This window comes from Erinaceus europaeus, chromosome 19 (assembly GCF_950295315.1).
Source record: "Erinaceus europaeus chromosome 19, mEriEur2.1, whole genome shotgun sequence".
Lineage (NCBI taxonomy): Eukaryota > Metazoa > Chordata > Mammalia > Eulipotyphla > Erinaceidae > Erinaceus > Erinaceus europaeus.
In genome coordinates this window covers 38571322-38643410 of record NC_080180.1, presented here as the reverse complement: position 1 = coordinate 38643410, position 72089 = coordinate 38571322, and the positions used below count along the sequence as shown (strand labels likewise).

The window sequence follows — 72089 nt, the reverse complement described above, 5'->3', positions numbered from 1 at the left end:
CCTTTGTCCCTGCTCTACTTACTTTGCCCATCCTCAGCATGGAACCCGAGAAGAGTGAGCCACTGGACTACCCACAGGAGACTCCACACACATGGGGAAAGACTGGTATGGGTTTTTGCGTCCTCCTCTCCTAGACGCCAGGACTAACAGCAGCTTCCTACAACATTGTGATCTCTTAAAGTCTTCCCTGTATAATTTCCACTGAGCTCTGCAATGGAACCACCACCATCAGTCCTCAAACTATTGGATATTTCAATACAAACACACTCTTAGACTAACAAAGAATTGAAAAGATGCTAATCCCCACACTGTCTTGTACAAAATGAAATGCAAAATCAGGACAAGTAAACAAGCCCTCTTAAACAAATGATAATGGAAAAGTTGGACAACCACATGTTGAATAATATATTACATGTTCATCTAACGAAATGCATCAATATAAGATCAAAATGGATCAAAGACCTAGGTATTATACCAGAGACTTGACTCTAAACTACATAGAACAAAATATTGAGGATACAGTGCTGGATATTAAGTTCAAATACATATTTGGAGACTGGTTGATGAACATGTAAGATGAAAACAAAACACAAATGGGAGTATCTCTAACTAAAAAAACAACAACAAACTTCTATATATCAAAAGCAAACTACACCCCCACACCTATGGACATTTAATCTTTGACAAAGGGGCTCAGACTATAAATGGGGAAAGCAGAGTCTCTTCAACAAATGTTGTTGGAAACAATTGGCTGAAACATGCAGAAGAATGAAACTGAACCACTGTATTTCACCAAATACAAAAGTAAATTCCAAGTGGATCAAGGACTTGGATGTTAGACCACAAACTATCAGATACTTAGAAGAAAATATTGGGAGAACTCTTTTCCACATAAATTTTAAAGACATCTTCAATGAAAGGAATCAATTACAAAGAAGACTAAGGCAAGTATAAACCTGTGGGACTACATCAAATTAAAAAGCGTCTTCACAGCAAAAGAAACTACTACCCAAACCAAGAGACCCCTCACAGAATGGGAGAAGATCTTTACATGCCATACATCAGATAAGAGTTTAATAACCAACATATATAAAACTCAACAACAAGACAACAAATAACCACATCCAAAAATGGAGGGAGGACATGGACAGAATATTCACCACAGAAGAGATCCAAAAGGCCGAGAAACACATGAAAAAATGCTACAAGTCTCTGATTGTCGGAGAAATGCAAATAAAGACAACAATGAGATATCACTTCACTCCTGTGAGAATGTCATACATCAGAAAAGGTAGCAGCAGCAAATGCTAGAGAGGGTGTGGCGTCAAAGGAACCCTCCTACACTGCTGGTGGGAATGTCAGTTGGTCCAGCCTCTGTGGAGAACAGTCTGGAGAACTCTCAGAAGGCTAGAAATGGACCTACCCTATGATCCTGGGGATATAGCCCAAGGAACACAACATATGCATCCGAAGATCTGTGTACACATGTGTTCTTGGCAGCACAATTTGTAATAGCCAAAACCTGGAAACAACCCAGGTGTCCAACAACAGATGAGTGGCTAAGCAAGTTGTGGTACATATACACAATGGAATACTACTCAGCTGTAAAAAATGGTGACTTCACCATTTTCAGCCGATCTTGGATGGACCTTGAAAAAATCATGTTGTGTGAAATAAGTCAGAAACAGAAGGATGAATATGGGATGATCTCACTCTCAGGCAGAAGTTGAAAAACAAGATCAGATTAGAAAACACAAGTAGCACAGTTTGTAATTGCCAGAACCTCGAAGAAACCCAGAAGTCCAAAGTCAGATGAGTAGCTAAAAAACTTGTAGTATATATACACAAAGGAATACTATTCAGCTGTTAAAAATGATGCGATTGTTTCCTTTGCATCCTCTTGGATGAAACTCAAGGATATTATGTTGAGAGAGATAAGCCAGAAAGAGAAGGATGAATATCAAATGATCTCACCTATTAGTGAGACTTAATAGAAAGGGGACATGGAGGGAGATCACAAAGTGAAACACGGACTGGACATGGTGTACTGCACCAAAGCAAAGGACTCTGAGGAGGAAGGAGGAGGGAGGGTGGCCAGAAAACTCTGGGGGCCTATAATATGATGAAATTGCATGTATATGTCAATGATTGAACTGTAAAATGATAGCCCCCTCATTAAAAAAATCAACAGTCAAAAAAAAAAAAAAAAGCAAACTACGAAAAGGTAACACAGCAACCCAGTAACTGGGTGAAGATCATTAGATAATCACATATTACACATCAGAGAAACAATTGATATCAAACATCTATATAGAACTGGCATCAAAGAGAAAATAACAACAACAACAACAACACAATAAAAAAGGTGGTCCAAAGAACTGAATGGGCAGTTTCACAGAGAAGAGATACATATGGCCCTAAGACATCTCACAACTTTGAGAATGGACTGCATGAAGAAATTGGAAAACAAAGGTGTTGTGGGTGTTGTGAAGGAAAAAAAAGTGACACTGTTACACTGCTTGTGGGAATTCAAACAGGAGCAGCTTCTTGGGAAAAATAGATGGAGAGAATTTTAACAACTAAGAATGGAATTACCATATGTCTTGGCAATAGCACTCTTGGACATTTAACCAAAGGCCACACAAACACTTAACCAAAGGGTCATATGTGCCTTCATAGTCACAGATTATTCATGGTGGCCAAAGAGAAGAAAAAATCTAAATGCTCACCATCAGATAACTCATCTCATTAAAGACACTATGGGATGGATATATATATATTCTGTCCTTTGGGTCAAAATCGATGGAATTGGAGTGATTATGCTCAGCAAATCAAGACAACATTGAAATAATACCTCACCCCTGTGAGAATGGCATACATCAAAAAGGACAGAAGCAACAAATGCTGGAGAGGCTGTGGGGACAGAGGAACCCTTCTGCACTGCTGGTGGGAATGTAAAGTAGTTCAGCCTCTGTGGAGAGCAGTCTGGAGAACTCTCACAAGGCTAGACATGGACCTACTATATGACCCAGTAATTCATCTCTTGGGGATATACCCCAAGGACTCCATAACACCCAACCAAAAAGATATTTGTACACCTGTGTTCATAGCAGCACAATTCGTAATAGCTAAAACCTGGAAACAACCCAGGTGCCTTACAAATTGTTTCTAAAGCTTGTGAAGACTATGGTGTTTCTTTTTGGGAGGTGGAAGGATGGAGACACAGAACTCAGATGGCAGGTGTGGTGTAGTACTATACACAGTAATCTTAACAATCTTGTAACCTACAGTTAATCATAAATTTAAAAATGAAAACCTATAAAATCTGGTTCCTCTGGAATTAACTAAATCCCCAACTTCTTTATAGTCTCATGTGTCTAAAAAAAAGTGAGATTAATTACTCCTGGAAGTAGATGTGGCTGACTCAAACTAGGAGATAATTCTTTCAGGAGCAAAAGATAGTTTGAAAACCCTCTTGGCATACATGAATATTATAGACTGTGGGAAGAACTCACTAGAACCTAGTCAGACATTAACGACAAGAACATTACTTCACCACAAAAATTTTAATTTCATCTACTAACTGAGTAAAGGAGTGAGGAGAAGGCATTGATGGGAGTAAGGAGGAATAAAAAGTGAAAAATAGATTATAAAATATATTTATTTTCAAATGTATTTATTATAATGAGAGCAAGATATTAGAGCATCACTCTGGTATATTGAGTGCTGAGGATCAAACCAGGAATTTCAAGCTTATGAATCCAGAACCTTACAAGTTGAGCCATCCATAAGCCACATGATTATTAGATTTGTAATTTAATTGCAATTATTTAATATAATCTAAACTCTTCACAGTAAGTGAATTAGATGAAATTATGGGAAAGAAGTGAGTTCAATGCATAAATAAGATGAGTTGGGCATATATAAATGATAGAAAAGCTGCTTAGCCTCAGCAAATAACAGTAGAATAAACCTGTGACTCCAATTCCATGGCAGTAAAGGGTCATGAGTAGAGTGAACTGAGGCAGCTGCAGCAGCCTTGGTAAACTACAAGAGAGCTTGGTGAGTGCACAGCTCTGCAACCACAGGGAGATAGACCATGGTGCCCTAAAACTTACAGTCTGGGGCTGGCCAGTGCCTAATGTTTCTAAACAATGGAGGCATCCTGTGTCTTGGAAGCCATGGTGGCAGAAAGCAAATGTGCCATTTGCTTGGACTGCTTCAGAGAGCCTGCCACCCTCGAGTGTGGGCACAACTTCTGTCACTCCTGCCTGCAACAGGCCTGGAAGGAAGCACAGGCCCCTTTGCCTTGCCCTGTGTGCCACCACCCATGTTGAGAGAGGCAACGAGTTGCCAACAGCTTGCTGGCCAGGGTGACTGCCCTCACCCAGCTCCTCCAGAGCAGCAGCGACAGCGAGGAGAGGCAGCAGGAGGACCGCCTGTGTGAGAGGCACAAGCAGGTGCTGAGTCTCTTCTGTGACAAGGACCTGGAAGTGCTGTGTCCTGGCTGTGTGCAGCTAGCCCTGAACACCAGGGCCACCCTGTCAGGTCTATGGAGGAGGTTGCTACCCCTTACAGACCGATGACCACGGGTTTCATCGCTCCTCTGCAGCAGCTTCAAGGCTTCTTGCAGGGGAAACAAGACCAACAGAAGAGAGGCCTCCAGAAACTGCCAGAATAGGGGAGAAGGCAGAGCCGGGAGCTCCACTTGGACTTGGAGAACAGGCTCCAAGTTGTCAACAGGGAACAGGAGGCAGCTCTCTCCAGGCTAGCTGAGCAAGAGGCCAAGATTCAGCAGAGACTGCAGATTCACACAAGTGCCTTGAAAGACCAACTCCGCACCACTGAGACTCTGCTCCAGGAGGTGACAGGCAAGACTGTCATGCCAGACAGGAACCTGCTGCCTGAGGTGGGCAGGATGCCTGAGAGGTGTGAGGGCCTGCAGCACCCGGCTCTGGGCTCTTTGCAGCTGAGGAGGGAGGACTGCAGTCTCCCTCCACTCGACTCAGCCCTGGACAAGTTTCGACAGAAATTCAGAGCCCAGGTGACTCTGGATCCACACACTGCACATCCCCTGCTCTCTGTGTCCAAGGACCGGCGAAGTATGACCCTGAAGAAGAGCAGGAGCAAAGTTCTGAGAGAACACACATCATGACTTTGCAACTCCAAGTGCTGGGCTCTGAAGAATTTCATGCTGGCCGTCATTACTGGGAGGTACAGGTGGAGGACAAGCCCAGCTGGGCTGTGGGGCTGTGTAGCCTCTGCCCATCCAGCAGGACATAGCAGCAGCAGCAGATGAAGAAGAAGAAGGAGAAGGAGGAGGATCAACCACTACTAGTACAGAACAAGCGCTGGACTATTCAACTGCAGCAGGATGGAGACTATGTAGCCAGAGGTGCACTCTCTGTCCTTCTGGCCCAGAAGACCAAACCCACAGGCACTGGAGTGTACCTGGATTGGGATCTGGGGCAGATCTCCTTTTACACTTTGAATGACAGGTCTTACCTCCATTCTTTCCATGGGGAGAGATTTGCTCAACCACTGAAGCCTTATTTCACTGTGGGACGAGATCCTCATCCACTTACCATCTGTGCGGTATAATGTCAGGAAAGGTGAACTGGGCAGAGTTGTGGACAATACATGGGATTCTTACACTGCCTTGGATTGACCTAGACAATAAGTGCCTGCCCTGCCTTAGACTTGTCCTGCAAGAAATGAATCTCCTCCTAGGCCAGCAGGAAGCCTCTTCTGTGATTTGCAGAATGGTGTGCAGTCATTGGCAAGTGGTGGAGCCCATGGCCAGTTCCTTAGTGCTCTGTGCTCACATTTGCTAGATCTCATGCATCAGTCACAAATGCCCAACTGCCCAAGCAACTGAAGATCAGTCTGCTAAGAGTCTGTCATTTTGTTTCTCCCTTGCCTAACCAGAATGAGAGATGCTTCTAGCTTCATTGATTTTTCTGCTCATGTTGGATCAGAAAAGGCCCATGGGAAGAGAGGTGCCTAAAATGGCTAGGGGGTCCAGTCTAATGTTTTGGGAAGCCCCCCTGAGATTGAAGCTTGGAAAGGGGTTGGCTGCTGGAAAAGTGGCCTCACCTTCCTGGCAGTAGAGGAGGGGGCATTTGCGTTTTGAGAGGTCTGGGGCAGGCTAAGGCATCCTTCTAGCTGCAGTGGTGATGAAACATTTGGCATGGTGGCCCTGGTGTGGGGGATAGATGATCTCTCCTCTGTTGCTGTCCTTCCTTGCTCTAAAAGAAGAGCCAGGCTCATAGCCTCTCCCCACAGCACCCCAGCCTCCTAAGGCAGAGCACCAACCTGTCAGGAAAGGTCATGGCCAGGATTCTGCGCTGGACAAGGAATTGGGCCTCCCAGCCTCCCTCAGCCCAGCTCAAAGGTCTCTGGATCTCAAGCACAGAAGCCTGTGTGAGGGCTGTTCTAGGCAGTGGTGTCTCAGCTGTCAGAATCCCTGCCATATATCCAGGTATCTGACACTATACTACACTATATTATACTATACTATACTATACTATACTATACTATACTATACTATACTACACTACACTACACTATACTATACTATACTATACTATACTATACTATACTATAATTACTATACTATACTATACTATGCTATATTGTATTATACTATACTATAATTACTATACTATACTATATTATACTATACTATAATTACTATACTATATTATACTATACTATAATTACTATACTATATTATAATTACTATACTATACTGTATTATACTATACTATAATTACTATACTATACTATATTATACTATAGTATAATTACTATACTATATTATAATTACTATACTATACTGTATTATACTATACTATACTATAATTACTATACTATACTATACTGTATTATACTATACTATAATTACTATACTATATTATAATTACTATACTATACTATACTGTATTATACTATACTATAATTACTATACTATACTATACTATAATTACTATACTATACTGTATTATACTATACTATACTATACTATACTAATTATACTATACTCATTATACTCAAAACCTCCCTCAGGGCCCATCAGACCCCACACCAAGTGGTCCATGATCAGCAAGAGAAGAAGCCAGATTGCACTGTTGGTAAATCACTGCTTAGCTGCCACACGGGGTCGCCTTGCCCAAGGTAACTACACACTTAGCTGGATTCTCTGACCTTTGTGGGCCTTAGAGTCCTAGCTTCCTTCTCAGTGGACATTATCTTATGCTAAGCACTCCCTGTCTCTGCAAACCGTAGGCAGATGAAATTGACCAGATGAGATGACTCCAGTCCTGTGGCAGTACTGGTTGACTTCATCTCACAAAACGTTACGGATACCCACCCAGTTAAAGATAGTGAACTGACTGAAGCTATGAGAATGAAATAGTGAAAATAGGGTTCAGAGTCACACCTGGCTCTCTCAGAGCCTGTTGTTTGAAGCAAAGCCAGTTGAGAAAATAAAATAAAGTGTCAACATAACAGCCACATGGTGGTGCAAGTGGATAAGCACATAACTTACCACGTTCAAAGACCACTGTTTATAGCCCCTGTGCCAGACTTCAAATAAGTCAGTAAAATAGATCACATGCATAACCATTATTCAAAGCCACAATCTTCACTCTGTTGATGTTCACTGAACATTTTGACAGTCTGTGGTTGTCATTAAATCTGAACATGTACATCACAGTCTATTTATTTATTTATTTATTTAGTCAGGGCACTGCTTTTCTCTGTCTTATATTGGTGTCCAAGTTTGGACCTGGGATCAACTGACTCAGGTGTGAAAGTCTCTTTGCACAACCACTATGCAATACCAGCTCTTATTTTCCATTTTAATATTAAATTAAATTTTCATGCTTGTTCTGTCAAAAGACATTTCTTTCCAGCTAACACTTATTTATCTTACTTTTATGGTGTAAATACTTTGATAATAATTTAATTTTTATTATTGTCATTAATATGATTTAAACTGTCAACAAGTTTAAGAATAGTTGTGCAGTGCCTGCACAACTAATCCACTGCTCCTTGAAGATATCTTATTTCCTCTTTATCTTTTTTGTTTACAGGACAGAGTAAATTTGAGCCAAGTCTATTATGTCCCAAAATATACTCCATACATATTGAAACAAAATGAAAAACAAAATTGAAAACTGGGAAAAAAACCAGTCTTCATTATTTATGCCACACTGATAATTTTATTTATTTTGTCCTGCACAGATATATGGCTTCATGGAGCAACAAAATGTCTCCCAAAGAGATCTGATGTGGAACCTGCCATTCAAGACACAGAAGAAAATCTGACTCAGCTCACAGTGCTGGTCATCTCCAATCCAATTTGTTTCTTTATTTTATTTTTGTATTTTTCTACAGTCAAACAGAAAAGGAACCATCATCCACATATTCTTCATCCTGCAGCCAAATGGCCCAGCATGTCCTCTGACCTAAGAGTGCATACAGTCTCCCACTGGGATGGGAGTAGACACACACCACCGAAGACCCAGCTAGGCCTGTCCTCCACCTGCACTTCCCAGTAACTGCAGCCGCCCTGCCATGGAACCCTTCAGATCCCCCAGCATCAGAAGATCAAGTAGAATCCTTGGTCTCCAGAGAACTTAACCCATTTGTTTCAATGTCACAGATAGCAAGCTTTTGGACACCTGCAGATCAGGGTGAGTAGAGCTGGAATTCAGAGTCATGTCTCCCTAAATGTCTGTATAATCTTCTTCAGAGCAGACTAGAGTAGTAGAAGTCAGAAACCCCTCTTCCTTTTCTGGAAGGAGCCCAGGGACTGGGGGGGGGAGTCTCCAGTACCCACTGCTCTGCTGGATACTCCAAAGTTTTTCAGCAAGTTTGTGACATCACTCTCCTCTCTGCCACCTCCTGCAGGAGAGCCATGTGGTTGGAAAAGACATGGTGGTGCTAAGTTTCTGATAAATGTTCCTCAACTAGCCTGGAGTTGAGGAGAGCTACCTACTGTCCCCTGTTTCCAAAGTCATATAGGTTTTCCAATTCTCTCAGGTCCCTGAGGCTATTGTCTTGTGTGGCTAGGGAATTCTGAATCACTACCATCTGCTTTTTCAGTGTTTTAAGATGACCTCTGATTATTTCTTTGTAATGGCAGGCAGTCTCCATCACAGACCTCACATGGCGGCCCTGGTGATCAGGGGGCTGAGTGCACTGGGGACACAGCATCTGCAGGTCCTCCTCACAGAAGAGGCTCAGCACCTGGTTGTGTCTCTCACGCAGGCGTGCCTCTTGCTTCCTCAGCTCTTGCCTGCTACTGTGGAGGTCCTGGGGGATGTCAATGATTCTTGTCAGCTGCCTATTAACAGTCAAGTGCCTCCTTTTACAAGGGTACCAACCTACAGAGCAAGGGAATGTGTCCTGAATTTCCTCCCAATTACTGTTGCAGGCAGGAATGACCGAAATTGTGTCCACCCTTGATGATGACAGGCTTTCTCATGCAGTCTAAGCAGATGGCTCATTTGCTCTCCTCCAGCACTGCTGCCAGGACTGATGAGGCCTCCACTGGGCAGAGTGGGAATGGATGGGTCACTCTGGTATTCCTGATGGTTTGGCACTCAGAGATCTCTCCTGTGAGAAGAGTCACCCTCAGGTCTCTGGTTCTCTGTGCTGAGTGAGAGTGAAAGGCAGCTCCTGATGATCACTGGTGGTCTCATGTAGTGAGGCTGGTGCCCAGCTGACTCCACTCACCAACTACAACTCAGCTCAGGTGCATCAGTTCAAACAGCTTACAGGGCTTGAATGCCAGTTAAAATGTAGTTTCTCCTCACAAAATTGCCAGCACTCCACTTCACCTGAGGGGAACAAAGTTAATAGAGTTTATGATGGTTCTGATCCCGCTTGCCTCCTCATATTGAGACATTTTGTTGTTGTTACCGAAGCACTATTCAGCTCTGGTTTTTGGTAGTGGAGGGGATTTTGGAGCCTCAAGCATGAGATTCCATTTGCATAACCTTTATGCTATCCTCCACCCTTGAGACAAATTTTGACTCTTCTGCCCACAGTCCATCTCCAACCACATGAAACCCTTTGGGCAATATGGGACTGAGAGCAGGGAGGGAGGTTCCTAAGATCAGAGTTCCAGTAGCTGAGTGAGAGCCCCGCCCCACTCCTTACTAAAAAAAAAAAAGGGGGGGGGGGCTTCTACATAAAGAATTGTTCTCAAATGACAGCAGTAATTGCCCTCAATGTAGAATAACAGTGGTAGAAATTGCCCCACTTTCTGAAAGGATAATGGGTTAGCATACTCTGCCACTCAAGGAAGACTGGTCCTGAAATGATTGCAGCTTAGAATATTCCTAGCTGGAGGACTGGCTGTGCGGTAGCACAGCAGCTTAAGTGCACATGGTGCAAAACTGCAAGGACCTATATAATGGATCCCGGTTCGAGCCCGCAGGGGAGCCGCTTCACAAGTGGTAAAGCAGGTCTTCAAGTATCTATCTTTCCTCCTCTCTGTCTTCCCCTCCTCTCTCGATTTCTCCCTGTTCTATCCAACAACAATGACAGCAATAAGAATCACGATAAACAACAAGGGCAACAAAAGAGAAAAAATAGCCTCCAGGAACAGTGGACTTGTAGTGCAGGCACAGAACCCCAGCAATAATCCTGGAGGCAATAATAATAATAATAATAATATTCCTGAGCTCACAGAATGTGAGCTCAGACTGACAGGGATGCAGAAGTTACAAGGCTACTGAGCTGAATTATGAATAGCCACGGCTCATAGGTTAGATAGATGGAGTTTACAGTTATAATATCTATCTACTTGTCCCATATTTGAGAGCTACTCTCTGCCCAGTCCAGCTTTCTGGTCCTATTCTCAAATCTGAAACAATCCTCCCAGATAATACTTTTAGCCCACCTTCATCAGGCTTGGGTAAAAATTATAAAGTCATGGGCCACTTGGAATATACCTTAAATAAACTTCCTAGCTCCTTCCAACATGAAGATTCAAAATCTCATCTGCTATAGTCTTACCTTTAGATTCCTGGTCATTTAAAAATATATATTAATATATATTTTAAAGAGTTTTTAAAATTTTTATTTAATCATTTTATTTATTGATAGAGACAGCCAGAAATTGAGAAGGAAGGGGAAGGTAGAGAGGGAGAAAGACAGAGACACCTGCAGCATTGCTTCACCACTCATGAAGCTTTCCACCTACAGGTGGGTACCAGGGAGCTTGAACCTGGGTCCTTGTACATTGTAACACATGCACCAACCAGGTGCACCAGCACCTGACGCCTTCTCCTTTATATAATTTTAATTTTTTTATTTATAAAAAGGAAACATTGAGAAACCCATAGGATAAGAGGTATACAAAGGATGATAAAGGACCTAGTGGGGGTTGTAGTGTTATATGGAAAACTGGCAAATGTTATGCATGTAGAAACTATTGTATTTACGGTCAAATGTAAAACATTAATTCCCCAATAAAGAAATTTTAAAAAAAGAAAATTTAAAAGTAAAGATTGATCTGAACAGTGACTAAGGAGGACTGAATGGTGGCATTGTGGTTAGAACATTTGACATAAAGGCAGGAGGCCCTGTGTTCAACCTCAGCATCCTATGGGTCAGAGTTATGCTCTGGTTACTACTTCCTATCCTCTGAAGTTGTTGTTTGTTGTTGTTGTTGTTGTTGTTGTTGTTGTTATTATTACCAGAGCACTCCTCAGCTCTGGGTTATAATTGTTTGAACTTGGGATTTTTGGAGCCTTTGGAAGGAGAATCTCTTTGGATTACTTATTATTTTGCTATCTACCCCTACCCAGTAAATATTATTTTAATTATAACTAAAATTGAATTAGGGAGCTCACTCAGCATAAAATTGCATGACTTACTCCTATGCATGAGATTCTGAGTTTCAGCTCACACATGACGTATAAAAGAAATGACCTGGGGAGACGGGGCGGGGCGTGCTCGGGGCGGTGCCAACCCCGCACTCCAGCAGAGTCCGCAAAAAATAAATAAATAAATAAATGACCTGGAACCTCACTTCTCCAGAGCCCTGCCCTGCTAGGGATAGAAACAGGCTGAGCGTATGGATTAACCAGCCAACACTCATGTCCAGCAGAGGAGCAATTAATGAAGTCAGAGATCCTACTTTCTGCACCCAATAAAGAATTTTGGTCTGCGAGAGGGAAATAACGTAATGGTTATGCAAACAGCCTCTATCACCTGAGAATCCAAGGCCCAAAAATTAGTCCCTTACATCACCATAAGCCAGAGCTGAGCAGTACTCTAAAGAAAACAAACAAAACAAAATGGACTATACCCACAGAGGGGAAGACATGTTAGGGGAAGTTGACTAGAGGGCTCTGAACCCCAATTCCAACAGGACATCGAGAGAGAAGAAAAAAGGAAAGACATTCAGTAGGTGTAGTTGTGACTTAGGAAGAGAAAAATAGGAACAGAGAAAAAAATAGACAAAAATATATAGAGAGATAGATTGTTATAGAAACAATAGTCAAACCATATCTGTGACCTTGGGAGAACTACTGTAGTTTCCAATGGAGGATATGGGGATACAGAATTCTGGTGGTGGGAACAGTGTGGAATTTTACCCCCATTATATTGCAAATTTGTAAATCAATATTAAATCACCAATAAGAAATGTAAATAGGGGCTAGGTGGTGGAACACCTGGTTAAGCATACATATTACAGTGCATCAGGACCAAGGTTCAAGCCCCTGGTCCCCATGTGCAAGGGGAAAGCTTCACGAGTGGTGAAGCAGGGCTGCAGGTGTCTGTCTCTCTTCCTCTCTATCTACCCTTCCCTCTCAATTTCTATCTCTATTCAATAATAAATAAATAAAATGATTCAAAAAACAAATGTAAATATATAATAACATTTTAAATATAAAAAATAAATGACTAGTTAAAGGAAAGATGTAAACAGCATTTTTTTTTATAAAGTATAGGGTTCCAATAAAATATATGGAGGAATAAAATTATGTTATGAGATTCTTCTCTTTTGCCTCCAAGGTTATCACTGGGGCTCAGTGCCTGCACCACGAATCCACTACTACTGGAAGCCATTTTTCCCATTTTGTTGCCCTTATTGTTATTGTTGCCATTGTTGTTGTTATTATTATTGGGTAGGATAGAAATTGAGAGAAGAAGGGAGACAGAGAGAGGGAGAGAAAGATAGACACCTATAGACCTGCTTCACTGCTTGTGAAGTGACCCCCCTGCTGGTAGGGAGCCTGGAGCTCAAACCGGGATCCTTATGCTTTGTGCCACCTGCCCTTAACCTGCTGCACTACCATCTGATCCCCGTATTATGAGATTCTTACCCTACATTGTGGTATATTATTTATTGTAAGTAGTAGCAAGTAAGAGAGATATGCGATTTGCCTTCCATCCACTTCTAGAGTGTAGGAGAAAGATGAACACCTAAAAAAAAACCAACAACCCAATAACAATAAATAAGCCTAAGTAAAGAAATAATGAGGCTAGGGGTAGATAGCATAGTGGTTATGCAAAGAGACTCCTGAGGCTTCAGAGTTCCAGGTTCAATCCTAGCACCACCATAAACCAAAGCTGAGGAATGCTCTGGTTAAAAATAAATTAATATGGTCTGGGAGGTGGCGCGATGAATAAGTGCTGGGGGCCAGCCTTGGCAGGTTATTAGGGTACTTCCTGAAGGAAAGGGGAGTCAGCGAGTAATGAAGAGACATGTCAGCTGCTTCAAGTGCAGGAGAGAGGCACCTCTGGCATCCCTCTGCAGAGCTTTATTTTTTAAACACTTTTCACCTGGATACTGTTGACATCATGCACAATTGCTTTTATTAACATCAAGGATACAGTTGACATCATGATGATTGTTTTCATTAGTCATAAAAAACCCATAAAATTTATTATTATTATTCTAGCTATGTTTTCCTTAGACATTTCCTTTGATCTGGGGCATCTTAATCTTCCATTGAATGTTGCCTTGGTCTGGGACAGCCTAAATCCACCCTTGAAATTCCCTTGTTCTGGGACATCCTAATCTTCCCTTGAAATGACCATCTGTGTTTTGACCATCTCCCTATTTTAACTGTCTCTATGAATCAAAATTCCTCCCTGTAACTCAATATCATAGCTTTTCTTCTTAACACATTCTTTGATGGATCTAACTAGATCATTTAAACCAAGTCTTTTGCAATATCTAGTAAACTATCTACCTAAAGAAATCTTCTGCTGTAAAGTAAGCACACACCCTGGGGGCTCTCTTCTGGCTAACTTTCGCACATACAAGGTTTTACTAACTTCTACCCATATACCCTAACATAGCTATTAACTACACAATCTCTATATTCATTATAGATACCTGTAAGTGGAAGCAGGGTGGTGGTGGTCTGTGGGTGAGGGTAAGCAACAGGGTCTCTTTATATTTAGGTGGGAACCACAGTCTGCCACTCGTTCTATAAGCCACCGTAGTTCTGGTTTTTGGTTTGAGTCCAGCTAATAGAGAAGCTGTAGTGGTGACAAATAGCTCTTTTGTGGAAAGCCTCTTAATGAATACAGCAGCTTCTGCTCCTAGGCCATTATTAGTCTTGTTACACCCACTACCATAATGGTTGTTTCTATGTACTTCCCCTGGGGATCTCTTTTTATTGTCCCCAGGTAATATTTGTGTATGTTCAATATAGCCAGTAGGTCCTCAAATTACCAATGTAATTGAAAACAAATGGAGGAATAGCTTCAGTTTGTTCTAGGACTTCCCTGTTTGTGGGTAGTCTCAGCCTGCCTGGACCTTGTCAGACAGCAGGGTTGACTTTGCTTCCGCCAATAAAGTGTTGACTCTCAAGCATGAGGTCCTGAGTTCAATCCTTGGCAGCACATGTGTCAGAATGATGTCTGGTTCTTTCTCTCTCTCTCTCCTCCTATCCCTCATATTCATAAATAAATTAATTATTTAAATAAATAAATAATAAAAATTTTAAAAAGTAATGAAATAAAACCATTTAAAAAGGAGCACATGTCCCAGGGGCAAATGTAAAAGTAGTAGTAAGATCTAAAAACAGACATTTATAGTACTTGTATTTTTAAGGGGTTCTATTAAGCCAATTAATAGGCAAATAATATTGTCTGTAAGATGGTACAGTGGATGAAGTGTTAGAATTTCAAGAAAGTGTTCCCAAGTTTAATCTCCAACATGTATCAGAGTGATATTCTGGTTCTCTCTTCTCCTCCTCTTACTCTCATATAAATAATATTTTAAGGCAAAACAATTCAGATAAAAAGTATCTGCTATACACAATAAACCCAATTTGTAACTTTATATTTCATTAAGGTATGCAAATGTTGGGGGAAAACTTATACGCTAACAGAAACAACACTGAAATGCTTAAGCTACTCATTATCAGATGAAGGAAGCTTAAAAGCAAGACCAAGAAAAGTTAGCAAAAGGAAGCAGTAGATACCATAATGGTTATGCAAACAGACTCTCATGCCTGAGGCTCTAAAGTCACAGGTTCAATCCCCTGCACCATCATAAACCAGAGCTGAGCAGTGCTCTGGTTAAAACAAACAAACAAACAGAAAAAGGTAAAAAAATAAGTATTAGCAAAGACAAAAAGAGTAATGCAGATAGCACATGACAATCTTATATGAAGATGCACCTTAAAAGGATGTCTCTGAATATGCTTTGAGACCTTTATAGAACCAACAAAATAGCTCATTGGATAATGTTCTCCTTTCCCATGTGGTGATCCACATTTGAACCCAGTATCAAGGGCATTGAAGATTCTGTGATCTGTTCTCTCTTTCTCTCGCTCCTCATTTTTTCTAACTGAAAAAAAAATCCAAGAGAAGTGAAGTCCGGATGATTATGTTCAATAATCAATAAAACTCTATGGAATGCAAAGAAAAATAAGATTCAAGGAGTCAGGTGGTGGCACAACAGATCATGCACAGGGCCCCAGGTTCAAGCCGCCATTCCCTATCTGCATGGGAGAGAGCTTCACAAATGGTCAGTGCTGCAAGTATCTTCTCTCTCTCCCTCTACCTTCCCTTGCCTTCCCTCTCAATTTTTGGCCATCCCTATCTAATAAATAAGTAACGACAATAAAAAAAAAAAAAAACTTCACAAAAAGTGAAAGGGAGTCAGCACATATGAAGCCACGTGACCACTACATTATCTGTAGTTCTGCTTCTATTCAAAACAGTCATGACATTAAAATAACCATATAATTTTTAATTTTTTTAAATTATCTTTATTTATTTATTGGATAGAGACAGCCAGAAATTGAGAGAAGGGAGAGATAGAGAGGGAGAAAGGCAGAATGTGTTATCCCAGCCCAAATTAAATTCTTTTAAAAATTGATTTAATACAACATGAGCCCTCGAATCTTATGTTTGTTCTCAGTACATTACAGGTAGCAAAAGTGAAATTACAGTTCATTCATCAGAGCTTTCTAGACCACAGATTTTAAGAGGACTGGGGTCTCGTCCTACACAGAAATAAGGTTTCAATGGACGATTAAATTTCTCATGGAAAGAATAGATATGGGACCTGTCATTCAAATTGTAGAAGGAAATCAGACCCAGCAAAGAGTCCAGGTAAATCCCAATTCTTCTGGGTTTTTCGTTCAAGGAAAGAAAAACACTGTCATTACGAACTGCCTCGTACTTCCCACCCTTCAGTCGAATTTTCTGACATGTGGACATTCGCTGCGTACACACCCCCACAGCCCAGCTAGACTTGTCCTCTACTTGCACCTCCCAGTAATGGCGGCCCCACTTGAAGACTTGACAACCCAGGACTTCTAGATGAAGTGGAAACTTTTTAAACCTTTGAAAAATTGTATGCCTTTTCCTCACGTAGATCACAGCCTGCCTATGGCCATACACTTTCAGTTCAGAGAAGCAGTGTTTGGATTCAGCGTCACACGTGTTCTAAACCTCTGCATGATAGTGTTCAGCGTAGAGTACAGCGGGGGGAAGTAGTAGATCTCGTTCCTCACCCTGAAAGAGCAGAAAGATGGCAACTCCAAGCTCTCATACATGTGATAGATCCTTCTGGCTTCCCTCAACACATTCAGCTCTGAGGACACACTCTTGTCTGTCACCTCCTTGATCAGAGCCTTGAGGGTAGAAATGTAGTTGTTCAAGGCAGTAATGTCTATGTTCAGTTCTCGCAGAATGTCTCTCTGTTTCTCCTCTAATCTGAAGAGAGTTTCCAATTGCACACTTTTCACAACTTCATCCAGGTGCTCAAAACTCGAGACTAATGTCTGTCTGCGGGTGTACATCAATCTGTTCATTTCCTGGGCTTTGATGTCTTGCGTGGCTTCAAGTTCCTTCACTTCTGCTACGTTCTTCTTCAAGGTCTCACTCCACTCACTTAACCATTGCCTGTAATGAGAGGCAGCCTCCTCCACAGGCCTCAGGTCATGGTCCTGGTGGTCAGGGGCCTGAGTGCACTGGGGACACAGCAACTGCAGGTTCTCCTCACAGAAGAGGCTCAACACCTGATTATGCCTCTTACACATGTGCTCTTCCTTCAGCTTCACCTCGTTCCCGCTGCTGTGGAAGCACTTAGTGATGTGAATAATCCTTCCCAGCAGGTTGTTGGGAATTAAGTTCCTCTCCTGGCATTTATGATGGCAGATAGGGCAAGGTAAACTGTGCTCGTGATTCATCCAGCTCTGTTGGAGGCAGAAGCGGCAGAAGTTGTGCCCACAATGAGTGGTGACAGGGTTTCTGATGTTACCAGCACAGATAGGACACTTGATCTCTGCCTGCACTGCTTCCAGGGCTTCTGACACCTCCATAGTGCTGAGTAGGAAAGATCAAACAGCTGAGACTCAGTTCTGAGGTTCTCTGTGCTAAGAAGACCCAGACTCAGGCAGCAGTCCTTACCGTGCTGAGTGTGTGGGAATGAAGGGCAGCCCCTTTATGAGCAAGACAAATGGCCTCAGCTGTGGAGGTCAGTGCCCCAGTACACTCACCACCTGCAGCTCAGCAGAGGTGTGTTGTTTCAAATAGCAGGCAGGAGGTGAAGTTCAACAAAGAAGTTCTCTCTCTTGGTCACAAGGCAGACAGTGCCACTTCCACCTGAAGGAGAAATGAAAAAAAAAAAGTGTATGAATCTTACCCTGCTTGTTGAGGCAACCACTGATTCTTCTCTCATCTGCATGATTCACCTCCACATACATCAAACCCATGGGAGTTGTAAAGACTTAGAGTATATATATATATCAGAAAAGAAAACACAAGTAGAACCTGAAATGGAATTGGCATATCGCACCAAAGTAAAAGACTCTAAGGTGGGTGGGTAGGGAGAATACAGGTCCATGAAGAATGATAGAGGACCTAGTGGGGGTTGTATTGTTATATGGGAAACTGGGGAATGTTATGCATGTACAAGCTATTGTATTTACTGTTGAATGTAAAACATTAATTCCTCAATAAAGAAACAAACAAAAAAACATTAAAAAAAAGACTTAGAGTATATGGACTTTGGGGTGGGAGTCTCAGTAGCTACTAAAAGATTCAAGTCACCTATGCTTGGGGGTAGTGGGGAGACTGGTTGTCCCTACATCAAGGACTAATTAACAAAATACAGCCATCTGTTTGCTTAGTGAGGTTGTCTGTTCTCTGAGGTGGATCTCAGGCCCTGCAGAGAGTAGGATCCGGTGTCTACTTTTTAGGGTCTTCAGGCATAGTGTTAAAGCAGGTTTCTGTGCACGGGTTGTGATCTAGTCTGGAAGACAGAGAGCACTATGTGGGTGGGGTTTAGGACATACCTTGTGGAGTGAGGAACACTGAAGGGGAGATTTGGCCTGGGACTAAGAGGGGGCTGAGTTCGATTCCCGGCAGCACATGTGCCAGAGTGATGTCTGGTTCTTTCTCTTTCCTCCTATCTTTCTCATAAATAAATAAAAAAAATTTTAAAAAGATAACTTATTAAAAAAAAAAAAGAGGGGGCTCAATGGTGATTAGATTTTCTGAACTAGCCAGACAACAGTAGTCTTCCCTTAACCCTTTCTGTGCTCCTTATTTCTATTTGGCTATGAGTAGAGCTGAAATAAAAGTCTACCTGAGGGGGTGGGTGATAGCATAATGGTTATGCAAAAGGCTTTGATGTCTGAGGCTCCCCCAGGCCCCAAGTTTAATCCCTGACACAACTGTAAACCACAACTAAGAAGTGCTCTGGGGCAGTAGGTAGATAGCATAATGGTCATGTACACAGACTTCTCATGCCTGAAGCTCCTAAATCCTAGGTTCAATCCCCCACATCACCATCAGCTAGAGCTGAGCAGTGCTCTGGTCCTCTTTCACTCTATGAAAATGAAGTAAAGTGTGACAAAAGTTCTACTTAAGGGAAATTTCTCTCTCTCAGCACAAAAGAATGTGTGCATCTCCAGAGCAGCTGGAGAACTTTAAATTTATTTTTCTCTAACATTTGAGAATGGGGTGGGGTAGATAGCATAATAGTTATGCAACATCACTTTCCTGTCTGAGGCTCCAAAGTCCCAAGTTCATTCCCTAGCACCACCATAAGTCAGAGTTGGTCTTTCTCTCTGTATTTCTCCCTCTCTCATTATGATAAAACAAAATATTGTGGACTGGGAGGTGGTGCAGCAGCAAAGTTTTGGATTCTCAAGCATGAAGTCCCAAATTTTATCCCTGGCAGCACATGTACCAGACTGATGTCTGGTTCTTTCTCTCCTATCTTTCTCATAAATAAATAAAATAAAAAATCTTTTTAAAAAAATGGAATGGGAGTCGGGTAGTAGAACAGTGGGTTAAGTGCACTTAGGCACAAAGTGCAAGAACTGCATAGAGATCCGGGTTCGAGACCCGGCTCCCCACCTGCAGGGGAGTCACTTCACAGGTGGTGAAGTAGGTTTGCAAGTGTCTGTCTTTCTCTCCTTCCTCTGTCTTCCCCTCCTCTCTCCATTTCTCTTTCCTGTCTTAACAACTGACGACATCAATAACAGCAACACTACAATAAAAAACAACAAGGGTAACAAAAGGGAAATAAATAAATAAAATGGAATATAAAATAAAGTTATCTCCTAATTTTATAGCCAACCTTACCAACACTTTAATCGTTACTGTTAAGTGACTGTCAGGACAAGAGACCCTGGCTTGCAATGAGAGGTTGCTACAAAGAAAATAAAAATGTGTTTAAGAACAGACTTGCGTATGTGAGCTATGGAGGTGGCAGAGGTGCGGGTCGCGTTCGGTGCCAAGTCCTCAGCCAGAGGCTTGGCAGCCAATGGAGGCTTCAGAGCTTGAGGAGGTGCCTCCTGATCCCTGCCCTGGCTTGTGTTAATATCCTCCGCTCTTCTCTATCAGTTCTCTCCGTTCTGCCCCAGGCCCCGCGCCGGCCTTGACCCCAGCAGAAATCATGAATCACACAAATAGAAATCAAGAAATGCCTTTATACCTTAGTGACAAGCCGGGATGCATTGGATAGACCTTCCCGTGGTGCATCTCGTGAGTACCCATTCATTGGGGAAACTGACGATCCTTCCTAGCCTACTGAATCCACATGGATCCCAGTCACTTTCAAAGCCAGCAACAAGCAGCTCCTGACAGCTTTCAAGCTGTTGGTCCTGCTCTTCGAGTCCTCCAACTTAATGTTGAGGGGCTGTCCTTTACCAAACGTGTTCTTATTGGTCAATTGGCGATACAGCTTCAGGCAGATGTTATCTGCCTACAAGAAATACATATAGCGGTCGATGAAGCTGCTCGATTCACCATCAGTGGATTCGATTTAATATGCTATAATCTCCATCCTAAACACAGCCGAGCCATCTACGCCAAATTGTGTCTTGCGGACGTTTACCATACGGCCTCTTCGACCTTCTACAACTCCATTACTATTGGAACTATTCAGCTCGTCAACGTATATAAGCCTTCCAGTGCCTCATAGGATAATGAGGTCCTGCCTAGCCCGAATCACCCAGCCATTTACATTGGAGACTTTAATAGTCATCACCAAGACTGGGGATATTCCTCCACTGGTGCTGACGGCTCTATCTTAGCCGACTGGGCTTCAGCGAATGACCTCTCCCTATTATACGATCCCAAACAGCCAGGCTCTTTTCACAGTGCTAGATGGAATAAAGACTTGTCACCCGACCTGTGCTGGATTAGCACAGTCAACGGCCAAGCCTTTCCCGCTACGAGACAAGTTCTCAAGATCTTCCCACACAATCATCACCGCCCAGCTATCACCCACATTGGTCTCCAGCTCCCACTGATTCTGTGCTCGGAGAAACTAAGCTGGAACTTTCGGAAAGCAAACTGGCGTCTGTTCAGTGATCTTACCAACAAATCTATTCCTGCAATTTCAATTAACTCTATCCCCTCTGAAGATTCCTATAGGCGCTTCCGCCAAGCCATCTTCAAAGCAGCTTCCCAAGCCATTCCTCGTGGGAGACATGCTAACTATATGCCTTGTCTTGATGCTGAATGCGAGCAACTACTAAAGCAGTATGATGAGTCGGGTGACCCAGATGTGGCTGACCATCTCATTGCCTCCCTGGATGCAGCACGCCAAGCCCGCTGGCAACAACTCACGGAAAGTCTGAATTTCACCCACTCAAGTAGGAAGGCCTGGAAGCTTCTTCACAGACTGGGTGCCGGTAGCCAACTCCCTCCCGTCTCCCATCCTCCCGTCTCTCCAAACTCAGTGGCCAGTCACCTAACTCAAGTTGGACTTGCTAAGATCAACCCAGTCTGGAAAAGAGAAATTTCCCACGAGTGGTCATCCCACTTCCGGTTATCTTGTCCATCTCCAAAACTCTCTCCCTTTACACTGTCTGAACTGGATGACGCTTTGAAGAGGGTTAAACCGGGAACAGCTGCTGGCTATGATAACATCACCCCAGAACTCATTCTTAACCTGGGTCCCGGCAAAGAAGTGGCTCGCTTCATTCCTGTCCCACATCTTGGAATCTGAGTCTATGCCCAAAGTTTGGCGTCGTGGGAAGATAATAGCGGTTTTGAAGCCAAAGAAAGACCCAACACTGGCCGCCAGCTATAGACCAATTTCTCTCCTCTCCGTGTGTTACAAACTCCTTGAGAGGCTGCTTCTGTCACGTATTTCTCATCTTACAGAGAAATTCCTATCACCCGCCCAAGCTGGTTTCCGCCCAGGAAGATCTACCTGCGAACAAGCCCTGGCCCTCTCAACTTACATTGAAAATGGATTCCAGAAGAATTTAAAGACGGGTGCTGTCTTTGTTGATCTCACAGCAGCCTATGACACGGTCTGGCACCGTGGTCTCCTAGTCAAGATCTCAAGATGCCTGCCTCCATGGGTGGCCAACACTATATCGTTTCTTCTCCAAAACAGAAGATTCCGGGTGCATCTGGGTGACAAGTCTAGCAGATGGAGACTTGTCTCAAGTGGCCTCCCCCAGGGCTCTGTTCTGGCTCCTACGCTATTTAATATTTACATCAATGACCTCCCAGAAACTTCTTCAAGGAAGTTCATCTACGCCGATGACATCTGCTGTGCAACTCAGGCATCCAAGTTCGACATCCTCAAGGAAACACTCACGAAAGACATGTCTCTGATTACTGTAAAAAATGGCGACTAATCCCTAGCACTGCAAAAACGGTATTATCTGCTTTCCATCTACACCATGCCTCGGCCTCGCGTGAACTTAATGTGCAGCTTGGCGATACGAGAATCCGGCATGAAGCCCAGCCAGTCTATCTTGGCGTTACTCTCGATTGCACTCTGTCATTTCACGAACATCTCATAAAAACTGCAGCAAAGGTGGGCGCGAGGAATAACATCATTGCAAGACTGGCCAGCTCCTCATGGGGCGCGAGCGCTTCCACACTACGATATCATCTCTGGCATTATGCTATTCCACTGCAGAATACTGTGCCCCAGTATGGTTCCGTAGCCCCCATGTCCACTTGGTCGATTCCAAATTATATTCCTCCATGAGGATAATTTCTGGAACCATCCGTTCCACCCCGGTTCCATGGCTGCCAGTTCTTAGCAACATCGCCCCGCCAGATATTCGTCAGGATGCTGCATCATCTAAGTTCATTTCCCACATCTACGCTCGACCTGACGTGGATATCTTTGCCCACCCTGTCCAACGCTTGACATCTCGTCACCCAATCTGGGCCCCTACGCCTACACTGAACTTCTCTGTTCCAGACTCTTGGAAACAGAGTTGGCAGCCAGCTGAGGTAAAGAACAAACACCTCATCACAGACCCCTGCAAGTGTCAACCCGGCTTTAACCTAGCCCGTTATGATTGGGCCCTCCTCAATCACTATTGAACAGGCCATGGCCGGTGTGCCGCTATGTTCCATCGCTGGGGAGCCAGAGACGACCCGAACTGCCCCTGCGGCTACAGACAGACTATGACCCACATAGTCAACGATTGCCACCTCTCCAGATTCAAAGGAGGTCTTGAAACTTTACATCAGGCTCAACCTGACGCTGTTGACTGGCTACGGAAGAAGGGCAAACGCTAGAAGAAGAAGTGACGAGCCACCAGAAGGTTCAATGAAATATCACCCACAGCAGCAACCAGGCATGTTGTCCCGTGTGAATGGAGCTTTACAAAGGGCTCCTGCTACCAATGGTAGTGTGACTTGGATTGGTGGAAAGAGTATGGTGGTGATGAAAAACAGCAGTTACAACAGTTCATTCCTGGCAGGGGTAGATAGCATAATGGTTATGCAAACAGGCTCTCATGCCTGAAGCTTCAAGTCCCAGGTTCAATCCCCTGCACCACCATAAGCCAGAGCCGAGCAGTGCTCTGGTAAAAAAAAAAAAAAAAAAAAAAAGACAGTTCATTCAAGGAGGTGTGTCTGCTGTGCCTGGAGGCGTTACAGCTGTTGGGTCTATTGTTGTAAACAATGTGCCCTTTACAGGAAAGAAAAGGACAAATCTGACTAAAACATGGAGACTAAACACTTGCTCTCCGCAGTATTATGATGCCAGTGACATTAGATTGCTAAGTTATGAACTATTACCAAATCATCTGTTGACCTCCTTTCCCTTCTAAACTGCTGTGTTGAAGGTATTGATGACTGGACCAATCCTATCACAGTATTTGAAGGTTACTCATACTTAGGCTCCAACTTTTAAAAAATTTTACACTTATTCAGTTGTAATGGAAGATATGCTATATTTGAGTATTTACTAGAAGTCTTTCAGTTTAGGGATCGGGTGGTGGTGCGTCTGGTTGAGCACAGGATACAATGCTCAAGGACCCAGGTTCAAGTCCCTGGTCCCCACCTGCAGGGGGAAATCTTCAGGAGTGGTGAAGCAGTGCTGAAGGTGTCTCTCTGCCTCTCTACTCTCCCCCCATTCCCTCTCAATTTCTGGCTGTCTTTATCCAATAAATAAAGAAAGATAATTAAAAAAAAGTAAAGAAAAGTCTTTTCAGTTTAAAGATGTGGAAGTTTAGTGGATAATTTTACAGTTCTGTATGGTAAAATGTTCCAGGTAATGCATCTGCCCCTTAAGACAGGAACCTTGAACTATGTAAACTGTACCTTTGATGTACGTAATAGTTTCAGATGTCTTTAGTTGTTTTTTCTCTCTCTCTCAGTCCATAGTCACATAGACCAAGAGGTATTCTCTTCTTATTTAAGCTGGTAAAAGTAGCAGGAATTAGGAAAGTTTAAAGAAAACGTAAATGGTTGATATCACATGTTATATATTTACATTAATCTAATCAATGATGCCTTACACAAAAAAACACTGTTTTTTTTTTAACCAGAGCACTGTTCAGCTCTGGCTTATGATGGTGTCGGGGACTGAACCTGGGACTTTGGAGCCTCAGGCATGAGAGTCTGTTTGCATAACCATTATTCTATCTACCAGCCACCCAGAAAACATCTTTCTAATACCCTAAATATGTGCAATTCTTAGAATTATATATGAACTTTCATTTTAAAGGCTTAGTTTTCCCTCTTAAGAATCTCATATGTGGTCCAGGAGGTGGCAAGGTGAATAGGACAGTGGACTCTCAAGCATGAGATTCTAAATTCAATCCCTGGCAGCATATGTACCAGAGTGATGTCTGGTTCTTTCTCTCTCTTCTATCATTTCTCATGAATCAATAAATAACATCTTTAAAAAAAAATCTCAGGAGGGGAGGGGATAGATAGCATAATGTTTATGCAAAGAGACTTTCATACCTAAGGCTCCAAAGTCCCAGGTTCAATCCCCACCCCCACCATAAACCAGAGCTGAGCAATACTCTGGTAAAAAAAAAAAATTCTCAGGAGTAGGTGGGGCTAGATAGTATAATGGTTATGCAAAAAGACATTCTAGCCTGAGGCTCCAAAGTTCCAGGTTCAATCCCCTGCACCACTGTATGCCAGAGTTGAGCAGTGCTCTGGTATATTAAAAAAAAAATAAAAATCTCAGGAGTAGTGAGGTAAAGAGATTTCTTGCTCTTGGGTCCATGCCCTATTGTTAATACCCCTCATGGTGCCTAAGGAACATTTCTTTGCTAGATAGAAGCTATGTTGAAAAGATTCAGAATAAAGAGGAACAAATAAATATTTTTTTAAATATTTTATTTATTTATTTATTCATGAGAAAGTATATGCAAGAAAGAAAGAACCAGACATCACTCTGTTATATGTGCTGCTGGGTATTGAATCTGGGACCTCATGCTTGTGAGTCCAAAGGCTTATCCACTGAGCCACCTCCCAGACCACACAAATAATTTTAAGCTCATGAATTTGAGCACCCTAAAGCATCCACATATTATAATAATTCATAACACTTATTTTTATCTTTAGATATCTTAAATTATAAACAGTATGTCTTTATGAAAACAGTCGATACAACCACAAATATGTGAAGACTGACTTTTACATTGGATGAACTGGGCTTCACAGATTAGTTTAATGTAAAGTATGATTGATGGCTTTTAGTAATTTATATAGACATTTGAAATTATCTCCCTCATATAATCCTTTAAAGCAGCTGTAGACTTTGCACCAGTTTCCAAGTCAACTTCAAACAGGCAATTGAAGGTTTTTTTTTTTCTTTATGGATAAGTGTGTCATGTCTGACTCACATGTTTTATTATGTCTCATTCTATTTCAAAGAATATTACTTGGGTGGAATTCACTTTTGTTTTATGTTCAGTTTCATAAAAATTAACAAGTAGCATATTGATATTTGCTCTTCAGTAAGGGTTACACTTCTAGACTGAAAAAAAAGTTTGTTGTTGTCATTGTTTTTTTTTTTTTTATATTTGGGAGGGGACAATAGTCTTAATAAGTTAGATAGCATCCCTGGCATTTGAAAACAAGTCCACCACCAAAGGCTTAAATATTCATTAGTATATCACTGAATATTTCATACTAATAATATGGACCAACAAATGGATGAATGTATAACTGAACTTTTAAAAACTTTCATAGAAACGAGGAGGATGTTGAGCAAGCTTGCAAGCATTCTTGACAACCTATTTTTCTGTAAACAAACTAAAAAGTTAGTTTAAGGGGCTTAAAGGGGCTGACCAGTAGGGCACCAGGTTAAGCGCACATAGCACCAAGCACAAAGACTGGCCTAAGGATCTCTGTTTGAACCCTTGGCTCCCCACCTGGGGGGGTTCACCTCACGGGTAGCGAAGCAGGTGTGCAGGTGTCTATCTTTCTCTCCCTCTCTCTGTCTTCCCCTCCTCTCTCAATTTCTCTCTGTCCTATCCCACAACAAAATGGAGAAAATGGCCTCCAGGAACAGTGGATTCATAGTGTAGACACTATAACCCTGGAGGCAAAAAAAAAAAAACTTAAAAAAGGGGTTTAATTTATCAGAAATTAAATGGTTTATTTCATGCAGTATGATTTGAGATATGTTTATTTGTTGGCATATGTGTTTAAATATTACCAAAGAAGACTTAAATAAAACTTGCATAACTGATGAACATGAGATATAAATAGTGGTATAGGAGAACTTGTTTCTGGCTATATGAGAGAAACAGTTGAATCATTATTTGTCTATATTTATAATTTATTTTTTATAATAGTAGGATCTGTGTACTGTACTTGAATTTTTAAAATATAAGCTGTAAAAATGTGAATGGATACCTCCAATAAATACTAACTCTACTATGACATGTAATGTTAAGACCCAAGACAAAAAGCATTAATATTAATTATGAAATGTTTCCAAATGGTTCTTGATCCCCTTAGTGACGCAGAGTCTTTTTTACATGTAGTGTATTTTAATGAGAGATCTAAAGAGAGAGATAAAGACCAGTGCACTGTTTAGCTCTGACTTGTTTGGTTGTAACTTTAGAGCCTCAGGCATGGATTTCTTTGTGGAAACAGGATGCTATCTTCCTACCCATTGACCCAAATTCTTTTTGCCCTCCTCAAGGTCAAATAAGATCTGGAAGAGCTCCAAGGAACATCAAGGAGACAAACCAAATAGAGAATAATGAATATGGGATGATCACAATTGTAGGCTGAATTTTAGAAAGCAGAAAATCAAATAAAAACTTGGGTTTGGTGTATTGCACCAAAGAAAAGTCTCTGGAGAGGGCAGCCAGGAAGGCTGGTGGTGGAGTGGGGAAGGAGAAGGTGAGGGGTCCTAGTGCATGACAGTAGAAAAGAGCTAATTTGGGGGGCGGCCTGGGGGGTGACTATTTTGCAGATACTTATCACAAGACATTTTACTGGGGGCCAGATGGTGGTACAACTGATTGGTGCACATGTTAGAGAGCAAGGACCCAGGTTCGAGCTCCCAGTCGCCACCTGTAGGAGGAAAGCTTTGCGAGTGGTGAAGCAGTGTTGCAGGTTTCTGTCTGTTTCTCTCCTTCTCTAGCACCCAATTCCCACTTGATTTCTGACTGTCTCTATCTAATAAATAAATAAAGGGAATGAAAAAAATCTTAAAAAAAGACATTTTTATCTGCCCATGTGTCAGCATATTTACTGTAAACAGTTAACCCTCCAATAAAATGACTATATATATAAGATTTTATTTATTTATGAGAAAGATAGGAGGAGAGAGAAAGAATCAGACATCTGGAACCTGGTGGCTGAAAATGAGTTAACGTATAAAGCAAAACAAATGGTTGACTAATCATGAACCTAAAGGCAAGAGTATTGTGGATAGAGATTGCACTGTTGGTAAGTCGGCTGCAAGATGGAGAATATGTGGATGATGGTTTCTTTTCTGTTTGCCTGTAGAAAAATAAAAAAAAGAGACAAACAAAGAAACAAAACCCAGCAGGATTGGAGCTGACCTGCACTATGAGCTAAGTCAGATTTTATTCTGCTTGTTGAATGACAGGTCCCGCATCAAATCTCTTTGGGAGACATTTTGTTGCTCCATGAAGCCGTATTTCTGTGTAGGACAAAAAGAAATAAAATGAACAATTTGGCATAAATAATGACGACTGTTTTTTGCCCAGTTTTCAATTTTTTTCAATATGTATAGAGTATATTTTGAGACATAACAGACTTGGCTCAAATTTACTCTGTCCTGTAAACAAAAAAACATAAAGAGGTAATAAGATATCTGCAAGGAACAATGAAATAGTTGTAAAGGCATTGAACCCCATTCTTAAACTTGTTGACAATTTAAATAATATTAATGACAATAATAAAAATTAAATTATTACCAAAGTATTTACACTATAGAAGTAATATAAATAACTGTTATCTGGAAAAATATCTTTTGACAGGACATGCATGCAAGTTTAATTTAATATTAAAATGGAAATTGTGAGCTGGATCATTGCATAGTGGCTGTGCAAAGAGACTTTCACACCTGAGTCAATTGATTCCAGGTCCAAACTTGGTCACCAGTATAAGAAAGAGAAAAGCATTACTGTTGAACGTAAAACATTAATTCATTAATTCCCCAATAAAGAAATAAATTTTAAAAAAGACAGAGAAAAGCAGTGCCCTGACTAAATAAATAAATAAATAGACTGTGATGTACATGTTCAGATTTAATGACAACCACAGACTGTCAAAATGTTCAGTGAACATCAACAGAGTGAAGATTGTGGCTTTGAATAATGGTTATGCATGTGATCTATTTTACTGACTTATTTGAAGTCTGGCACAGGGGCTATAAACAGTGGTCTTTGAACATGGTAAGTTATGTGCTTATCCACTTGCACCACCATGTGGCTGTTATGTTGACACTTTATTTTATTTTCTCAACTGGCTTTGCTTTAAACAACAGGCTCTGAGAGAGCCAGGTGTGACTCTGAACCCTATTTTCACTATTCATTCTCATAGCTTCAGTCAGTTCACTATCTTTAACTGGGTGGGTATCCGTAACGTTTTGTGAGATGAAGTCAACCAGTACTGCCACAGGACTGGAGTCATCTCATCTGGTCAATTTCATCAGCCTACAGTTTGCAGAGACAGGGAGTGCTTAGCATAAGATAATGTCCACTGGGAAGGAAGGAAGGAAGGACTCTGAGGCCCACAAAGGTACCTTGTCAGAGAATCCAGCTAAGTGTGTAGTTACCTTGGGCAGGGCGACCTCAAGTGGCAGCTGAGCAATGACTTACCAACAGTGCAATCTGGCTTCTTCTCTTGCTGATCAAGAACCACTTGGTGTGGGGTCTGATGGACCCTGAGGGAGGGTCACACATGTGTAGTGTCAGATACCTGAATTTATAGCAGGGATTCTGACAGCTGAGACACCACTGCCCAGAATAGCCCTCACAGAGGCTCAGCTCCTTGCCCAGAGCAGAGGTCCTGGCCATGCCCCTCCCTACTGTCACCAAACAGGCTGGTGCTCTGCCTTAGGAGGCTGGGGTACCTCAGAGTCTCTGAGCCTGGCTCTTCTTTTAGAGATAGGAAGGACAGCAACAGAGAAGAGGTCATCTATCCCCCACTCCAGGGCCACCGTGCCAAATGCTTCACCACCATTGTAGTTAGGAGGATGCCCCAGCCTGTCCCCAGATCTCTCAAAACTCATATATTTCCCCTCCTTACTGACAGGGAGCTGAGGCTACTTTTCCAGCAGCCAACCCTTTCCAAGCTTCAATCTCAGGAAGGGCTTCCCAAGACCTTAGAGGGGCCCCCTAGCCATTTTAGCCACCCCTCTTCCCGTGGGCCACTTCTGATCCAACATGAGCAGAAAAATCAATAATGCTAGAAGAAGCATCTCCCATTCTGGTTATATGTGAGCACTTTGGATCCAGCATTGCCCCCTGAGAGCCGGCATGCCCAGAGCTGTGCCCACAGTGTTGCACCCAGCAAACTGCTATGGGGTGCAACAAAGCTGCTGCTTCCCCCTACCTCAGATCACAGTGGCTATCCCATGGCCCTTTGTTGATGTGGGTTTACAGGCACAGGTTGGCATTAGTGTCAGGTGCTCAAATCTTCAACTTGACATCTTTTCCATAATCGCGAGCAATCTCACTGAACAAATGAACTCAGTTCTTTCATATAATTATATATAACCTATTTACTGACTAGAGTTCACATTACAACAACCAACACTTGTCGCTTGCGGTGGCAGCAGGACACAGAAAAAGGAGGTTTGGAGCAGAAAGGGAACACAATCCCTTATTTGCACTGGCACCTCAGAGTTGGGTGAGAGAGCAGCAGTTTGGGCCATGTGGAGGTAGCAAAAATGGCCGCCTCACACAGCTTTCTTCTTCTAGCGTTTGCCCTTCTTCCGTAGCCAGTCAACAGCGTGAGGTTGAGCCTGATATAAAGTTTCGAGACCTCCTTTGAATCTGGAGAGGTGGCAGTCATTGACTATGTGGGTCATAGTCTGTCTGTAGCCGCAGGGGCAGTTCAGGTCGTCTCTGGCTCCCCAGTGATGGAACATAGCAGCGCACCGGCCATGGCCTGTTCAATAGCGATTGAGGAGGGCCCAATCATAACGTGCTAGGTCAAAGCCGGGTTGACGCTTGCAGGGGTCTGTGATGAGGTGTTTGTTCTTTACCTCAGCTGACTGCCAACTCTGTTTCCAAGAGACTGGAACAGAGAAGTTCAGTGTAGGCATAGGGGACCAGATTGGGTGACGAGATGTCAAGCGTTGGACAGGGTGGGCGAAGATATCCGCGTATATTGGCAGGTCCGGTCGAGCGTAGACGTGGGAAATGAACTTAGATGATGCCGCATCCCGACGAATATCTGGCGGGGCAATGTTGCTAAGAACTGGCAGCCATGGAACCGGGGTGGAATGGATGGTTCTAGAAATTATCCTCATGGAGGAATATAATTTGGAATCGACCAAGTGGACATGGGGGCTACGAAACCATACTGGGGCACAGTATTCTGCAGTGGAATAACATAATGCCAGAGATGATGATCGTAGTGTGGAAGCGCTCGCGCCCCACGAGGAGCTGGCCAGTCTTGCAATGATGTTATTCCTCGCGCCCACCTTTGCTGCAGTTTTTATGAGATGTTCATGAAATGACAGAGTGCAATCGAGAGTAACGCCAAGATAGACTGGCTGGGCTTCATGCCGGATTCTCGTATCGCCAAGCTGCACATTAAGTTCACGCGAGGCCGAGGCATGGTGTAGATGGAAAGCAGATAATACCGTTTTTGCAGTGCTAGGGATTAGTCGCCATTTTTTACAGTAATCAGAGACATGTCTTTCGTGAGTGTTTCCTTGAGGATGTCGAACTTGGATGCCTGAGTTGCACAGCAGATGTCATCGGCGTAGATGAACTTCCTTGAAGAAGTTTCTGGGAGGTCATTGATGTAAATATTAAATAGCGTAGGAGCCAGAACAGAGCCCTGGGGGAGGCCACTTGAGACAAGTCTCCATCTGCTAGACTTGTCACCCAGATGCACCCGGAATCTTCTGTTTTGGAGAAGAAACGATATAGTGTTGGCCACCCATGGAGGCAGGCATCTTGAGATCTTGACTAGGAGACCACGGTGCCAGACCGTGTCATAGGCTGCTGTGAGATCAACAAAGACAGCACCCGTCTTTAAATTCTTCTGGAATCCATTTTCAATGTAAGTTGAGAGGGCCAGGGCTTGTTCGCAGGTAGATCTTCCTGGGCGGAAACCAGCTTGGGCGGGTGATAGGAATTTCTCTGTAAGATGAGAAATACGTGACAGAAGCAGCCTCTCAAGGAGTTTGTAACACACGGAGAGGAGAGAAATTGGTCTATAGCTGGCGGCCAGTGTTGGGTCTTTCTTTGGCTTCAAAACCACTATTATCTTCCCACGACGCCAAACTTTGGGCATAGACTCAGATTCCAAGATGTGGGACAGGAATGAAGCGAGCCACTTCTTTGCCGGGACCCAGGTTAAGAATGAGTTCTGGGGTGATGTTATCATAGCCAGCAGCTGTTCCCGGTTTAACCCTCTTCAAAGCGTCATCCAGTTCAGACAGTGTAAAGGGAGAGAGTTTTGGAGATGGACAAGATAACCGGAAGTGGGATGACCACTCGTGGGAAATTTCTCTTTTCCAGACTGGGTTGATCTTAGCAAGTCCAACTTGAGTTAGGTGACTGGCCACTGAGTTTGGAGAGACGGGAGGATGGGAGACGGGAGGGAGTTGGCTACCGGCACCCAGTCTGTGAAGAAGCTTCCAGGCCTTCCTACTTGAGTGGGTGAAATTCAGACTTTCCGTGAGTTGTTGCTAGCGGGCTTGGCGTGCTGCATCCAGGGAGGCAATGAGATGGTCGGCCACATCTGGGTCGCAACCTTCCCTGAGTCTAATCACGGAAGTGAAAGGCGGGCAAGAAAACAAGGGGCGGAAGAAGAAGGGTTTTTATGGGAATAGTTCTCCTGAGAATGGAAAGGGGAGGAGTAACCAAAGCACTCCAACTATCACGGGGAATTTACAATATCCTGAGGGCACAACATGGTGTTACAGAGCTTCTGCTCCAGAGATTGCTGAAGAGTTCAGTCAATCATTCCCCTGACCACACCCCATCCTTGGGTGGAGGGAGCTGCTGTAAGCCAGGAAATCAAGCCGTTTTTCAAAGGCTAAATTTTTCTTTTACCAAGACTGTGTTTTTAGTGAAGTCTGTGTGCTGCCACAACAAATTTGGCATTTGTCTGGAACTATAATCTTCTGAGAAACATTACCACTAATGTGTGTTTATGCTGTAAGTAACTAGAGTTTGTTTTAAGTTTAAAGTAAGATTTAGTTAAGTTAAATTTGCTTTGAAGATCCTGACTCACAGAGATGGCACACCTTTACCGGACATTTACAAAGATTTAAACTAGACATGGGGCATCCCATAGCCCCGTTTTCAAGAGGGAGCTGAGCAGTTCGCTTGCTCTGCACCACACCTCCTTCCAGTAAACAAAGGCCCATTCCAGGAACAAATTCACCACCCCTTCCTACACTACAAGTAGAAGGGAGTGAACAGGAGGGGTTGCAGTCTGTTTATGGGAACTCCCAATGTAAAGGAAGCCAGCTGGGACAAGTGGAAGGTACAGATTCAGAGCCTTAAATTTTATGGACTACCCCTGTTATAGAATGGGGTCACCTGGTTTTGACTATACAGATTGACAAAATTCCTTTTAATTGTTTTATTGATATCGGAGCAGATAGAACCATTTGGAGACAAACAAAGGTTCCTCAGCATTGGGAACTTCTTCCAGGACCACACCTTCATGGCGTGGGAGGTCTAACACAGGTTTTCCAAACACGAGATTCCCTTGTGTGAGAAGACCTGGATGGGACTACCGGACCCTTTCATACTTTGATAGCTGATATTAGCACCAATTTATTAAGTAGAGACTTGCTGGAATCTCTAGAGTGCTAATATGCTCAGACACTTTTGCAGGGCATCACTTTTACTCCCGTGAGACTTCTAAATCTGACCAGCACCCCCAATACTAACTGCCACTGTTAGTAACAAAACTCCCTGCTTGGATTGGCTTTATGATGACCCAGTCTGGGTAGAGCAGTGGCCCTTGCCAGGGGAAAAGTTAAACATGGTGTTCCTGGCCTGATGAAAGATTTAATGTTTGGCAATTCTTGATTTAACAAAATTATTCAGTCTAATAATATTATTTCAAAGTGAGGTAAAAGATTTTAAGTAAAAGATTTAAGCTATGAGGTTTATCTTAGCCTATCTTCTTCTTCTAGCATTTGCCATCTTAGCCTTTTAAGTTACATATCAAAATCAAAGTGTGAAATCCATTAATAAAGTCTTGTACCTACCCTTGCTCATAGCCACTTCAAGAATGTGATAGATTTGTGATGAGTAAAGATCCTAACAACAAACTAAATTTTAATATTTTACTTAATTTTTTAAAAATTATTTATTGTGGAATTAATGTTTTACATTCAACAGGAAATATAGTAGTTTGTACATGCATAACATTTCCCAGTTTTCCATATAACAATACAACCCCCACTAGGTCCTCTGTCATCCTTCTTGGTTGGATCTGTATTCTCCCCCCACCCACCCACCCCAGAGTCTTTTACTTTGGTGCAATATGTTTTACTTAAAAATTTTAAGTGATATTAGAATAATGCTAAAGAAATAGTAATCATTTGATCATGTCAACATATTAGGTACTGACTGGTATATTTTAATAAACAGAGATCCTTCTAAAATCATATGAAGATACTTAAGCCAATTCTAACCATTAAGTCATCAATTCTAGTGAACTTTTTTTTTTCTTTTTTTTATTGGGAAATCAATGTTTTACATTCAACAGTAAGTACAATAGTTTATACATGCATAACATTCCCCAGTCTAGTGAACTTTTAGCTTGGTACAAGTTTTCTTCCTCCTAAGTAAATGATTATAGATATAGTCTTCACAACTGCTCACATAATAAAAACCAACTGCTCATATTATAAGATTTAAAACTAAAAAATTTTCCTTTTCATATATTTTATTCATGGGTGTGTGCTGACTCCTAAAGTCACTCTCATCCATAAGTTTTATATACTTCCCTCCTCTTTTATAAGCCTCTTAATTTTTAACTCGTCCGATGCCATAGTGAGAGCACTTGACTGGCTCCTCCCTTGCTAGTTTAATTAAGACACCTGCTATTCAGACTCTTGGGGTTAACCCCCATGGCATAAATGCCAATGTCCTCAGGAAAAGTAAACAAAAATACGTTTTTGTCTCAACTTTTCTAAATTCATGTAGACTACAACTCAGACTGAAAAAAAGCTCAAAAAAGGTTATGAGCCACGTGCTCTTCTGGTTTGCTTCAATAGACATTCCCATTAAATGTATTTTTGTTCCCTTTTGAACATTACTCTCATTACAATATTCCCTATACTATAACCTTTAGGCTCAATTAAATAAAATAAGAGGGGGACTGCCTCCCCAATATTCAGTTGGCTAAAGTGTTAATGGAATAACTACAGAAAACCTTCTTAATATTTACTAAAATTTGAATTTTCCACCTATTATATCTCACTTCCAGTCATAGAGATATTTTTTTTTTGAGACATTTTTTTTTTAATGCTGGATGTCCACATGTCTGTTTTCCTTTTGATAAATCAGGCAGTTGCCTCACAGCTGTTGGTTATTATGGTGGATGCCTTTTGGTCTTGTGATATCCATGGAGTCCCTGTTGGCAAAGCCCTTACCAGAAAGGTCATCATGTCAGTATATAACCATAGCCACCATTATTTTTCTGGTTAAAAATTTCTTAGATTCATTATCCATGACTCATGGTAACCCAGGTGGGCCTCTGGAGTCATTGGAAAACTTTATTACAGTGATGTTTCTAACACTCTTTCTGCTGATATTTTCATTTCTCGATAGTCTTTGCCTCTAGAGAAATTCAAATTCAAAATGTGATAACCAAGTAAGAACAAGCCCTCTCTAAAGCCCTTGCCTCTCATTCCAGCTATGATATCTCATGGCCTGATTATCTTCAATATGTTATTTCTCTTGTTGACCAATCCCCTGTTCTTCCAAATGCCTCCAATTGCTTTTTATGTGCTTCTCTTCATAGACCTCTTCTAGCTGCTACACCAGTAAACAATACTCCAGCCACCCTCACCAGCCTACCCAAGTCCTCTCTTTCTGCTGACCTACCACCCCTTACCTCAATTCCTCTCTACACGGAAGCTATTAGCTCTGTCTTCATCCTTACATGTCTATTGTCCTCTTCCTTGTCTCCCAATATTCCTTGATGTCAGAGAACCTTACCTTAAGGTCTAATGTGTATGTACCCCCTCTGTTCGTGTTCTGGTGTAATACCACCCTATATTTTCATGTCAATTCTTCTGACCTGGTCCTTGCCTCCTAGTTTCCCTTGCTCCATAGCTAAACCTCTACGAAGAAGAAGAATTCCATTAGCTGACTTTCCACCTGAGGACCAGACATGTGGTGTTTCTCTCCCTAGTCATTGGCATCAGATTGACTGCTTCCCTTGCACTTGCTGGTGGTGCTCTGGGACAATCTCTATATACGTCTCATCAAGAATCAACTTCAACAGTCCATTGACTTCACCTCTGACAGTATGGTGTCTCTCCAGAGACAGATAAACTCTTTTGCCAAGGTGGTACTCAAGAACCATCATGGTTTAGACTTGATTTTAACTCAATGGGGTGACTTTTTTAACACAAGAAGAAAGTTGCTTTTTCATAAATGAAACTGGATTTGTAGAACAAAATGCTGATACCTTGCATAAACTTAGCTGTGATATTAAGAATTCCTTTTCCGTATTCGGTACTAACTCTTGGTTTTCTTCTCCTCTAACATCTTGGCTTTTGCCTTTCCTAGGCCCTTTGCTAGCTATTATAGTTCTGTTTCTGATTACTCCTTGCCTCATCTAATTCCTCAAAAAGCACATACATAACATTATCAACGTTACAGTTAAAAGGGTTTCTTTTCATTCCTACACTGTTGTTCCTATGACAGACATGACATCCTTTGCTGACATAGACCCACAGAAACTGTTCATTAATGAAAGAAAAAAGGAGGAGATGTGGGACTATGTGAAAGCTTGTTAGAATATAGGGGAGCTCACCCATCCTTGGAAGGAGGTCTGGAAAGACATCGCACTTGTTAGCCTCTCTCCTTATAGAGATGAGCCAAGGGGAAAAATCTTAAAATGACTCAGTTTCCCCTTGTTAGTCTATCAAGCCCACAGAAAGCCTATAAGCCTGTCACACTTACTTCCCCCTGCTAGCAGGACAAATGGCTGCCTGCTTGAGGCTTCACTCAAAGTTCACTATAGTCATTCAAAGTTCACACATTTACTATAACTTAATTTTTTATCATATAGGAGAACACGCTGTATTATACACCCCTGCCAGTACCCAACAGTGAGACCCCATATTCTATTTCCTTGCTTTCTTTTGATATCTGTGATTTACATCAAGTTTTGTTTTTTTCTTCTCTACCTCACCTTATAGGTTAACTCCTATGCTTCTCTCAAATACTTTTAGATAATTAAATTGCCTGCATCATGGAAAATAATTATCTTGACCTTTATGAATCTCATCAATTTTTATCATACCAACCCCCTACCATGGGGGCAAGCTGACTTAAGAAATGTGGAATTTCTGACATATGTGAAAAATGTTCTTTGTTTAACTCAGTATAAATCCCTGTACCCATCTCCAAATAAACGGATGTTCATACCAGAATATCTCCCGATACCTCTTTGTAATTCATGTAGTAACTAGAGCTAGTGAGGGAGGGTCGGAGGATTATTCCCCTGTTTGGAGCCACTCCACATGGGCACAGGCAGGCAATGACACACTTGTTCATCCTCTCCTACTAGCATGTGACAGAGCTGAGCAGTCCTCTGGTGTAACATATATAAGTAAACAAATCAATCAATCAATCAATCAGATAAACAAGGTAAAGTGTGATGTCCATGTCAAGATTAACTGTAAGTGCAAGGTCGTAAAAATACTGCATGCAACAAAAGAGTGAGTGAGCCTTTCATATCCTACCACAGATTTGTAAATTTGTAACTTATCTATAATTAATTCACTTCCAGGCACACAGAGAACAAGAAAAAGATCCGGGTAGATACACATTGATAGGAATGTTTATGCTTTTCCTAGGGTAGCAACAACTCGCAACTCTTAAGCTGACATTTACTACTGTTTCTGCCCATCAGGAACTACTTGATTCTGGGCTGGGACAGTCCCTGCTGAGAGGAGGGTCACCTGAGGATAGAGTCAGACAGAGAGATAGCGAGTCTGCACCCAGTGGCAGAGAGACTCTAAGGGCTGAGCCACCACTGCCTAGAACATCCCTCCCAGAAGCTTGTGTGTGTGAGGAAAAGACACTTTTCCAGCAGGGCTTGGAGAGGCTGGGAGGCTCAGCTCCCTTCCCAGAGCAGATATCCTGCTTCTGCCCCTTCCTGCTGCCAAGTGACTGACAGGTGCTCTGTCTTAGGAAGCTGGGGTGCTGTGGTGAGAGGCTCAGTGCCTGGCTCTCAACATAGAGCTAAAAGGACTGACAAAGAGGAGAGGTCATCTATCCTCCACACCTGGGCCTCTGTACTAAATGCTTCAACAGCATAGCAGCCAGGAGGATGCCCCAACCTGCCCGCAGAACTCTCAAAAATCATATGCTCCCTACCATGCCTTCTGGCCCCGTCCCCTCAGGCAGCTGAGCCCAAGTTTCTAGCACTCAGCCCCTTGGCAAGCTCCCATCTCAAGCATCCTGCCCAGGCACTTAGAAGATAGAACTTCTATCTTCTAGGCACCCCTCTACCCATGAAGCACATCTAACCCAACATGGTCCCAGACAACAATGAGGCCAGAAGTAGCATCTCCATTCTGAGAAGCTGAGGGCACCCTGGCTTCAGCCTAGCCCCCTAGGACTCTGGCAGTTGTGGAGCTGGCCTGGACACACAGAGCTGTGCCCACTGGCTTGCACCCAGCAAACTGCTAAGGAGCTCCACAAAGCTGCTGCTGCTGCTGCCCCTGCCTCCGCTCAAGAAAACAGTTCTTCCTCTGGCTATCCATGGGAATCCCACAGGGATTGTTTTCCTCCCAGTCTGTTTCTACCCCCTGGCTTGAGGTCAAAGAGGAGGAGGTCTGTGGCTCTCTCCTGAACTCTGTGCCATGGGCGATTTGTGTTGGAAATGGTCCCGTTGTCCCCTCCTGGCAGTCTCCCAGCATGATCTACCAAGTCAAGAGTACGTAAGAGACGTCAGTGTGCAGAACCACCTGAAAGGAGGTTTCAGACAGGTGGCCAGGAATAACTTCAAGACAGCCACATCTTTGTAGTTTTCATGCTTTTTATTGAACAAAGATAATGAGAGGTGGGATGAGAGCTTCACAGGGAACAGGTGAGGGTGGAGATCCCAGAGGGAAGGAGGGCTTTAGTAATAATAAAGCAAGACTTTATTCCCTGTGCCCACCTTGTGGCTGGAATCCTTGACATCACATTTCCTAGTACTAGTGGGTGCAGTGAAGAAACAGGGGGAAACAAATACAAGGGAGACACAAAATGACAGACCCTTGGTCAGCAGACTGATGTTCAGTTTCTTGGGCAGTTGTGACTGTCTGACGAGTGAGAACTAGCACAGAGCACTAAAGTGTCACTTCTTGGAGAACAAGTCTGAGTCAGAGAAGACACTTCTTATTGTCTAGGGCATCCAAGGAAGTGTGACAACCCCCCAGTATTGTTAACACCTCTACCCAGTTCACCCTTCCTAACATCCTACTTCACAGATGGTAAGTGGATGAGAATCTGGTCCCACAGCAAAATAAGGCCTTAGGGGCTGAGCAAATCTCTCCCCACGGAAAGAATGGAGGAGAGATTTGTCATTCAAAGTGTAAAAGGAGATCTGCCCCAGCTCCCAGTCTAGGTACACTCCAATGCCTGTGGGCTTGGTCTTTGGGGCCAGAAGGACAGAGAGTGCACCTCTGGCTACGTAGTCTCCATCCTGCTGCAGTTGAATAGTCCAGCACCTGTCCTTGACTAGTAGTGCTTCTTGCTCCTTCTCCTCCGTTTTCTCCTCCTTGTTGTCCTTCTCACGGTTCTTCTTCTTCTGCTGCTTCTGCTGCTGCTGTGTCCTGCTGGATGGGCAGAGGCTACACAGCCCCACAGCCCAGCTGGGCTTGTCCTCCACCTGCACCTCCCAGTAATGACGGCCAGCATGAAATTCTTCAGCGCCCAGCACTGGGAGTTTCAAAGTCATGCTGTGTGGTCTCTGCAGAACTTTGCTCCTTCTCTTCTTCAGGGTCACACTTCGCCGGTCCTTGGACACAGAGAGCAGGGGATGTGCAGTGTGTGGATCCAGAGTCACCTGGGCTCTGAACTTCTGTCGAAACCTGTCCAGGGCAGAATCTAGTGGAGGGAGACTGCAGTCCTCCCTCCTCAGCTGCAAGGAGCCCAGATCTGGGTGCTGCAGGCCCTCACACCTCTCAGGGATCCTGCCCACCTCAGGCAGCAGGTTCCTGTCTGGCATGACAGTCTTGCCTGCCACCTCCTGGAGCAAAGCCTCAGTGGTGCGGAGTTGGTCTTTCAAGGCACTCTTGTGAATCTGCAGTCTCTGCTGAATCTTGGCCTCTTGCTCAGCTAGCCTAGAGAGAGCTTTCTCTTGTTCCCTGTTGACAAGTTGGAGCCTGTCTTCCAAGTCCGAGTGGAGCTGCCGGCTCTGCCTTCTCCCCCATTCTTGCAGTTGCTGGAGTCCTCTCTTCTGTCGGTCTTGTTTCCCCTGCAAGAAGCCTTGAAACTGCTGCAGCGGAGTGATGAAACCAGTGATCTTTGGTTGGTAATGGAAAGCAGCCGCCTCCACAGTCCTGACAGGGTGGCCCTGGTGCTCAGGGCTCAGCTCCACACAGCCAAGACACAGCACCTCTAGGTCCTTGTCACAGAAGAGACTCAGCACCTGCTTGTGCCTCTCACACAGGCGGTCCTCCTGCTGCCTCTCCTCGCTGTCGCTGCTGCTCTGGAGGAGCTGGGTGAGGGCAGTCACGTTGGCCAGCAAGCTGTTGGCAACCCGCTGCTTCTCTCCACATGGGTGGTGGCACACGGGGCAAGGCGATGGGGCCTGTGCTTCCTTCCAGGCCTGTTGCAGGCAGGAGTGACAGAAGTTGTGCCCACACTCGAGGGTGGCAGGCTCTCTCAAGCAGTCCAAGCAGATGGCACATTTGTTTTTTGCCACCATGGCTTCCAAGACACTGGATGCCTCCATGGGGCCCGGGTCCACGGACTCCACCCTGCTGCCTTGGCTCAGCTGAATCTCCTCTTTGGTGCTTCTTCTGCTCACAGGAAGAGACATTCAGGCTCAGGCCTCTGCCTCCCTGTGCTGAGTGTCCTTGGGAGGCTGGAGCGGCTCTGCTCCAGAAGTTACTGTTGCTGTTGCTGCTGCAGCTGCTGAAGACAGAGCACCAGGTGCAGAAGGGAGTGCCCAAGGAAGATTCAGGGCACCACCAGCAGGTCTCAGTGGACTGGGAGACGTTTCAGCTCAGCTGCCCATGTCTTCTCGGTCATGGCCAGACAGCCTCCACCGTGCTCAGCCACATCACCTGAAAGAAAAAAGAGATGTGTCCATGGGTTAAATAACTAACGATTCCTTTCGGAACTGTTGGTATGCTTCTAAATTCTGCTTATAAGATCTTCTGTTTTGATCATCACATTAGACTTGCTTGTATTGCTAATCCCTGTGGTCTATTTACATAATCATTGTTCACACTGGTTTAATCCCCATTGGTTCGCTTGTTTTGTATTTCTCCCCACCCCCTATCCTACTGACATCCTCTTCTGACCTGACACTTCTGCCTCAGGAGATATATATACGATAGGATTGTGATTAGAGATAGCTAGCTTGCACTGCATTCCTTATCAATAAAGACTGAATTGCATTCCCAGCCATGCCATGAGTCCCTGGTCGTCTCTCTCCTGCCTGCAAAGCTAGCCCGACATCTGGTGCCATGAACTGGGACCAGCATATGGTGCCCAACCAACGTGGGACTTAACCCACCCATCCCCCAGATAAGTAAAGCCGTTTGGCTACCTAACCACTATGGGCTGCCTTTCTACTTATAAAGAGGTTTCCCAAAGCCTCTACTCTTTCTTCATGAGACAGTTTCTCTGTCTCTGGAACACTTTGCTCTGGGCCACACTTTGGTTCCCTGACCGGGACCTTTGGTTCCTTATGACTGTGATCATAGAGCTTTGGCCCCCACCTGCAGGGGAGTCAGTTCACAGGCAGTAAAGCAGGTCTGTAGGTGTCTCTCTCACTCTGTCTCCCCTTCCTCTATTCATTTTTCTCTGTCCTATAAAACAATGACGACTTCAATTCCAACAACAATAACTACTACAAAATTAAAGAAAGAAGGACAACAAAAGGGAAAATAGATAAATATTTAAAAAATATATCAAAATAAACAAACAAAAACAATCCTATCAGGAACGGTTATCTGGAAAGTCATGTCTTCTGCAGGGCATGCATGACACTTAATCTTTCAGGTCCAATGGCATTTGTGCATGGGAGGATGAGCATAATGATTAAGCAAATCGATACTCATGCCTCAGGCAATGGCACACTAGTTAATCCTCTCCTACCAGCATGTGACAGAGCTGAGCAGTGCTCCGGTGAAACATACATAAGTCAATCAATCTATCCGTCTATCTATCTATCTATCAAATCAACAAGGTAAAGTGTGATGTCCATGGAAGATTAACTCTAAATCCAAGGTCGTGAAAATGCTGCATGCAAACTCTGAAGAGTGAGCCTTTGTTATCCTACTACAGATTTGTAAATTTGTAACTTATCTATTGAATTAATTGACTTCAAGGCACTCAGAGAACAAGGAAAAGATCCGGGTCTATACACATTGAAAGGAATATTTTTCCTTCTCCTAGACTAGCACGACCTAGCAGCTCTTAAGCTGACATTTCCTCCTGTTTTTGCCCAACATGGACCACTTGGTACCGGGCTGGGACAGTCCTGCTGAGAGGAGGGTCACCTGAGGATAGAGTCAGACAGAGAGATAGCGAGTCTGCACCCAGTGGCAGAGAGAGACTCTGTGAGCTGAGCCACCACTGCTTAGAACATCCCTCCCAGAAGCTTGTGTGTGTGAGGACAAGACACCTTTCCAGCAGGGCTTGGAGAGGGTGGGAGCCTCAGCTCCCTGCCCAGAGCAGAGATCCTGCTCCTGCCCCTTCCTGCTGCCAAGTGACTGGCTGGTGCTCTGTCTTAGGAAGCTGGGGTGCCTTGGCAAGAGGCTCTGAGCCTGGCTTTCAACTTAGAGCTAGAAAGGACAGACACAGAGGAGAGGTCATTGCTTAACCCTGTGGTCTATTTACATAATCATTGTTAGCACTGGTTAAATCCCCACTTTTTTACAAACTTTTTCTTTCTCCCCACACCCTTTCCTACTTACATCCTCTTCTTTTTTATTTTTTATTTTTTTATTTTTTATTTCTTTATTGGGGAATTAATGTTTTACATTCAACAGTAAATACAATAGTTTGTACATGCATAACATTCCCCAGTTTCCCATATAACAATACAACCCCCACTATGTCCTCTATCATGCTTCATGGACCTGTATTATCCCCACCCACCCACCCCATAGTCTTTTACTTTGGTGTGATATGCCAATTCACTTAAATCCTCTTCGGACCCTGCATATGGCTCCCCAAACTGGGACCAGCATATGGTGCCCAACTAAAGTGGGACCTAACCCGCCCCGAACTGGGACCAGCACAGAACCTGCTCACAACCCCGCTGTATACAACCTGCTAGCTTGAAGCTTACTTTCCTCTGTGCTCCCCACCAGGCAGCTAGTTCCCCACACCTCCACTCCCAGTAGCCTGGAGACTATATTCCAGCCACTTGGAGACAAGATGCACAGAGGCTGAGAGAGATCTTCCCTTGAGAGATCACCCCATTCTGGGGTCCAAAGGATGCTCTGGGCCCACCAAGTCCCCACTGCCTACATACCTGAGCTGTTCAGTCTGCTCTCTTCAAGTCAGTCCTCAGAATGGTTGGTGAATCAGCTCTCCTAAGCAGCACCTTCACAGCCAATGTGGAGCACAATGTATTCCTTCCTTGTTGAGACCAGGGTATTTATGGGCCACTCGGTGGGTGGAGCTTGGTACCTGCCTACAGCAGCTATTGGCTCCCCCAGAGGGAAAGGAAGGCTGGACCTGAGAAGAGGGCTCCAATTGGCTGTGGCCTGAGGGATCACTTCCATTGGTAGGCTCATTAGGGGCTGCTGGAGTGGGCATCTCTAATCCCATCATGGCTTGGGATGAAGGGTTCCAGGACAGAGTCTCATGTCGTCCATTCATCCTGGCCTTCTGCTTTCATCCATGGAATGGGTGAGCCATGGGACATGGCCTAGCAACATTGCAACTGTTGGTACAGAGACTAAGGACAGCCTCAGCTCTGACGGTGGGCTTAGAGGGGTAGGTTAGGCCTGAGCTGAGGCTCTGTGTCCTTGGAAGTTACTGGTCTTTGGAGAGTAGTGGGTGGGCATGGGGATCTGAGCCCCAGGACATAAGGAGAACATGCTGACCAAGTTCTCAGGGCCACTTCCCTGGGGATGGGTTTGATTTTCAGTGTCAAGGGTCATCCCTGGGTTTGATGCCTGCAAGATAATGGACCTACAACCAGAGAGAGGGAGATCCAGATGGGCTTGATGCTGAGGAGAAAATAGAGCCTCTGCAAAGTGAAATGGGGGATGGATTCTCTGTTGCAGTCCACTGTTTGGTATTTTCTTATTCTTTTTGACTTATGCTGTTCTCCTTTTCAGGTAGAAATATTGAGAAAAAGAGAAAAGAAACACAGCTATTTACACCTCATAGAGCACATGCATTTCTACACACTTAGAAACCAGTGCATGACACTAGGCCAAACCAGCCGGTATGAAAATTCTGCAGTATGTATCAGAAATCAAGCCAGCTAAACAGAGAGAAAGAGAGAAAAAGAAAATATGGAGGAAGAAGTAAGGATTCCATGAGGAAAGAAGCATGAAAATCATGCATGAAAAGCAGAGAAGAGATTCGACTTCCGGAGGCAGATCTACGAGCAGCAGATTGCTTTCTCTCCTCTCCTCTCCTCATCTCTCCTCTGCCGGATCAACTAGGAATACCAATGGAGACCCCCCAGGAGCGAAACAAGACAGGACTAGAATGACCACAGGAACCCAGTAAATCACCCGTGAGTACAAACACGTGTGGCTGGTGACAGAGAGGAGAGAGGAGCCTAAGGAGAGATTAAGTGATTGCTAACAGTTCAGCAGTTTATCAATTGAAACACCATCTCCAGTTTGCTCCACCAACAAGGGGACACCTTAACAGAGGAGAGGACTCCCCAGAGACTCACCAAGTGGAACTCTGAGTCTCCATTGCTACTACCCTCAGAATCTGGAGCAGCCACAGGGAGGGACACCAGGGGACAGAGATCTAAGCAGAAAACTCAGAAGACCTATACCTGGGTGGCATAGCTGAGGGGCTGTGAAAGTCTCTTTGCATAACCACTGGATTATCTCTGCCACACCTTGATTTATCTCTTGGTCAGATTAAGTGATTAAGCTAAGAAGCCAATTGATAGTTTAAAAGCTCTCAGGCTCCCATAGCCTACAGCGAAGAAGAAAAAAAAAAAAGAGGCTTTTAAACCACTGAGCTCCAACTCAGGGAGTGAAACAACTGTTAACTTCCACTACTGTGAACCTTTTAATTAACTTACTTAGACACAAGTCAATCCAGGCAATAGTGATCAATAATTTGAAAAGTACTGATAAAGGGAACTCATAACATAATATATAAAATGGTTAAAGCAACAAGAAAAAATATTGGAGAATCGAACCAGGACAAGAGTCCAGCTAAAAGTCCTCCAGAGGGTGAAGCACAAAATAACGAGTTCAACATCCAAACATTAGCTAAGTAAATAATAACAGGAATGAGTAAAGAATTTGAAAAAAATTATAATTAGAAATGCAGGAACAACAAATGAGGATATGGAAGAAAATACTAATTATCTCATGGTTATTAGAGAGCTGAAAGCTGAAATTGCCAACCTAAGAATGCAACTAGCTGAGCAAGGTAAAACAGTTTCAGAGCAGGGCAACAAAATAGATGAACTCCAGAAAGCAGTAGAGGGCAGAGAAATAGAATCTATGAGGCTGAAGACAGAATTGGCAAGATTGAGGATGAATTAGAGTCAACTAAAAAAGAAGTAAGAGATCTCAAAAAGAGATTAAGAGATGCTGAAAACAACAACAGAGTCCTATGGGATGACTTCAAAAGAAACAATATATGCATTATTAGCATACCAGAGGAAGAAAGAGAAGGAGAGGAAGAAAGCATATTCCAGGCCATAGTAGGTGAAAACTTCTCAAGTCTAGACATCATCAAAGACAAAAGATTCAAGAAGCCCAGAGGGTCCCAAACAGAATTAACCCTGACCTAAAGACACCAAGACATGTCATACTTAGAATGGAAAGGAATAAGGATAAAGAAAGGATCCTCAAGGCTCCAAGAGAAAAACAAAGAGTCACCTACAAAGAAAAACCCATAAGATTAGCAGCAGACTTCTCCATCAAACACTACAAGCCAGAAGAGAATGGCAAGATATCTATTGAGTGCTCAATGAGAAAGGCTTTCAGCCAAGAATACTATATCCTGCTAGATTGTCATTCAGACTAGATGGAAGCATCAAAACCTTCTCAGACAAGCAACAGTTGAAGGAATCAACCATCACCAAGCCTGCCCTGAAAGAAGTTCTGAAAGGTCTCCTATAAACAACCAGAGCACCACAAATAGGACATATGTCAAAACACTCTAAACTCTACAAGAATGGCTTAAAATATCTTCAGTCTTTGCTATCAATAAATGTCAACAGCTGAATTCACCTATTAAAAGACACAGAGTAGGAAGATGGGTCAGAAAACACAACCCAACAATATGCTGTCTACAGGAAACCCACCTAACTCAACAAGCAAACACAGACTTAAAGGGAAAGGATGGAAAACTATCATAAAAGCCAATGGCCCACAAAAAAGGGCTGTTCCTAACAACTATTCTCATACCTGACATGATAGATTTTAAAATAGATAAGATTAAAGAAGATAGGAATGGACACTACTTAATACTCAGAGGCTCAGTCAATCAAGGGGACTTAACAATTATTAACATCTATGCACCCAAGGAGAAGCCATCTAAATACATCAAACTTCTACTGAAAGAGCTACAGCAATATATTAACAGTAACACAATCATAGTAGGGGACTTCAACACCCCACTCTCTCAACTTGACAGATCATCCAGGAAGAAAATCAGTAAAGACATAAGGGAGCTAAATGAAGAGATAGATAAACTAGATCTATTGGATATTTTCAGAGTCATTCATCCCAAGAAACTGGAATACACATTTTACTCAAATCCACATGGGTCATTCTCAAGGATAGACCATATGTTAGGCCACAAAGACAGCATAAGCCAATTCAAGAGCACTGAAATCATCCCAAGCACCTTCTCAGACCACAGTGGAATTAAACTAACACTTAACAATCAACAAAAGATTAGTAAAAGTCCCAAAATGTGGAAGCTCAACAGTACACTTCTTTTTTTTTTTTTTTGTTTTAAAGTTCTTTTTTTTTTTTTTTTCTTTACAACTCCACACAATTCCCACCGCCTATCTCCATATCCAAACCCATCCCCAGTAGCTTTCCCATTCTCTATCCCTCTGGGAGCATGGACCCAGGGTCATTGTGGGTTGCAGAAGGTAGAAGGTCTGGCTTCTGTAATTGCTTCCCCGCTGAACATGGGCGTTGACTGGTCGGTCCATACTCCCAGTCTGCCTCTCTCTTTCCCTAGTAGGGTGGGTCTCTGGGGAAGATGAGCTCCAGGACACATTGGTGGGGTCTTCAATCCAGGGAAGTCTGGCCGGTATCCTGACGACTCCTGGAACCTGGTGACTGAAAAGAGAGTTAACATACAAAGCCAAAAAAATTGTTGAGCAATCATGGACCCAAAGCTTGCAAAAGTGGAGAGGAAGTGTTAGGGAGGTACTCACTGCAAACTCTAGTGTACTTCTGCTTTCTTACTTTGGTGCCATACTCCAAACTCAGTCAATTTCTACTTTGCGTTTCTACTTCTTTTTTTTTTTTTTTTACATGCCTAACATTCCCCAGATTCCCATTTAACAATACAACCCCCACTATTTCATTCATCATTTTTCATGGACCTGTATTCTCCCCACCCACCTACCCACCCCAGAGTCTTTTACTTTGGTGTAATACTCCAATTCCATTTCAGGTTCGACTTGTGTTTTCTTTTCTAATCTTGTTTTTCAACTTCGGCCTGAGAGTGAGATCATCCCATATTCATCCTTCTGTTTCTGACTTATTTCACTCAACATGATTTTTTCAAGGTCCATCCAAGACCGGCTGAAAACGGTGAAGTCACCATTTTTTACAGCTGAGTAGTATTCCATTGTGTATATATACCACAACTTGCTCAGCCACTCATCTGTTGTTGGATACCTGGGTTGCTTCCAGGTTTTGGCTACTACAAATTGTGCTGCCAAGAACATATGTGTACACAGATCTTTTTGGATGGATGTGTTGGGTTCCTTAGGATATATCCCCAGGAGGGGAATTGCAGGGTCATAGGGTAGGTCCATTTCTAGCCTTCTGAGAGTTCTCCAAACTGTTCTCCACAGAGGTTGGACCAATTGACATTCCCACCAGCAGTGCAGGAGGGTTCCTTTGACCCCACACCCTCTCCAGCATTTGCTGCTATTACCTTTTCTGATGTGTGACATTCTCACAGGAGTGAAGTGATATCTCATTGTTGTCTTGATTTGCATTTCTCTGACAATCAGAGACTTGGAGCATTTTTTCATGTGTTTCTCGGCCTTTTGGATCTCTTCTGTGGTGAATATTTTGTCCAAGTCCTACCCCCATTTTTGGATGGGGTTATTTGTTGTCTTGTTGTTGAGTCTGGCAAGCTCTTTATATATGTTGGTTATTAAACTCTTATCTGATGTATGGCATGTAAAGATCTTCTCCCATTCTGTGAGGGGTCTCTTGATTTGGGTAGTGGTTTCTTTTGCTGTGAAGAAGCTTTTTAATTTGATGTAGTCCCATAGGTTTATACTTGCCTTAGTCTTCCTTGTAATTGGATTCGTTTCATTGAAAATGTCTTTAAAATTTATGCGGAAGAGAGTTCTGCCAATATTTTCCTCTAAGTATCTGATAGTTTCTGGTCTAACATCCAAGTCCTTGATCCACTTGGAATTTACTTTTGTATTTGGTGAAATACAGTGATTCAGTTTCATTCTTCTGCATGTTTCAACCCATTGTTTCCAACACCATTTGTTGAAGAGACTCGGCTTTCCCCAAATAATAGTCTGGGCCCCTTTGTCAAAGATTAGATGTCCATACGTGTGGGGCCTCATTTCTGGGCTCTCAATTCTATTCCACTGGTCAGTGTGTCTGTTCATGTTCCAGTACCAAGCAGTTTTGATGACAATGGCCCTATAATACAGTTTGAGATCTGGCAGTGTGATGCCTCCGGTTCAGTTCTTTCTTCTCAAGATTGTTTTCGCAATTCTAGGTCTTTTCTGGTTCCAGATAAACATCTGTAGCATTTTTTCTATTCTCCTAAAAATGTGCTTGGGATCTTGATGGGGATAGCATTAAATTTGGAGATGGCTCTGGGTAATATATTCATTTTGATGATGTTAATTCTTCCAACCCATGAACATGGAATATCTTTCCACTTCTTTGTGTCTTTTTCAATTTCTTTGAGTAGTGACTCATAATTTTCAGTATACAAGTCTTTCACTTCTTTGGTTAGGTTTATTCCTAGATATTTTATTGTTTTTGTTGCTATAGAAAAAGGAACTGATTTCTGGATTTCAATTTCTTCTAACTTAGTGTTTGCATAGAGGAATGCCACTGACTTTTGAATGTTAATTTTATACCCTGACACCTTATTGTATTGCCTGATGATTTCCAAAAGCTTCTTGCTGGATCCTTTAGGTTTTTCCATGTATACTATCACGTCATCTGCAAATAAGGAGAGTTTGACTTCTTCTCTTCCAATCTGTATGCCTTGAATTCCTTGCTCCTGCCTGATTGCTATGGCAAGAACTTCCAACACTATGTTGAATAGTAATGGTGATAGTGGGCAGCCCTGTCTAGTACCTGATCTGAGGGGAAATGCTTCCAGTTTTTCACCATTGAGTATGATGTTGGCTGTAGGTTTGCTATATATAGTCTCCACTATCTTCAGGAATTTTCCGTCTATTCCTATTTTTTGTAGTGTTTTCATCATAAAGGGATGTTGTATTTTGTCAAAGGCTTTCTCTGCATCTATTGATATGACCATGTGGTTTTTGGTCTTGCTTTTGTTGATGTGGTGGATCACATTGATTGATTTACGTATATTAAACCAACCTTGCATGCCTGGGATAAACCCCACTAGGTCATGATGAACAATTTTTTTGATATACTGCTGTATCCGGTTGGATAGAATTTTGTTCAGTATTTTCGCATCTATGTTCATCAGAGATACTGGTCTGTAGTTTTCTTTTTTGGTTGTGTCCCTGTCTGCTTTTGGTATCAGGGTGTTGTTGGCTTCATAGAAGCTGCCAGGGAGTATTCCAGTGTCTTCAATCTTCTGGAAAAGTTTTAAAAGTAGAGGTATTAGTTCTTCTTTGAAAGTTTTGTAGAATTCATTTGTAAAACCATCTTTTAAAAACCAGGACTTTTATTTTTGGGAAGATTTTTGATAACTGTTTCAATTTCATTAGCTGTGATGGGCCTGTTCATGTTATCCACTTCCTCTTTACTTAGTTTTGGAAGTTGGTAGGTATCTAGGAAATCATTCATTTCTTCCAGGTTCTCTAGCTTGGTGGCATATAGTTGTTCATAGAAGCCTCGCATGATATGTTGAATTTCTGCAGTGTCTGTTGTGATTTCTCCTTTTTCATTTACTATCCGATTTATTTGGGTCTTCTCCCTTTTTTGTTTTGTGAGTCTGGCTAAAGGTTTGTCGATTTTGTTTACTCTTTCAAAGAACCAACATTTACTTTCATTGATCTTTTGTATGGTTTTCCTATTCTCAATGTTATTTATTTCTGCCCTAACTTTCGTGATTTCTGTCCTTCTGGTTGCTTTAGGGTTCCTTTGTTCTTCTTCTAGGTCTTTAAGATGTGCAATCAGGCTGTTTATTTGTGCCTTTTTCTTGTTTCCTAATGTGTGCTTGTATAGCTATGAACTTCCCTCTTAGGACTGCTTTAGCTGTGTCCCAAATATTTTGATAGCTTGTGTCTTCATTTTCATTGAACTCTCGAAACATTTTGATTTCTTCCTTGATTTCCTCTTTGACCCAGAAGTTGTTAAGAAGTGTACTGTTGAGCTTCCACATTTTGGCACAGTTACTAATCTTTTGTTGATTGTTAAGTGTTAGTTTAATTCCACTGTGGTCTGAGAAGATGCTTGGGATGATTTCAGTGCTCTTGAATAGGCTGATGCTGTCTTTGTGGCCTAACATATGGTCTATCCTTGAGAATGATCCATGTGGATTTGAGTAAAATGTTTATTCCAGTTTCTTGGGATGAATGACTCTGAAAATGTCCAATAGTTCTAGTTTATCTATCTCTTCATTTAGCTCCATTATGTCTTTACTGATTTTCTTCCTGGATGATCTGTCAAGTTGAGAGAGTGGGGTGTTGAAGTCCCCTACTATGATTGTGTTACTGTTAATATATTGCTGTAGTTGGTACTGGAACATGAACAGACACACTGACCAGTGGAATAGAATTGAGAGCCCAGAAATGAGGCCCCACACGTATGGACATCTAATCTTTGACAAAGGGGCCCAGACTATTATATGGGGAAAGCCGAGTCTCTTCAACAAATGGTGTTGGAAACAATGGGTTGAAACATGCAGAAGAAAGAAACTGAATCACTGTATTTCACCAAATACAAAAGTAAATTCCAAGTGGATCAAGGACTTGGATGTTAGACCAGAAACTATCAGATACTTAGAGGAAAATATTGGCAGAACTCTCTTCCGCATAAATTTTAAAGACATTTTCAATGAAACGAATCCAATTACAAGGAAGACTAAGGCAAGTATAAACCTATGGGACTACATCAAATTAAAAAGCTTCTTCACAGCAAAAGAAACCACTACCCAAATCAAGAGACCCCTCACAGAATGGGAGAAGATCTTTACATGCCATACATCAGATAAGAGTTTAATAACCAACATATATAAAGAGCTTGCCAGACTCAACAACAAGACAACAAATAACCCCATCCAAAAATGGGGGTAGGACTTGGACAAAATATTCACCACAGAAGAGATCCAAAAGGCCGAGAAACACATGAAAAAATGCTCCAAGTCTCTGATTGTCAGAGAAATGCAAATCAAGACAACAATGAGATATCACTTCACTCCTGTGAGAATGTCACACATCAGAAAAGGTAATAGCAGCAAATGCTGGAGAGGGTGTGGGGTCAAAGGAACCCTCCTGCACTGCTGGTGGGAATGTCAATTGGTCCAACCTCTGTGGAGAACAGTTTGGAGAACTCTCAGAAGGCTAGAAATGGACCTACCCTATGACCCTGCAATTCCCCTCCTGGGGATATATCCTAAGGAACCCAACACATCCATCCAAAAAGATCTGTGTACACATATGTTCTTGGCAGCACAATTTGTAATAGCCAAAATCTGGAAGCAACCCAGGTGCCCAACAACAGATGAGTGGCTGAGCAAGTTGTGGTATATATACACAATGGAATACCACTCAGCTGTAAAAAATGGTGACTTCACTGTTTTCAGCCCATCTTGGATGGACCTTGAAAAAATCATGTTGAGTGAAATAAGTCAGAAACAGAAGGATGAATATGGGATGATCTCACTCTCAGGCCGAAGTTGAAAAACAAGATTAGAAAAGAAAACACAAGTCGAACCTGAAATGGAATTGGAGTATTACACCAAAGTAAAAGACTCTGGGGTAGGTGGGTGGGTGGGGAGAATACAGGTCCATGAAAAATGATGAATGAAATAGTGGGGGTTGTATTGTTAAATGGGAATCTGGGGAATGTTAGGCATGTAAAAAAAAAAAAAAAAGTAGAAACGCAAAGCAGAAATTGACTGAGTTTGGAGTATGGCACCAAAGTAAGAAAGCAGAAGTACACTAGAGTTTGCAGTGAGTACCTCCCTAATACTTCCTCTCCACTTTTCCAAGCTTTGGGTCCATGATTGCTCAACAATTTTTTTGGCTTTGTATGTTAACTCTCTTTTCAGTCACCAGGTTCCAGGTGTCATCAGGATGCTGGCCAGACTTCCCTGGATTGAAGACCCCGCCAATATGTCCTGGAGCTCAGCTTCCCCAGAGACCCACCCTACTAGGGAAAGAGAGAGGCAGACTGGGAGTATGGACCGACCAGTCAACGCCCATGTTCAGTGGAGAAGCAATTACAGAAACCAGACCTTCTACCTTCTGCAACCCTCAATGACCCTGGGTCCATGCTCCCAGAGGGATAGAGAATGGGAAAGCTATCGGGTGAGGGGGTGGGATATGGAGATTGGGCGGTGGGAATTGTGTGGAGTTGTACCTCTCCTACCCTATGGTTTTGTTAATTAATCCTTTCTTAAATTAAAAAAAATTTAAAAAAAATATTGCTGTAGCTGTTTCAGTAGAAGTTTGATGTATTTAGATGGCTTCTCATTGGTGCATAGATATTAATAATTGTTAAGTCCTATTGATTGACTGATCCTCTGAGCATTAAGTAGTGTCCATTCCTATCTTTTTTAATCTTATCTATTTTAAAGTCTATCATGTCAGATATGAGAATAGCTGTTCCTGCCCCTTTTTGTGGGCTATTTGCTTGAATGATAGTTTTCCATCCTTTCACTTTAAGTCTGTGTTTGTCTTGTTGTGTTAGGTGAGTTCCCTGTAGACAACATATTGTTGCATTGTGTTTTCTGATCCATCTTCCTACTCTGTGTCTTTTAATAGATGAATTCAGGCCATTGACATTTATTGATATCAAAGATTGAAGATATTTTAACACCATTCTTGTAGAGTTTTAGAGTCTTTTGATATATGTCCTATTTGTGGTGGTCTGGTTGTTTATAGGAGACCTTTCAGAACTTCTTTCAGGGCAGGCTTGGTGATTGTTGCTTCCTTCAACTGTTGCTTGTCTGAGAAGGTTTTGATGCTTCCATCTAGTCTGAATGACAATCTAGCAGGATATAGTATTCTTGGCTGAAAGCCTTTCTCATTGAGCACTCGATAGATATCTTGCCATTCTCTTCTGGCCTGTAGTGTTTGTATGGAGAAGTCTGCTGCTAATCTTATGGGTTTTCCTTTGTAGATGACTCTTTGTTTTTCTCTTGCAGCCTTGAGGATCCTTTCTTTATCCTTATTCCTTTCCAATCTAAGTATGACATGTCTTGGTGTCTTTAGGTCTGGGTTAATTCTGTTTGGGACCCTCTGGGCTTCTTGAATCTTTATGTCTTTGGTGTTGTCTAGACTAGAGAAATTTTCAGCTATTATGGCCTGGAGAATGCTTTCTTCCTCTCTTTCTCTTTCTTCCTCTGGTAAGCCATTAATGCGTATATTGTTTCTTTTGAAGTCATCCCATAGGACTCTGTTGTTGTTTTCAGCATCTCTTAATCTCTTTTTGAGATCTCTTACTTCTTTTTTTGTTGTCTCTAATTCATCCTCAATCTTGCTAATTCTGTCTTCAGCCTCATTGATTCTATTCTCTCTGCCCTCTACTGCTTTCCTGAGTTCATCTATTTTGTTGCCCCTCTTTGATACTGTTTTAGCTTGTTCAGCTAGTTGCCTTCTTAGCTCAGCTATTTCAGCTTTCAGCTCTCTAATAACCATGAGGTAATTAGAATTTTCTTCCATATTTTTATTTGTTGTTCCTGCATTTCTGATGACAATTTTTTCAAATTCTTTACTCATTGCTGTTATTATTTCCTTAGCTAATGTTTGGATGTTGAACTCGTTGTTTTGTGCTTCACCCTCTGGAGGACTTTTAACTGGACTCTTGTCCTGGTTTGAGTCTCCAATATTTTGTCTTGTTTTAACCATTTTATATATGTTAACAGTTTTTTCAATCCCTGAGTTGGAGCTCAGTGGTGTAAAAGCCTTTTTTTTTTCCCCTGTAGGCTATGGGAGCCTGAGGGCTTTTAAACTATCAATAGGCTTCTTAGCTTAATCACTGACTCCTGACCAAGAGATAAAGCAGGGTGTGGCAGAGATAATCCAGTGGTTATGCAAAGAGACTTTCACAGCCCCTCAGCTATGCCACTGAGGTATAGGTCTTCTCCTGAGTTTCCTGGTTAGATCTCTGTCCCCTGGTTTCCCTCCCTGTTGCTGCTCCAGATTCTGAGGGTAGTAGCAATGGAGACTCAGAGTTGCACTTGGTGAGTCTCTGGGGAGTCCTTTCCTCCCTTCAGCTGTCCCCTTGTTGGTGGAGCAGACTGGAGGTGGTGTCTCCACTGACAAACTGTCGAACTGTTAGCATTCACTTAATCTCTCCTTAGGCCCCTCTCTCCTCTCTGTCACCAGCCACGCGTGTTTGTACTCACGGGTGATTTACTGGGATTCTGTGGTCATTCTAGTCCTGTCTTGTTTCGGTCCAGGTGGTCTCCATTGGTATTCCTAGTTGATCTGGCAGAGGAGAGATGAGGAGAGGAGAGGAGAGAAAGTGATCTGCTGCTCGTAGCTCTGCCTCCGGAAGTCGAATCCAACAGTACACTTCTTAACAACTTCTGGGTCAAAGAGGAAATCATGGAAGAAATCAAAATGTTTCTAGAGTTCAATGAAAATGAAGACACAAGCTATCAAAATATTTGGGACACAGCTAAAGCAGTCCTAAGAGGGAAGTTCATAGCTATACAAGCACACATTAGGAAACAAGAAAAAGCACAAATAAAAGCCTGATTGCAAATCTTTTTATTTTTTATTTAAGAAAGGATTAATTAACAAAACCGTAGGGTAGGAGGGGTACAATTCCATACAATTCCTACCACCCAATCTCCATATCCCACCCCCTCCCATGATAGCTTTCCCATTCTCTATCCCTCTGGGAGCATGGACCCAGGGTCATTGTGTATTGCAGAAGGTAGAAGGTCTGGCTTCTGTAATTGCTTCCCCGCTGAACATGGGCATTGACTGGTCAGTCTATACTCTCTCTTTCCCTAGTAGGGTGGGTCTCTGGGGAAGCGGAACTCCAGGACACATTGGTGGGGTCTTCAGTCTAGGGAAGCCTGGCCAGCATCCTGATGACATCTGGAACCTGGTGACTGAAAAGAGAGTGAACATATGAAGCCAAACAAATTGTTGAGCAATCATGGACTCAAAGCTTGGAATAGTGGAGATGAAATGTTAGGGGGGTACTCACTGCAGACTCTAGTGTACTTCTGCTTTCAGGTATATATTTTGCAGTAGTTTACGGATATGTGTGAACATATGCTCTCTCTCACAGAAACTGGTGTATATCTAGGTTTTGGGACTTTGTTAGAAAGTGAACCACCTGAGATGAAATTAGAGTATACTATGAAAGGAAAGGTCTCACCCGAGTAATGAAGTTGAAGGGTTGTCATTCCACACGTGAAGTCTCTGGACACAGTCTGAAGTGAAGCATGTTGAGGTGGCAATTGTTGTGTTGGTTAGGTTGTGATCGGCAGATGCAATATTATTTGATATGGATTGGGAGAGGCATAAGGGAAAGTGGGCCCTATCCAAGGGTTCCAGGACTGGGGGAAGTAGCGGCTCTATAGTGGAGATGTGAGGTTCCTGATGTCTTAGGGTTCAAAAAGACAATCGATAGTTAATGTTATCATCACATTGTTTGGTAATTGGGTTAACTTTGAAAAGTCCTTTTGTTAGGGTTTGTTGTACAGTACCCTGTATGTTGTATATAGCTGTGCTATTGGTTGCTTCTAATCTACTTGGTGGAGGCTTTTGAGAGAGTTTGCGTATCAATTACACAGCATATATATTGAATAGATTCAGTTTGTGTTTTGAAAAACTTCGAGACATACAATTAATTTTCCCCCTCTCGTATTAATTAACTAGTGATTTATATGACTACATTTTACTAGGAGTGTACATAAACACCATTCCCACCACCAAAAGACTGTGACCCATCCCTCCCACCCACTCCCACCCCCACTGTCCCAGGAAGCTGCATGTCTTCTTCTCACCACAGGTTTTTTACTTTGGTGCCCTACTTACATTTGGTCAGGTTCTGCTTTTAGTTTCCCTTTCAGATCTTATTACTCAACTTCTGTTGATGAGTGGGATCATCCCATACTCATCTTTATCTTTCTGACTTAGCTCACTTAGCATAATTCCTTCTAGCTCTGTCCAAGATGGTTCAGAGAAGGTGGGTTCATTGTTCTTGATAGCTGCATACTGATTGCACATCTTAAAGAACAAGAAGAAGAACAAAGGAACCCTAAAGCAACCAGAAGGACAGAAATCATGAAAGTTAGGGCAGAAATAAATAACATTGAGAATAGGAAAACCATACAAAAGATCAATGAAAATAAATGTTGGTTCTTCGAAAGAGTAAAAAAATCGAAAAACTTTTAGTCAGACTCACAAAACAAAAAAGGGAGAAGACCCAAATAAATTGGATAGTAAATGAAAGAGGACATATCACAACAGACACTGCAGAAATTCGACATATCATGCGAGGCTTCTATGAACAACTATATGCCACCAAGCTAGAGAACCTGGAAGAAAAGGACGATTTCCTAGATACCTACCAACTTCCAAAACTAAGTAAAGAGGAAGTGGATAACATGAACAGACCCATCACAGCTAATGAAATTGAAACAGTTATCAAAAATCTTCCCAAAAATAAAAGTCTTGGACCAGATGGTTTTACAAATGAATTCTACAAAACCTTCAAAGAAGAACTAATGCCTCTACTTTTAAAAGTCTTCCAAAAGATTGAAGACACTGGAATATTCCCTGCCAGCTTCTATGAAGCCAACATCACCCTGATACCAAAAGCAGACAGGGACACAACCAAAAAAGAAAACTACAGACCAATATCTCTGATGAACATAAATATGAAAATATTGAACAAAATTCTAGCCATCCGGATACAGCAGTATATCAAAAAGATTGTTCATCATGACCAAGTGGGATTTATCCCAGGCATGCAAGGTTGGTTTATTATATATAAATCAATCAATGTGCTCCACCACATCAACAAAAGCAAGACCAAAAACCACATGGTCATATCAATAGATGCAGAGAAAGCCTTTGACAAAATACAACATCCCTTTATGATCAAAACACTACAAAAAATGGGAATAGATGGAAAATTCCTGAAGATAGTGGAGTCTATATATAGCAAACCTACAGCCAACATCATACTCAATGGTGAAAAACTGGAAGCATTTCCCCTCAGATCAGGTACTAGACAGGGCTGCCCACTATCACCATTACTATTCAACATAGTGTTGGAAGTTCTTGCCATAGCAATCAGGCAGGAGCAAGGAATTCAAGGCATACAGATTGGAAGAGAAGAAGTCAAACTCTCCTTATTTGCAGATGACATGATAGTATACATGGAAAATCCTAAGGAATCCAGCAAGAAGCTTTTAGAAATCATCAGGCAATAGAGTAAGGTGTCAGGCTATAAAATTAACATTCAAAAGTCAGTGGCATTTCTCTATGCAAACACTAAGTTAGAAAAATTGAAATCCAGATATCAATTCCTTTTACTACAGCAACAAAAACAATAAAATATCTAGGAGTAAACCTAACCAAAGAAGTGAAAGTCTTGTATACTGAAAATTATGAGTCACTACTCAAAGAAATTGAAAAAGACACAAAGAAGTGGAAAGATATTCCATGTTCATGGGTTGGTAGAATTAACATCATCAAAATGAATATATTAGCCAGAGCCATCTCCAAATTTAATGCTATCCCCATCAAGATCCCAAGCACATTTTTTAGGAGAGTAGAAAAAAAGCTACAAATGTTTATCTGGAACCAGAAAAGACCTAGAATTGCCAAAACAATCTTGAGAAAAAAGAACAGAACTGGAGACATCACACTCTCAGATCTCAAAATGTATTATAGGGCCATTGTCATCAAAACTGATTGGTACTGGAGCATGAATAGACACACTGACCAATGGAATAGAATTGAGAGCCCAGAAATGAGGCCCCACACCTATGAACATCTAATTTTTGACAAAGGGGCCCAGACTATTACATGGGGAAAGCAGAGTCTCTTCAACAAATGGTGTTGAAACATGCGGAAGAATGAAACTGAATCACTGTATTTCACCAAATACAAAAGTAAATTCCAAGTGGATCAAGGACTTGGATTTTAGACCACAAACTATCAAATACTTAGAGGAAAATATTGGCAGAACTCTTTTGTGCATAAATTTTAAAGACATCTTCAATGAAACAAATTCAATTACAAAGAAGACTAAGGCAAGTACAAACCTATGGGACTACATCAAATTAAAAAGCTTCTTCACAGCAAAAGAAACTGCTACCCAAACCAAGAGACCCCTCACAGAATGGGAGAAGATCTTTACATGCCATACATCAGACAAGAATTTAATAACAAGCATATATAAAGAGCTTGCCAGACTCAACAACAAGACAACGAATAACCCCATCCAAAAATGGGGGGAGGACATGGACAGAATATTCACCACAGAAGAGAGCCAAAAGGCTGAGAAACACATAAAAAAATGCACCAAGTCTCTGTCTGTCAGAGAAATGCAGATAAAGACAACAATGAGATATCACTTCACTCCTGTGAGAATGTCATACATCAGAAAAGGTAGCAGCAGCAAATGCTGGAACGGGTGTGGGGTCAAAGGAACCCTCCTGCACTGCTGGTGGGAATGTCAATTGGTCCAACCTCTGTGGAGAACAGTCTGGAGAACTCTTAGAAGGCTAGAAATGGACCTACCCTATGACCCTGCAATTCCTCTCCTGGGGAATATATCCTAAGGAATGCAACACACCTATCCAAAAAGATCCGTGTCCACATACGTTCTTGGCAGCACAGTTTGTAATAGCCAAAACCTGGAAGCAACCTAGGTGTCCAACAACATATGAGTGGCAGAGCAAGTTGTGGTATATATACACAATGGAATACTACTCAGCTGTAAAAAATGGTGACTTCACTGTTTTCAGCCGGTCTTGGATGGACCTTGAAAAAATCATGTTGAGTGAAATAAGTCAGAAACAGAAGGATGAATATGGGATGATCTCACTCTCAGGCCAAAGTTGAAAAACAAGATCAGAAATGAAAACACAAGTAGAACCTGAAATGGAATTGGCATATTGCACCAAAGTAAAAGACTCTGTGGTGGGTGGGTGGGGAGAATACATGTCCAAGAAGGATGACAGAGGACCTAGTGGGGGTTGTATTGTTATATGGGAATCTGGGGAATGTTATGCATGTACAAACTATTGTATTTAATGTTGAATATAAAACATTAATTCCCCAATAAAGAAATAAATTTAAAAAAAAGAGTTTAATAACCAACATATATAAAGAGCTTGCCATACTCAAAAACAAGACAACAAATAACCCCATCAAAAAATGGGGGGAGGACTTGGACAGAATATTCACCACAGAAGAGATCCAAAAGGCCGAGAAACACATGAAAAAATGCTCCAAGTCTCTGATTGTAAGAAATGCAAATAAAGACAACAATGAGATATCACTTCACTCCTGTGAGAATGTCATACATCAGAAAAGGTAACAGCAGCAAATGCTGGAGAGGGTGTGGGGTCAAAGGAACCCTCCTGCACTGCTGGTGGGAATGTCAATTGGTCCAACCTCTGTGGAGAACAGTCTGGAGAACTCTCAGAAGGCTAGAAATGGACCTACCCTACGATCCTGCAATTCCCCTCCTGCGGATATATCCTAAGGAATGCAACACACCTATCCAAAAAGATCTGTGTACACATATGTTCTTGGCAGCACAATTTGTAATAGCCAAAACCGGGAAGCAACCCAGGTGTCTAACAACAGATGAGTGGCTGAACAAGTTGTGGTCTATATACACAATGGAATACTACTCAGCTGTAAAAAATGGTGACTTCACCGTTTTCAGCCGGTCTTGGATGGACCTTGAAAAAATCATGTTGAGTGAAATAAGTCAGAAACAGAAGGATGAATATGGGATGATCTCACTCTCAGGCAGAAGCTGAAAAACAAGATCAGAAAAGAAAACACAAGTAGAACCTGAAATGGAATTGACATATTGCACCAAAGTAAAAGGCTCTGGGGTGGGTTGGTGGGGAGAATACAGGCCCATGAAGGGTGATAAATGACATAGTGAGGGTTGTATTGTTAAATGGGAAACTGGGGAATGCTATGCATGTACAAACTATTGTATTTACTGTTGAATGTAAAACATTAATTCCCCGATAAAGAAATAAATTTTAAAAAAAAGATAAGCAGAGAAGAAAGGAAGGGATTAGGACCCAAGTAATTAAGGAAGGAAGGGATAAAGAAGGAAGGATGAAGAAGTGATTAAGGTGGGTTCTACCACAGATTTGTAACTTATCTATTGAAGTAATTAACTTCAAGGCAGACAGAGAACAAGGAAAAGATCCAGGTCATAACACGCAAAGCAATGTGTGTGCTTCTCCTTGGCTAGCACCATCTATCAGCTCATAAACTGACATTTCCTCCTGTTTCTGCCCAACACGGACCACTTGGTGGCGGGCTGGGACAGTCCTGCTGAGAGGAGGATAGAGTTAGACAGAGAGATATCGAGTCTGCACCCAGTGGCAGAGAGACTCTGAGAGCTGAGCCACCACTTCCTAGAACATCCCTCCCAGAAGCTTGTATCTGTGAGGACAAGACACCTTTCCAGCAGGGCTTGGGGAGGCTGAGAGGCTTAGCTCCTTTCCCTGAGCAGAGATCCAGCCAAGCGCCTGTTTCCTGCCAAGACAGGCTGGTCCTCTGATTTAGGAAGTTGGGTTGCCGTGGCAGAGGCTCTGAGCCTGGCTCTCAATGTAGAGTTAGGAAGGATGGACGAAGAGGAGAGGTCATCTATCCTCCACACCAGGGCCTCCAGATCAAATCCTTCAACACTACTGCAGCCAGGAGGATGCCCCAGCCTGCCCCCAGACCTCTCAAAACTCATATGCTCCCATCCATGCCTTCCAGCTCCCTCCCCCCAAGGACCTGAGCCCACGTTTCAAGCTCTCAGCCTCTTTTCAAGATCCCATCTCAAATGTCTGGCCCAGGGCAATAGAAGATAGTAGCCACTGGCACTTCTAGGCACCCCTCTACCCATGAAATACTTCTGACTCAACATGGTCCCAGACAACAATGAAGCCAGAAGTAGCATCTCCATTCTGAGAAGCTGAGGGCACCCTGGCTTCAGCCTAGCCCCCTAGGACTCTGGCAGTTGTGGAGCTGGCCTGGACACACAGAGCTGTGCCCACTGGCTTGCACCCAGCAAACTGCTAAGGAGCTCCACAAAGCTGCTGCTGCTGCTGCACCTGCCTCCGCTCAAGAAAACAGTTCTTCCTCTGGCTATCCATGGGAATCCCACAGGGATTGTTTTCCTCCCAGTCTGTTTCTACCCCCTGGCTTGAGGTCAAAAAGGAGGAGGTCTGTGGCTCTCTCCTGAACTCTGTGCCATGGGCGATTTGTGTTGGAAATGGTCCTGTTGTCCCCTCCTGGGAGTTCCCCAGCATGAGCTACCAAGTCAAGAGCATGTAAGAGACGTCAGTGTGCAGAACCACCTGAAAGGAGGTTTCAGACAGGTGGCCAGGAATAACTTCAAGACAGCCACATCTTTGTAGTTTTCATGCTTTTTATTGAACAAAGATAATGAGAGGTGGGATGAGAGCTTCACAGGGAACAGGTGAGGGTGGAGATCCCAGCAGGGAAGCAAGGCTTGAGTAATAATAAAGCAAGACTTTATTCCCTGTTCCCACCTTGTGGCTGGAATCCTTGACATCACATTTCCTAGTACTAATGGGTGCAGTGAAGAAACAGGGGAAAACAAATACAAGGGAGACACAAAATGACAGACCCTTGGTCAGCAGACTGATGTTCAGTTTCTTGGGCAGTTGGGCATTTGTGACTGACTGGTGGGTGAGATCTAGCAAAGGCGAACACAGAGCACTAAAGTTTCACTTCTTAGAGAACAAGTCTGAGTCAGGGCAGATACTTATTATTGTCTAGGGTGGTCCAAGGAAGTGTGAGGATCTCCCAATGTTGGTCATTAAGTCAGGCCTGCTGCATTGCTTGATGTTGTGGTCTATTTGCATAGTCACTGTCCTGCCTGAGATCAGCCCTGCCTGCAGGGTATTGGTGTAATCCCCATTGGTTAGATGAAAGCTTTCTAGGTTCTGTTCATGCCTTTTTTGCTCTGCTACCTCTCATAGTCATTTCCTTTCCTCTTGCCACTTCCAGTGAAGAGATACATAAAGGTGATGTATGTGATCAATAAACGAGGGCATATTATGTTGCTGCTAAGACACAAGTTCCTGCTCTCTCTCTCTCTCTGTCTCCAGCATAGCTAACACGACATGCTGTGTCCGAGAAGGGATTTTAACCCTGGACCCTCACATGGGACTTAACCCACCCATCCCCCAGATAAGTATATACTGCTTGGCTACCTGTCTGCCATGGATTACCTTCCTGCCTCTGAAGAGGTTTCCCAAATCCTCTACAATTTTTTCATTAGACATTTCCTCTGTCTCTGGAACATTTTGCTCTGGGCCACACCCTCTCAAGGGCCACACCTTGGTTCCTTATGACCATGATCAAAGAGCTTGGGGGATGCACAGAGATTTCCCCTGGGCCTTTCTGGACTCCCTCTCCTGTGTTTCCCACAGAGAAGGATGACTCTAACTTGCAGAGCCTTATCCACTCCCTTGGCAGTTCCCAAGAATGGAGACAAGTGGTTAGTTCTACCCTCCTGATTCAATTCTTTCTTCGATGGGAAGACGTTTTTGGGGATGGGTTCCTGCAGCAATCTCGCAGGAACAGTCAAAATCATCATAGCTGCAATTTTGAGGCCTTTTTTGAAGTAGGATGCCCTCCGGGGACTCATAATGTGACATAGCGGGATCTAAATAATCTGCTTCAAAGTACCTACAAAAACAAACAAACAAACACCCTACCACTTCTCTCCCCTCCCCAGCGCTCTCTGAATATCTTAAATTTGCTGTCTAACCCCTCTGATTTCAGTTGTGTTTCATAAGAGAGAGATTTGAATGAATGAATATTTCTATGACACATTTTTCTCTGAGTATTCTGATATTTAATTGACTTTACAAAAGAAACAAAAATGCTGGATGCAGCCATGACTTCTGAAGATGTCCAGAAATAGTCCAAAAAAATCAGGTTTTTTTTCTCTTTTGATTTTTTTAAGTCTGGTTATAAATGTGAAACGTTTAATCTTTAAAAGTGTATGAATATGGGTGGGGTAGATAGCACAATTGTTATGTTAATGAATCTCATGCCTGAGGCTTCTAACCATAGTTCTTCTGTTTACCTTTCCACATTTTAATGAGCTTAAACTGTTTAAACAACCTTAAAACCATACTAGAAATGATGTCCAAAGTTTTAAAGTTACTTAAACCTATTATAATCGAGTTATAAATTATAGTAAACCTCTAATGTGCTACAAGTTTTGTTTCACAAGTAAGTGAATTACAGATGTCAAACCTTCACATGAAAAATCATCTGCTCATATGGAATTCCCAGAAATCCATTTGGACCCCTGTCCTCTGACATCGCCCCCCCTGAAAACAATGATGAGACCTGGCACGACCTGAAGAAACTGATTCACAGACTCTAAAGCTCACTCTCTACAGAAAAGCAGAATTACAGGGCCTGACCTTCCCCTGTGCATCATTTCAACGCCTAGCATTTCTTCAGTTTTGGACTGACACTTCTACTGGACTTAACTGGTACACCTCCTGGACACTTTACACAACTTTACAGCAGCTTCCCATTACGATACTGGGTTTCTCAAAGACTGACCACAGCAGTCTATGGACTTTGCAGCGAGCTGTCTTGGGGACTCTACCATACCAAATAGCCCCTTTGCTTGGGGGTCCATGCCCCCCACCTACAGACCCTGTCCCCAGAGGCAAGAAATGCCCCAAGAGGCAGGAAACACCCTTTCGCCTGATAGGCCCTGTCCTTTGAGATAGGAAACACCCCTCAGGCCTCCCCTTGTCATCACACTGGTTTTTGCTGCTCTCCTACTTGTGCTCTCCTACTGTCTTGTGCCAGTACTTTTGAAAACACCTGCATGATATAGGTTTCTGTTCACCCCTACTCTGTTTTTCCCCTGACAGATATGGAGTCTTTTACAGATACAGACCCATTTATATAAGGCCATTAAGAGGGAGATGTTGGGAATTTGTGAGGATGTGGTTGAGCTTGGCAGGGCTTGAATCTGAGGGGTGTATCCATCCTGTTAGTCTCTCTACTGAGAGGTTGAGAAAGGAGGGACAATAGTACCAAATGTGTGCCTCCTATCAGTTTCCCTGCCTCACAAAGCACTCTGCATGCCTGATACTATGGCAGTTAGATAAAGAGAAAGAGGGAGATGTTGGTCATTAAGCCAGGTCTGCTGCATTGCTTGATGTTGTGGTCTATTTGCATAATAACTCTTGCCTGAGACCCTCCCTGCCTGCAGAGAATTGTTTTAATCCCCACTGGTTAGATGAAAGCTTTCAATGTTCTGTTAATACAGTATTTTTTTTGCTCCGGCCCCTCTCCTAGTCATTTCCTTTCCCCTTTACACTTTTGGTGAAGAGATACATAAAAGGTGATGCATCTTATCAATAAATGAGGGCATATAGCATTCCGGATAAGCCTCAAGATCCTGGTCTCTCTCCAGAGACGTTAACCCGAAACCCCAGAATTGTTTACAACTCTGCCCAGCTCACCCTTTCTGACATCCTACTTCACAGATGGTGAAGTCAATGAGTATCTGGTCCCACAGCAAAATAAGGCTTCAGGGGATGAGCAAATTTCTCCTCCCGGAAAGAATGGAGGAGAGACCTGTCATTCCAAGTGTTAAAGGAGAACTGCCCAAGCTCCCAATCCAGGTACACTCCAATGCCTGTGGGCTTGGTCTTCTGGGCCACAAGGACAGACAGTGCACCTCTGGCTACAGAGTTTCCATCCTCCTGCAATTGAAAACATATCATGCATTCCATCCCCCTCCACCCAGGGAGCTGAGCCCACCTTTCTAGCACTCAGCCCCTTGGCAATCTCCCATCTCAAGTGTCCTACCCAGGCCCTAAGAAGATAGGAGCCCCTGGCACTACTAAGCACCCCTCTACCATTGAAGCACTTCTGACTCAAAATGGTCCCAGATAACAAGGAGGCCAGAAGTAGCATCTCCATTCTGAGATGCTGAGGGCACCCTGGCTCCAGCCTAGCCGCCTAGGGCTCTGGCAGTTGTGGAGCTGGCCTGGACACACAGAGCTGTGCCCACTGGCTTGCACCCAGCAAACTGCTAAGGAGCTCCACAAAGCTGCTGCTACTGCTTCCCCTGCCTCCGCTCAAGAAAACAGTTCTTCCTCTGGCTATCCATGGGAAGCCCACAAGGATTGTTTTCCTCCCGGTCTGTTTCTACCCTCTGGCTTGAGGTCAAAGAGGAGGAGGTCTGGGTCTCTCTCCTGAACTCTGTGCCATGGGCGATTTGTGTTGGAAATAGTCCCATTGTCCCCTCCTGGGAGTTCCCCAGCATGAGCTACCAAGTCAAGAGCATGTAAGAGACGTCAGTGTGCAGAACCACCTGAAAGGAGGTTTCAGACAGGTGGCCAGGAATAACTTCAAGACATCCACATATTAGTAGTTTTCATGCTTTTTATTGAACAAAGATAATGAGAGGTGGGATGAGAGCTTCACAGGGAACAGGTGAGGGTGGAGATCCCAGCAGGGAAGCAAGGCTTGAGTAATAATAAAGCAAGACTTTATTCCCTGTGCCCACCTTGTGGCTGGAATCCTTGACATCACTTGTCCTAGTACTAATGGGTGCAGTGAAGAAACAGGGGAAAACAAATACAAGGGAGACACAAAATGACAGACCCTTGGTCAGCAGACTGATGTTCAGTTTCTTGGGCAGTTGGGCATTTGTGACTGATTGACAAGTGAGATCTAGCAAAGGCAAGCACAGAGTAATAAGTTGTCACTTCTTGGAGATCAAGTCTGAGTCAGGGTAGACACTTCTTATTGTCTAGGGAGGTCCAAGGAAGTGTGAGAATCCCCCAGTATTGTTTACAACTCTGCCCCATTCACCCTTCCTGACATACTACTTCACAGATGGTAAGTGGATGAGAATCTGGTCCCACAGTGAAATAAGGCTTCAGTGGATGAGCAAATCTCTCCCCCTGGAAAGAATGGAGGAGAGACCTGTCATTCAAAGTGTAAAAGGAGATCTGCCCCAGCTCCCAGTCCAGGTACACTCCAATGCCTGTGGGCTTGGTCTTCGGGGCCAGAAGGACAGAGAGTGCACCTCTGGCTACGTAGTCTCCATCCTGCTGCAGTTGAATAGTCCAGCACCTGTCCTTGACTAGTAGTGCTTCTTGCTCCTTCTCCTCTGTTTTCTCCTCCTTGTTGTCCTTCTCACGGTTCTTCTTTCTCTGCTGCTTCTGCTGCTGCTGTGTCCTGCTGGATGGGCAGAGGCTACACAGCCCCACAGCCCAGCTGGGCTTGTCCTCCACCTGCACCTCCCAGTAATGACGGCCAGCATGAAATTCTTCAGCGCCCAGCACTGGGAGTTTCAAAGTCATGCTGTGTGGTCTCTGCAGAACTTTGCTCCTTCTCTTCTTCAGGGTCACACTTCGCCGGTCCTTGGACACAGAGAGCAGGGGATGTGCAGTGTGTGGATCCAGAGTCACCTGGGCTCTGAACTTCTGTCGAAACCTGTCCAGGGCAGAATCTAGTGGAGGGAGACTGCAGTCCTCCCTCCTCAGCTGCAAGGAGCCCAGAGCTGGGTGCTGCAGACCCTCACACCTCTCAGGGATCCTGCCCACCTCAGGCAGCAGGTTCCTGTCTGGCATGACAGTCTTGCCTGCCACCTCCTGGAGCAGAGCCTCAGTGGTGCGGAGTTGGTCTTTCAAGGCACTCTTGTGAATCTGCAGTCTCTGCTGAATCTTGGCCTCTTGCTCAGCTAGCCTGGAGAGAGCTTTCTCTTGTTCCCTGTTGACAAGTTGGAGCCTGTGTTCCAAGTCCGAGTGGAGCTGCCGGCTCTGTCTTCTCCCCCATTCTTGCAGTTGCTGGAGGCCTCTCTTCTGTCGGTCTTGTTTCATCTGAAAGGAGCCTTGAAGCTGCTGCAGGGGAGCGATGAAACCCGAGGTCATCTGTCGATAATGCATAGCAGCCTCCTCCACAGACCTGACAGGGTGGCCCTGGTGCTCAGGGCTCAGCTGCACACAGCCAGGACACAGCACCTCCAGGTCCTTGTCACAGAAGAGACCCAGAACCTGCTTGTGCTTCTCACACAGGCGGTCCTCCTGCTGCCTCTCCTCGGTGCTGCTGCTCTGGAGGAGCTGGGTGAGGGCAGTCACCTTGGCCAGCAAGCTGTTGGCAACCCGCTGCTTCTCTCCACATGGGTGGTGGCACACGGGGCAAGGCGATGGGGCCTGTGCTTCCTTCCAGACCTGTTGTAGGCAGGAGTGACAGAAGTTGTGCCCACACTCGAGGATGGCAGGCTCTCTCAAGCAGTCCAAGCAGATGGCACATTTGCTTTCTGCCACCATGGCTTCCAAGACACTGGATGCCTCCATGGGGCCCAGGTCCATGGACTCCACCCTGCTGCCTTGGCTCAGCTGAGTCTCCTCCTTGGTGCTTTTTCTGCTCACAGGAGGAGACATTCAGGCTCAGGCCTCTGCCTCCCTGTGCTGAGTGTCCTTGGGAGGCTGGAGCGGCTCTGCTCCAGAAGCTACTGTTGCTGTTGCTGCCGCAGCTGCTGAACACAGAGCACCAGATGCAGAAGGGAGTGCCCAAGGAAGATTCAGGGCACCACCAGCAGGTCTCAGTGGACTGGGAGACGTTTCAGCTCAGCTGCCCATGTCTTCTGGGTCATGGCCAGACCACCTCCACCGTGCTCAGCCACATCACCTGAAAGAGAAAAGAGATGTGTGATGGGTTAAATAACTAAGGATTCTTTTCAGAACTGTTGGTATGCTTCTAAATTCTGCTTATAAGACCTTCTGTTTTGATCATCACATTAGACTTGCTTGTATTGCTAATCCCTGTGGTCTATTTGCATAAGCATTGTTCACACTGGTTTAATCCCCACTGGTTCGCTTGTTTTGTATTTCTCCCCACCCCCTATCCTACTGACATCCTCTTCTGACCGGACACTTCTGCCTCAGGAGATATATATATATAGGACAGGATTGTGATTTGAGATAGCTTAGCTTGCACTGCATCCCTCATCAATAAAGATTGAACTGTGTTCCCAGCTCAGCTATGAGTCCCTGGATGTCTCTCTCCCGCCCACAAAGCTAGCCCGGCATCTGGTGCCCTGAACTGGGACCAGCATATGGTGCCCAACCAACGTGAGACCTCACCCACCCATCCCCCAGATAAGTAAAGCCGTTTAGCCACCTATCCACTATGGGCTGCCTTTCTACTTATGAAGAGGTTTCCCAAAGCTTCTACTCTTTCTTCATGAGACAGTTTCTCAGAAGACATTTCTCCCAGACATTTTGCTCTGGGCCACACTTTGGTTCCCTGACCGGAAACTTTGGTTCCTTATGACCATGATAATAGAGCTTGGGAGATGCTCGGAGATTTCCCCTGGAGCTTTTTGGACTCCCTCTCCCATGTTTCCAAAGGAGAAGGAGTACTCTAACTTGAACAGCATTCTCCAGTACCCTGGCAGTCCCCAAGAATGGAGACACGGGGTTAGTTCTACCCTCCTGATTACATTCTTTCTTCTATGTGAAGACGTTTTTAAAAATGGGTGCCTGCAGCAACCCAGCAGGAACTGTCAGAAGCACCCTAAATGGAATTTGAGGAGCTTTTTGGACTAGGATGCCTTCCAGGGACTCATGATGCTACATGGTAAGATATGGATAATCTGGTTCAAGATGAAATAAGCAAAAACTGCCTACCACTTTTCTCTCGATTCCCCCCTTGTTGTTCTCTCTGAATATCTAAAGTTTGCTGTCTGCTTTCAGTTGTGTTTCGTAAGAGAGTGATTTGAATGACTGAATTTTTCTATGACCCATTTTGCTGTGAGTATTCTGAAATTTAATTGACTTAAAAAAATGCTGGACGCAGACATGATTTCTAGATACATCCAAAAAGAGTCGAAAAATTGTTTTTTCTCTTTTGATTTTTTTTTTTTATGTCTTGGTATTAATGTGAAACATTTAATCTTGAACACTGTATGAGTATGGGCGTGTTAGATAGCACAGTGGTTATGTTAATGATTCTCATGCCTGGGGCTTCTAACCATTTGGACCCCTGTGCTCTGAGACTGCCCACAAAATAGCATGAAACGACCCCTCAGGCCTCTGCTTGGCATCACCCTGGTTCTTGCTAGTTAAAAAGAAAGGGGGAAATGTTGGTTTGCTTCTAAATTCTGCTTATAAGACATTCTGTTTTAATCATCACATTAGGTTCGCTTGTATTGCAAAGTGAAATGGGGGATGGATTCACTGTTGCAGTCTCTGTTGAAATTGAAGAAGGACAATGACAAGGGGAGAAGAAGAAGAAAAAGAAAAGGTGGAGAATTAAGAAGAGGAGGGGGAGAAGGAGGAGATGGATGCCTTATCACTTGCCTGCTGAAGTTCCAGATTAGCATGCACAAAAGCTTGGGGTTGAGTCCCTCTTCCCCACATCCATGGGGAAGCTTCCCAAGACCAGAATCAAGCACTACAGGTATTCTTTTGTCTCTCTTCTTCTCCAGAACCCACTCCCCAATCCAATTCTCTCTGATATATAGGGCAAAAGTAAAATAATTTACCAAAGAAAGAAGAAATATTATGTCTCCCAAGAGAAAGCACTGAGCTCTCTTCTGAATTTACTGACAATTAAAAGGATCACAATAGCTGTGATCAAAGAGGAAACATAATCAATGAAATTATTACAATGATAAGAATCATATCAGATGGAGTTTGTCGGTAGCACAGCAGTTTAAGCGCAGGTGTCCCAAAGCACAAACAACGCTATGAGGATCAAGCTTGGAGCCCCAGGCCCCCACCTGCTGGGGAGTCAGTTCACAGGCAGTGAAGCAGGTCTGTAGGTGTCTCTCTCCCTCTGTCTCCCCTTCCTCTATTCATTTCTCTTGTCCTATAAAACTATGACGACTTCAATTCCAACAACACTAAATACTACAAAATTAAAGAAACAAGGACAACAAAAGGAAAAATAGATAAATATTAAAAATATATATCAAAACAAACAAAAGAATCCTATCAGGAACGGTTAGCTGGAAAATCAGGGCAGGCATGACACTTGATCTTTCAGGTCCAATGGCATTTGTGCATGGGAGGATGAGCATAATGATTAAGCAAATCGATACTCATGCCTCAGGCAATGGCACACTTGTTAATCCCCTCCTACCAGCATGTGACAGAGTTGAGCAGTGCTCCATTGAAACATACATAAGTCAATCAATCTATCTATCAATCTATCTCTCTATCTATCTATCAAATCAACAAGGTAAAGTGTGATGTCTATGTAGGATTAACTCTAAATCCAAGGTCATGAAAATGCTGCATGCAAACTCTGAAGAGTGAGCCTTTGTTATCCTACCACAGATTTGTAACTTATCTGTCGAATTAATTGACTTCAAGGCAGACAGAGAAAAAGGAAAAGATCCGGGTCATTACACATGCAAAGGAATGTGTGTGCTTCTCCTTGGCTAGCACCATCTAGCAGCTCTTAAGCTGACATTTCCTCCTGTTTCTGCCCAACATGGACCACTTGGTGCCAGGCTGGGACAGTCCTGCTGAGAGGAGGGTCACCTGAGGATAGAGTCAGAAAGAGAGATATCGAGTCTGCACCCAGTGGCAGAGAGACTCTGTGAGCTGAGCCACCACTGCTTAGAACATCCCTCCCAGAATCTTGTATGTGTGAGAACAAGACACCTTTCCAGCAGGGCTTGGAGAGGGTGGGAGCCTCAGCTCCCAGCCCAGAGCAGAGATCCTGCTCCTGCCCCTTCCTGCTGCCAAGTGACTGGCTGGTGCTCTGTCTTAGGAAGCTGGGGTGCCTTGGCAAGAGGCTCT

General features: G+C 43.2%; 3 protein-coding genes across 3 annotated transcripts; all 3 read right to left on the bottom strand.

The window, feature by feature from the left end:
- Nucleotides 1-16440: 16440 nt before the first annotated feature.
- Nucleotides 16441-17816, bottom strand: LOC103126864 (tripartite motif-containing protein 75-like). The gene is made up of 2 exons (XM_007537777.2): nt 16945-17816; nt 16441-16834 (listed from the first exon to the last, which is right to left on the bottom strand). The coding sequence occupies exons 1-2, from the start codon at nt 17814-17816 to the stop codon at nt 16441-16443; spliced, it is 1266 nt and encodes a 421-aa protein (XP_007537839.2).
- Nucleotides 17817-39564: 21748 nt separating this feature from the next.
- LOC132534690 (tripartite motif-containing protein 75-like) lies at nt 39565-41139 on the bottom strand. Its single transcript, XM_060179157.1, has one exon. It carries the CDS (start codon nt 41137-41139, stop codon nt 39565-39567), a length of 1575 nt encoding a protein of 524 aa, XP_060035140.1.
- A 161-nt stretch (nt 41140-41300) lies between these two features.
- LOC132534689 (tripartite motif-containing protein 75-like) lies at nt 41301-68720 on the bottom strand. The gene is made up of 5 exons (XM_060179156.1): nt 67258-68720; nt 66934-67002; nt 63827-63972; nt 62906-62974; nt 41301-41386 (listed from the first exon to the last, which is right to left on the bottom strand). Exons 1-5 carry the CDS (start codon nt 68718-68720, stop codon nt 41301-41303), a joined length of 1833 nt encoding a protein of 610 aa, XP_060035139.1.
- Between the last annotated feature and the right edge of the window lie 3369 nt (nt 68721-72089).

Excerpts from the sequence above, each read along its gene's own strand:
- LOC103126864 (XM_007537777.2), bottom strand. The coding sequence starts at position 17,816 with ATGGAGGTGTCAGAAGCCCTGGAAGCAGTGCAGGCAGAGATCAAGTGT. Across the intron at positions 16,835-16,944 it reads CTGAACACTATCATGCAGAG|GTTTAAAAAGTTTCCACTTC; the intron begins GTTTAGAACACG and ends AATTTTTCAAAG.
- LOC132534690 (XM_060179157.1), bottom strand. The coding sequence starts at position 41,139 with ATGTCTCTTCCTGTGAGCAGAAGAAGCACCAAAGAGGAGATTCAGCTG.
- LOC132534689 (XM_060179156.1), bottom strand. The coding sequence starts at position 68,720 with ATGTCTCCTCCTGTGAGCAGAAAAAGCACCAAGGAGGAGACTCAGCTG. Across the intron at positions 63,973-66,933 it reads CATCAGTCTGCTGACCAAGG|GTACTTTGAAGCAGATTATT; the intron begins GTCTGTCATTTT and ends TTGTTTTTGTAG. Across the intron at positions 62,975-63,826 it reads AGGAACCCATCCCCAAAAAC|ATCTCACCCACCAGTCAGTC; the intron begins GTCTTCCCATCG and ends CGCCTTTGCTAG.